This window comes from Culex pipiens, chromosome 1 (genome assembly GCF_016801865.2).
Source record: "Culex pipiens pallens isolate TS chromosome 1, TS_CPP_V2, whole genome shotgun sequence".
Taxonomy (NCBI): domain Eukaryota; kingdom Metazoa; phylum Arthropoda; class Insecta; order Diptera; family Culicidae; genus Culex; species Culex pipiens.
The window spans coordinates 3,507,221-3,575,581 of NC_068937.1; the positions used below are offsets into that span (position 1 = coordinate 3,507,221).

Consider the following 68,361-nt stretch of genomic DNA (forward strand, 5'->3'; position numbering starts at 1 on the left):
AACAACATAAATTCTGTTTATTGTCATGAATTTAAAATTTCCCCTTCTAATTTGCAGGTTTTTTTTTCTTGATTCTAAATTCATAGAATGTTAAACAATCAATCATATTTTCAAAACAATATTTGAATTAATTTGTTTTTTCCTCCAACAAACTGGCAGTTTCTCGGTTCACATGTTAAAATCGAATCATAATGATACTTCTGTGCTCTCTTGTACTAAGCTTGCTGGGATTCCAATCTAGTTAGCATAAGAGAGCACATCAGAGGCATCGATATTTCAAAGCAGTTATATTTAATGCTCAATTTTATAAAAAAAAAAAAAAAAAAAAAAAAACAAAAGACGTTTATTTTTCTTCCACAGGCAACCGAGCTATTATTGAATGTTAGTAAAAGCAAGTTTGTAGATAAAAATCGTTTAGAAACTTGAAATTTAAAAATTTTAAAAACTTGTTGAACAACAATTAAAGTTTAATATAAGACGCAATCTTCAATGAAAATGTTTTATTTTTATTTTATTTCAGGGACAATCATTTCTCAACCTTTCAAATGAAACACACTTTATCAGTACTATCTAAAGAAGATTTTAATTGAACTTACACTCAAAATTTGAACCTTCCATTACTTCTCGACGGACCCGTATTTACAAGATTTCTTAAAACACCTTTCTCTTTCCTCACAAACAGCTAAACAGTATATCATTTAAAAATCTAACAATCACAATCCGAACCTTCCTCCTCCTCCCTCACGGAACGATCTGACACTGCTCCCGCTGCTTAATTTCCTGCATGTACGCTTCCAGATCGTCGTCGTCGGCGGAGGACGCCACCAAATCCGGCGACCCAAAGTCGACCGCTATCGTTTGCACAGCTGACCCTGGACAGAGGGGCTGCCGTTGCAGGTCAACTTCCGGTTGTTGTTGCGGCGGCTGCTGCTGAAGAACGGGACTGTAAAAGTGGACCGCCGTTGGGGCGTGGCGTCGCTTGCTTTGATGCCGCCGTCGCCGCTCTCCAGATCTTGTTGAGGTTGTTGTTGTTGTTGTGGCGGGTGATTTGGGGCTGAAATAGCGCCAGAATTTCAGCCGGTTCCGGTTTCGGCACTTTTTATGCTTAATAAATATTTTTATCTCACTCTGCTGGCGGCAGGTAACGTCCACGTTCGTCACATCCCCAAACACCTTGGCCGTCGTCTTGGTGGCCGGTTGATTGAGATTCTCGTCCAGCACGGACTCGTCCACGGTCATCAGCTCGGGCCGGTTGTGGTGATGAAGGTGGTGGAGGTCCACCGGGGCAAAACTGTTCAGCTGGATGCTGATTTTGGACAGATTCTCCGACGAACTGCGACTTCGGCCGACGACGACGACGTCCTTGGGCGGAAAGATGTTCAACCGGAGTTGCTTCTGCTCGGTGTACACGTCGAACCGCGCCACCTGGGAACCGTTGCACGTGGTGGTTGTGGTGGTGGCACCACCGTTGGCGTTGGCCACTTCACACTCTCCGGTCGTCGCGACAAACCGGTCGTGGTTGGACCGCTGCTTCAACGAGTGCCCCCGGGACAGACCTACGGAGTCGAACGTTTGCTTCTGAGTGGTGGATGAGTACAGACTTTCGTCTTTAATGGAATTGCCTGGCGGAGACAGAAAAAAAACGAAAGAAAGCAAATAAAATCACATTAGTAAAAAAGGATGATTGGAGCTTTTCACACATTCTTTGAATATCAAAGCCCAAACACGAAATCCAACCAAACCTGCCGGTTCAATTACATTTGGTATCATATTGCCATCGGGTTACCGCTCATGAATTATTAAAATATTTGCGCTTAGATAACTCCCGACCAGAAGGAGGAGGCAACACTTTCTTTCCGCTCAATCTAAGAATATGCCTCAATCAACAGCACACAGGGAAAGCAAAAAGAGTTATCATGTAATATCTCGCATGTGGGAGATACACACCTTCAACGCATCTGGCGCAAGGATTTGCAATTGACTCACAGCTAGAAAAGACTGTTGCGTAAAAGGAGAAGGGTTTTTGTCCTTGAAGGTGTTTTCAAGGATGCTGCGTTAGAATATATAAGAATTACTTTTCACCCGTAGGGAATATTGAAAATTGAAATGGGATCAGCCCTTTCAGAACGCCTTTTTTTCAAAAACCGTATTAGGCTTCAACAAAAAGCAAGCGCAAAAAAGTATATGATTTGCTTACGGACAAAAATCTGATCTTATCCATTCTAGTAAAAAAAAACATAATTTATTGGTATTGGTGCCTAAATCCCAAATATTAGGTCGTAACTGGAGCTGACGCTCAACCTTTGAGTTTTTATTAGAACTCAACCCGTAAGCCCGTAGGCTCTGTACAGGCTTTCAAAGATCGGTAATATTTTTTTTTTGTCGAAATTCTAATATTTTTCTTAAAAGGCCATTGAAAATGTTTTTTGAAGATTATTTCCAGGGTTGCCAGAGAAATCTTGGGATCACAGAATTTTCAAGTGCCCAACAGAATAAGGATATTGAATGCTTGGCCCTTTTAAAATGTTAGTCTTGATTCAAAAATGTTTGAAAATATTATTTTCGAAAAGATAGGAAAATTTCACGAATATTTCATGTGTTAACATTGAAAATCGGGCCATTAGTGTTGAGATATCGAGAATCGACACTAGATTAAGGTGGGTTGTTTAGGTGAGACTTAGAAAACTTCAATTTTCCTGTTTCTTTCTCTTAGAGCCGCTGTATCTCACCAACCAGAGGTCCAATCTTCAATGTCTCTTAGACAATTTCATAGCAAATTTTCTGAACTATTCAAAAAAAATATTTTAAGAAATGGTCACCCATGATCTCTTTTTTTTTAAATCGAAAAACTGCAAATATTTCGCTAAAATCAAACTTTCGGTGGCTATATCTTGAAAACGGAGCCCTTTATCAAAAAATCTGTAAAGTGCTTTTCGATTGCAAATTCAGTTTTACACAAAAAGTTCAAGTAAGTTTTTTTTGGTATAAATTTTCATTTTTTTTTAAAAATCACTATTTTTCAAAAAATCATAACTCGGCGGCAGATTTTTCAACCATACTTCTCTATAGCTCAAAAGTTGCGGGTTTTTGTCCTCTAAATTATATCAAAAATCTCGAAAATTAAAAAAAAACGTATTTTGGGAAATTGAGTTTTTGTGAAAAAAATATTAATTCAAAAATCGGCAAATTTATTTTCCGTGTACCTATTTTTTTCTCAATGGTCCTCAACAATACCTACAACTTTGCCGGAGACACCAAATCGATCAGAAAATTCACTCAAAAGTTACAGCTGTTTATATATTAACGTACCATTTTTGTATGGACAGCTGCCAAAATTGTATGGAGACTTGTATGGGTGAACCAATGACGCAAAATAGCCTATTTGGTCATAGGGAAGGCCCCCACAAAGTTTGAGCCAAATCAAAAAATACTAAAAATAAAAATGGTCAAAATCAGCCGATTTCGTAGAGAATTGCTCTACTGCCCAATTTTTTCGTTTTTTTTATTTTTCCGGTGTTAATTCCGGTTGATCATTTCAAGCAACTTTTGTTCTACGAAAAACTTTGCTTCTCCTGTTTTATGTTTTTCTCATTTTTATTTTTTATATTAACATTTATCTCGTTTAGTTTTTGTTTGTTTCTGATAGTATTTGGCTAATATACCACCTCCTTTGATTTAATGTTGTATATTTAGTTTTTTTTTTTTTTTTTGCTTTCCAAAATATTGAATATTGAAAACAGGTAAGTCCTTTCAGACCGCCCTTTAAAAATAGTATTAGCCTACAACAATAAACAAAAGCACTTATTTCGAATCAAAAAATAAGCTAATTGTGGTATCAAAACAAATGAAGGTCATCGCTCAAATTTTAAATGAAATTGAAATTGGTTGATTTTTTCCAGTTTTAAACATATTCCCGTATAAGATTATATTTTCTAAAGATAACAAAAAAATAGATTTTTTAAACATTTAAGTTTAAAAAAAACCAATCAAATGGTTCTAATTTATTAAAGCCAACAAAATTTTATAAAAAAGTAGCAAACAAAAATTATCCACAAGCTTTTTGTTGAAGTTTTCATATCTAACAAACATTGAATTAGGGTATAAAAAAAAGGATTTTTCAACCATTCTTCCCCCGATTTCAATAAAATTTCAATATTGTTTTGTCTGTCTGGATCAGATGTTATGCACTAAGATTTGAAACCAATAGTCATTATTTCAAATCCCGAGGTGGTTGATAGATTCAAAATAAGTTTAAGGCCAAGCCCTTAACAAATGTGTGTTATGATTTTTTTCAATTTTTAGAAGAAAATATCAATTTCAACAAACAATTAGTTTTAACTCTGATTTTTAAAACAGATTTTGAAGACTAGATTAGATTAGAATAAATTAGATTGGATTCAAATGATAACATTAAATTAATTAAGTTTAGATAAGCTTAAACTGGATTAGATTTAATAGGATTACATAGAATAGCATGATTGTATTTTAAATTAAATAAGATAAGCTTGTAAGAAAAGATTAGATTTGATTAGATTTGATTAGATTTGATTAGATTTGATTAGATTTGATTAGATTTGATTAGATTTGATTAGATTTGATTAGATTTGATTAGATTTGATTAGATTTGATTAGATTTGATTAGATTTGATTAGATTTGATTAGATTTGATTAGATTTGATTAGATTTGATTAGATTTGATTAGATTTGATTAGATTTGATTAGATTTGATTAGATTTGATTAGATTTGATTAGATTTGATTAGATTTGATTAGATTTGATTAGATTTGTTTAGATTTGATTAGATTTGATTAGATTTGATTAGATTTGATTAGATTTGATTAGATTTGATTAGATTTGATTAGATTTGATTAGATTTGATTAGATTTGATTAGATTTGATTAGATTTGATTAGATTTGATTAGATTTGATTAGATTTGATTAGATTTGATTAGATTTGATTAGATTTGATTAGATTTAATTAGATTTTATTAGATTTTATTAGATTTGATTAGATTTGATAAGATTTGTTAATTTCGTTTATCATAAATTATGTCAACCTTCTTTTACAAAAATGTTAATTCAGGCTGAAAATCTCAATTATTTCAAAACAATAACAAGCATTAAAATCATGCATATTACAGAAAAAAATCAAAACGAAAAAGAAAAGTTTTTCTATTGGGCTCAAACTTTGTAGGCATGTTTGTTATGAACATTAAAAAAAATGTAATGGATATGTTTCAAATGACAAAAAATTGCATCTTCTGAGCTATTGAACAGAGAACAGAGATTTTTTTTTCCCTTGTAATTACCTAGTAATATTTTGAAAACAAAATGATTTTTCCAAAACCTCAAAATTAAGACCAAAAAAATCATTTTATTACAATCTAAAAGCACTTTACCGTTTTTGTTAGAATGAAAATGTGAAATTAATTGAATTTTCAAAAGGTCCTAATTTTCAAAAGGCCCTGATCTTTTGAAAAGATAAACTCGAATTTGAAATAATTTTATCTGATGGATCAGAAAATTTAACCAGAGATTAATTTCTTGATATTGAAAATCGAACCATAAGTTGCTGACCAAAATAGAAAAATTGAAAAGTAATAATTGTTTCTAAAAGAACTGAAAATTAATACTTTTCAGCACCTAAAAAGGATGTTGAAAAGTTTATGTTTTCAGAACTTGTATCGAAAAGCAATACATTTCAATATTGTTTTGAGTATATTAAACACACTTACATTTGACTTAAAATTTCATTCAAAAGGTGTTTTTTTCTGAATTGTTAAAAAATGTTCTATGCTTTGCAAATGTTTTTTTTTTTCTATATGCAACTTCCTGCATATCCTACTTTTTCATGAATTGTAAAAAATCGTAGCCATTAAAAAAAGCTAAAATATTTATTTTTTATTTTTTGTAAAAATTTACATGTAGATATCTAGAATTTGAAAATTTCTCATGAATCGAAAGCCTATTTTTTACCGTGATTTGGAGATTTTGGATAAAACACTATCTTCTAAAATTCATAATTGAGAAAATACAATTTTATCACTCTGAACCAAAGATTGCATCATTTGTCATTTAAAAATATCCAAAATAAAAAGCTTCAACAAGAGTATTTATGAGTTATTTAATTTTTCGTGTTGATAAGTGGACACAAAATGAGCTTAAATTATAAATGTTTCTATGATTTAAAAAAAAGATCGAAAAAAAAAAATGAAAATTTACTTCAAAAGATCGTTATGTACTGACAGCCATTCAAGTTTATAAAAATCAATTCTAGAATTGTCAAAAATTGTTCTTAAATAGTAACAAAATCAAACTCACCTGAAAACTCTGACGATTCCTTGTTTGAAGCGGGACGTAGCTCGCGTCGGGACAGTATTCGGTATGAGCGCTCCTTGCCACCACGGTTCCTTGCGCGCGTAACGTGACAGCAGTGGGCCAGCGTCTCCTAAACAAAACAGACTGTAAATGAATCTTAAATAATCTGGGGCACATGCAAAACGAACCAAAATATGGCTTATATATGTGGTATAGCAACAGAGTTGAGTGTATAGAAGAAGAAAGGAGGAACGATTTACGACACCCAGTCAGTTTGGAAAAGCAATGATTTAGCGTGTGGTTGCGTGATTTTGGGCAACACCCCACTCCAACCTTCTCACTTCTAGGTGATTTAATCTCAACCTTTCTTAATAAAATCGTAAAAACGTCCACCGCCTTCGAAGGCACAGCCCAGCCGTCCAAACGGTTTCGTGACTCAAGTTCTTAGCGTCCGTAAATTACTTCAAATGAACCGACCTTCCCTTCTGTTCTACGGTCGAGTTGGTACTTATCACGAGGTGCCTCTCAGAACAGTTTTCATCAAAATTTACCAGACCAAAACCAGGCGACCAAGGAGGGGCGGTCCCTGCCAGGAGCGACGCAGAAGGTGAGCCACGACAGATTCGGTTATCAAGAAGGGTCCCATTTTCCAGCGGGGTTTTGTGGTTCAACAGTGGCATTTTCAGTGGAAAAAGTTTATGTGTGGTGAAATTTCCCTTCGGCGAGCCGGCAACATGAAAGTGAAAGTGAAAAGCAACAGCCATTCGTTTTCACCGCAAGGCACACGGGGTGGCCAATTGGGAGGGCTAGATGGAGCACATGAAAGGGAAAGGTCCAGCGAGAGTTGCGAAAACATTCTGTGATTTTGATTTTGATTGGAAAAAAAATTATGTGAAATTTTGAAAAAAAAATAGCTTTCACCAATAAAGACCGATTAAATTAAATTAACAAAAATAGATGGGTATACTTTTGGGAGTCTTTATGTGAATTTGTGAGATTTTGTGTGTCTTTGTGTGCTTTTGTGTGCTTTTGTGTGCTTTTGTGTGCTTTTGTGTGCTTTTGTGTGGTTTTGTGTGGTTTTGTGTGCTTTTGTGTGCTTTTGTGTGCTTTTGTGTGGTTTTGTGTGCTTTTGTGTGCTTTTGTGTGGTTTTGTGTGGTTTTGTGTGCTTTTGTGTGCTTTTGTGTGACTTTGTGTGCTTTTGTGTGCTTTTGTGTGCTTTTGTGTGGTTTTGTGTGGTTTTGTGTGACTTTGTGTGCTTTTATGTGCTTTTGTGTGGTTTTGTGTGGTTTTGTGTGGTTTTGTGTGGTTTTGTGTGGTTTGGTGTGCTTTTGTGTGCCTTTCTGATATCAAGAGTTCAAAATCAGCCCTAAATTCGCAACTTGACCTGGAATATTCCCTTTCCATATCGATTTGCCATAGCAGAGCACCCCCAAACAGACGTTATCATTTGTCGTCTCTCGGCGGGAGCTATTTTTTCTTCCTTGAAAGCAGCCACAAACTTGACTTACCCCTCGGCACAAACCCGCTCCGCACGGTTCCATGCCATAAACCGATAAAATATGGCCACCATGTGCGGCGGGAGCAGTCCAGAGAAACGGAAAGTGGCCAACGTTTTTTTTTCGGCCAAATTTAAGGAGGGTTCTTCAATATACCAAGTCGTGCGTCCACTCCGGGGACCAATTTCGCCTCAACTCGCACACACACGGTTTCGGCACGCAATAATTTTTTATTATCACTTTTGTATCACTTGCTGGAGCAATAATCATAATATTTAACATTACTGCAGCAGCCAAATTCCGATCCGAAGAAACGTGAGGACCAACACTTAAGAAAATGGTGCGGACTTCCGGAATATAAACAATATTTAAATGAGAAACTTTTCAAATTAGGATTCTTGATGTTGCCTAATTTCAAACAAAAAATAAGTTTTCGAGAACAAAAACACTTTTATTCTCGCAGATTTATCAGCTCAAACTGCCACCAGGGACAGCAAAAGGTGAAAACATCATAAACTGGAATTAAGCTCACAGATTTCATCGTCGCAAAGTTTGACGAAAAAAAAACACACATGTGACACCGTTTTATTGTCACTCCAACGGAGTGTTTCAAATCCCTGCCCAAAGTTCGTAAAACCCAACCGTAATCCCACGTCAATCAAAAGTTTGCACAATTGAACTCGCAAGTGACTTTCACCCAAGATAATCGCGCGCAAAACCTTCATCTTCAAGCTTCATTAATTTTCCCGGGAAATAAAATGACTCATTTGCTTGGCTCTCTTTTGGCAATCACCACGACGTGGGGGTCGACCTTCTTCGGAGTGCCATCTGGCAGCAAACATGGTCCAACCGGTCCCACGCGGACCCGAGTGTTTATGGCCAATTATCGAAATGTCATATCCTTTCGGCTGTCCCGGGGAAAATCCATTGCCAAGTTGGGGAAATCTCTGTAAATTTGTGAATTATGGAATTTTCCAGTTGAAAATTTTCTTTAAACCATTTTTGTCTCTTTGTCTCTTTGTCCCTTTGTCTCTTTGTCTCTTTGTCTCTTTGTCTCTTTGTCTCTTTGTCTCTTTGTCTCTTTGTCTCTTTGTCTCTTTGTCTCTTTGTCTCTTTGTCTCTTTGTCTCTTTGTCTCTTTGTCTCTTTGTCTCTTTGTCTCTTTGTCTCTTTGTCTCTTTGTCTCTTTGTCTCTTTGTCTCTTTGTATCTTTGTCTCTTTGTCTCTTTGTCGCTTTGTCTCTTTGTCTCTTTGTCTCTTTGTCTCTTTGTCTCTTTGTCTCTTTGTCTCTTTTTCTCTTTGTCTCTTTGTCTCTTTGTCTCTTTGTCTCTTTGTCTCTTTGTCTCTTTGTCTCTTTGTCTCTTTGTCTCTTTGTCTCTTTGTCTCTTTGTCTCTGAGTTAATAAAAATTGATTTTTTTATGATTTTGCAAACCTTTATAAGAGCAAAATTTATTGAAAATTTGGCAACCCTATAGATATTAGGGCGCCAAAATTTCCCGGGTTTGAAATTTCCCGGGAAACGGGAAAAATATTTTTTGAATCCCGGGAAATCCCGGGATCCCGGGAATTTTTTAGAACAGTCATAAAATCTATGTTTTCATTATATTTGTTATGTTAATCAAGCTTAAAATCATAGAATTAGCTCAAAACTATTAATTGGTGATAATTTACACTTCAGTCTTAAGGACGGTAGATTTTAGATAGCTTAAAAGAATTTAATAATGGATTTTTTTTATCTTTGATGTGCTTTGAATTTAAAATGAAGCACAATGTTTAATCCAAGGTGATTCAAACTAAATAAATCTTATAAATATATTTCTTTTATTTGTTTTATTTTACATCACTAAAAAAGCTAAACAAAATCATTGAAAATGTCTAAAAAAAAACAAAAAACGATAACAACTACATTCAGTGTAAAATTTTAGATAAGTTGAGAATGTTCATATAAAACATATTTTACAAATTATCTTTAAGTCAGTCTTGCCAACTGGAGAAAATCGGGACTGCAGTCTGAATAGGTACAGGAGATTTTAAAGCAATAAATTTGGAAATCAGTTGTTCTGTTTACAAAATCAATGAAAAATAAATCATTATGCAAAAAAAAGGCTTGAACAGCTGTCTTAATTAGCTACATTTATCAGATGCTGGTGTTTTCTGAAAAATAATTAAAAATGATATTTTTTTTTATTTAAGAGCTAAGTATTATACCAGGACTATTAAATTAAATAAAATAGAAAATATTTAAAGTGCTAGGCATTTTGCAGATCTGTTAACTTAAATTTTGTAAAATAATTTTTCCCTGATAATCCAAATTAATACTTATATATGCCGAATACTAATTTAAATGCTTTAAAATTCTTATCGATTACTAAGTATTCACTTGTTCATCTATTTCCACAAACATTTCTGAATTTCCAGTCCGAAATCTGTTTTTTTTTCAATTTCGGGAATTCCCGGGACAAAATAAAAAAAATCCCGGGTTTCGGGAAATCCCGGTTTTGCCAAAATCCCGGGATTTTTGTCCCGGGAATTCCCGGGATGGACGCACTAATTAGATATTATAATCGATACTTACGTAAATTAGGCAACTTTTTAAAGCCGATTGATACTATTTTAGATGATAACTACATCTATTTTTTTCTTACTATTGCTGCCCTTGGATTTTTTATATAAAATATTTCCTTTCAGTTGGCAACCCTGTGGCTTTTGGTTTTTATGGCTCTAATAACTACTAACTTCTAAAGCTTGATTTTTGATTAAAATATTAAATAACTTATAGAACTTTTTTACTTTTGATTGATAGTTAACTAAGTATTTCAAAAAACGATTCAATAAATTATAAAAAATATTATCTGGCAACCCTGCCATTATATAAAGGTATTAAATCAAATTTTCATTTTTCTTGTAACGTATTTTTTCAATTTAATGAAAATTACCCTTTTGGGAACACTGCCAATAATATTGAAATATTTCCAAAAAAATCTTCCCAGAGAACTCCATCTGGGGGAGGCCAAAGGCCATCGGCACACAAACCCCCGTCCGTGACATAACCGAGCAGTTTCGGACTGTTGTTGTTGTGGGCAAGACACTTTGCGCCCCGCTTTTCCACCAAGAAAGTGACAATTTGAGCGTAATTTAAGCGGTCGCCCCCGTCCACTCCTTGTCATTATGGTGATTCTGGGCGAAAATTTACATTAACCCTTTTGCTCCGCAGGTCTCCCACAGTCTGGGGTTCGCTAGACGCTTCATGGGGATTTTAGAGTGAAACTTTGATCTTGTTTAGTTGTTCGAAGGAGAGAGAGAGAGAGAGAGAGAGAGAAAGGGGATGCCAAACGGGAGGGACGTGTTTCGATTTGCTGTTAATGGGGTAATTAAAGTGTTGAGAATGATATTGAATAAATAAGAGTGATGTTCTGGCCTGACAGAGTGAGCAGAGCGGGTCGGACGGAAGGCTCAAATAATCAAACTCTTAGGGCGATAAATTTGCTTTACGATGTTCCGCCCTTTTTAATAATTTAACGAGCCATTTGCTGTTGTTTTGCATCAGTAACCTAGATCTAGGAGGGACATTAACAGGAAAAACTAATTGCATTAGTAGGTTTTGTTGTTGAAACTTATTAAATATTCACAACGGAATAAACTACTATGTAGAACACTTGTTTCATAATTTATGTCAGCCATAGTTAAAAAAATCATCAAATTCATCTGTCTGAAAATGTGTTAAATGAAACAGCAAATGTTATAAAAATGCACCTGTTTGAGGAAGTTCCCTTATCGGATGCAAATTTAATTAAAGCGGCAATCAGGTCAATTCAGGAGCATCCGCATTTAGATGCAAACATAATGTCTTTTGTGGCCTGATTTTACTTCTTGCTAACGTAGTGCAACCTCCATGAAAACTGATACTGCAAAGCTTTAAATCCTCTTTTTTTTTCGAGATGCATGTTTGACACATTACTTGTGTAAAGTCATGATTTCTTAAAAAAAATTAGCTAATGGAAAAAAAAACTCAAACTTTTGAATTCATAGATTTTTGAAAAAAACATTCATATTTCAACAAATCCAACGTTAAATAATAAGAAACCTTACATAACAGGGGAAAACACATCGAAAATGCGCAGTAACGCTCTTAATGGACAGTAAAAAATTGTGTACCGTAAACCGGGGTGACTTTGATAGGATTTCAATTTATTTTTGGAATATTTTCCAACTGGTAAGGTTTTTCTTAAGACTATTATTTTTAAAACATGTACTGGGGTAGTCCACATGAGAGCCATACACCATTTTTGAAAAAAGAGTTATTTCAATAGTGTTTAAAATAATAGTTACGTTAAAAATTCTTAGTTTGAATTCCGGGGTGACTTTGATAGTCATAGTTTTTCTTGTTCAAGTCAGATTTTAGGTGTTCAAACTTTATTTTTACGTCAAATTTACCATTACTATATAGTTTTCAAGGAAAAATCAATGTTTATATTTAGTTAACTAAGTTTATAAGCTTTTTATTAAAATACATATAAATTTTAGGAAAAATGGTTCAAAAGTTAGAAATTTGCCTGAAATTCGTTGAAACTAGTTTTGGTTATGAAATTATCGATTAATATTGCATTTCAAACTGAATTAGAAGCAAACATCAAAAGTTTTCACTTGTTATATGAAATTTGTTCAACTGAAAATGCTTATAAAACAAGGGATTTTTTCGATTACTGTTTCAAAAACACATGGGTAATTCTCCGCCAACTCACACAGCAGTTGCCCCGACCCCTCTTCGATTTGCGTGAAACTTTGTCCTAAGGGGTAACTTTTGTCCCTGATCACGAATCCGAGGTCCGTTTTTTGATATCTCGTGACGGAGGGGCGGTACGACCCCTTCCATTTTTGAACATGCGAAAAAAGAGGTGTTTTTCAATAATTTGCAGCCTGAAACGGTGATGAGATAGAAATTTGGTGTCAAAGGGACTTTTATGTAAAATTAGACGCCCGATTTGATGGCGTACTCAGAATTCCGAAAAAACGTATTTTTCATCGAAAAAAACACTAAAAAAGTTTTAAAAATTCTCCCATTTTCCGTTACTCGACTGTAAAAAAATTTGGAACATGTCATTTTATGGGAAATTTAATGTACTTTTCGAATCTACATTGTCCCAGAAGGGTCATTTTTTCATTTAGAACAAAATTTTTCATTTTAAAATTTCGTGTTTTTTCTAACTTTGCAGGGTTATTTTTTAGAGTGTAACAATGTTCTACAAAGTTGTAGAACAAACAATTACAAAAATGTTGATATATAGACATAAGGGGTTTGCTTATAAACATCACGAGTTATCGCGATTTTATGAAAAAAAGTTTTGAAAAAGTTGGTCGTCGTCGATCATGGCCGTTCATGGTCACCCGCGACAGACACGGACGACGAAACAAAGAGAAACGCAAAAAGTAACTTTTTCAAAACTTTTTTTTGTAAAATCGCGATAACTTGTGATGTTTATAAGCAAACCCCTTATGTCTATATATCAACATTTTTGTAATTGTCTGCTCTACAACTTTGTAGAACATTGTTACACTCTAAAAAATAACCCTGCAAAGTTAGAAAAAACACGAAATTTTAAAATGAAAAATTTTGTTCTAAATTAAAAAATGACCCTTCTGGGACAATGTAGATTCGAAAAGTACATTAAATTTCCCATAAAATGACATGTTCCAAATTTTTTTACAGTCGAGTAACGGAAAATGGGAGAATTTTTAAAACTTTTTTAGTGTTTTTTTCGATGAAAAATACGTTTTTTCGGAATTCTGAGTACGCCATCAAATCGGGCGACTAATTTTACATAAAAGTCCCTTTGACACCAAATTTCTGTCTCATCACCGTTTCAGGCTGCAAATTATTGAAAAACACCTCTTTTTTCGCATGTTCAAAAATGGAAGGGGTCGTACCGCCCCTCCGTCACGAGATATCAAAAAACGGACCTCGGATTCGTGATCAGGGACAAAAGTTACCCCTTAGGACAAAGTTTCACGCAAATCGAAGAGGGGTCGGGGCAACTTTTCCCGATTTCGTGTGAGTTGGTAGAGAATTACCCACATACTATTTATTATTAACAAACTTATTTTACCTTATCCTAGCGGAAAATTGTCCAAAGAATCCAAAAATGCAATCCGTTTTCCGATTCATTGAGAAAAATATGACACTTTGAGAAGATTTAAATATTGCTATTCATCAACACTTTCTTAATTATAGTTAACTAACGTTTCAAACATTTCAAAATTTTATGAAATGTTCTTCTTGAGGTACTTTGAACACTTCTCTACCACTTTCAGTATGATTTATTACCATTCCGTACGTATTTAATTTGTACTCTTCATTTTGCGGAAAAATCTCAAACCTATCAAAGTCACCCCGTTTTACGGTACACAGAAAAAAATTGTTTAAATTTGGAAGGTGTAGTTTTGAAAGGTTGAATATTACCTCTTTTATGATGTAATTTTACCTCCATTTAGTGACAAGTGACATTTCACCAGAAAAGTGATCAAATAACACATTTCCAGAGGTAAAATTACACATTTTTTCTAACATAAAAAATGTAACCCTTCTCAGATGTAATATCACCATGATTTTTTTTACTGTGTGGTATCAATATAATAGTTTGGTATTCACCTCTTGAAAATAGTCTGGAGGATAATTGAAGAGAAAAAGTTGGTATCATACATTTGTTTTATTATTCTGATATTGAAAAATTTCAAAAATATTGAAATTAGATTACCAAATATTGGTATATTTTGTGGTTCAACAAATTTTTAGGTCCGTGAATTTTTTTTACAAATTTTGACAAAGCAATTAATTTTGCATCAACACTTATAAGCGATTTTTTTCATTGAAATTTAAAAAATTCAAAGATATTTTTTTAAACAATTTCTATACCCTTAGAAATACTTAAATTTGGTGTTTTTGTAATGTTTAATTTTTTCCTAATTCTTCAAACACTGTTTTTTTTTTATTTTTCTATTGACATAAGTCATAAGTCCGTTGCAAAAACAAAAATAAAAAAAATTGGGGACTTTTGCATCGAAATTTCACAAAAATTTAAAATATTTTATAACTGTTTCAATCAAGCTCACAGTGATTATCAACGCAGGGAAATTCATTTTAAATTGTTTTCAGGTGATTGCACGTCTAATTCATTGAAATTTGGAAGTTTCTTGATTTTTCAGATTTTTTGAGCCAATATTGAGAGGGGGCGACATAAACTTTGAATAATATTTGCAACGGCCTAATGACATCTCAAAATATGGGCTTTGATTAGCGAGTCGGAAAAAATCCAAATTATTTTTTTTAACTTTTTATCATAAATACTCTATTTTGATATATTTTACCCTTTAGAATTTTTTGTAAAGCTTCAAATAAACACTGATTTTTTATAAATCATTTTTGGATGTCAAACTAAATTTGCAATCGAAAAAAACTTTTGTAAATAAGCCAATTTTCAGCTGAAATTTTTCGTGAAATTGAAGACAAGTGAAGAGCAAGACAAGGTATACCATTTTTATTTGTATTATTCTGACAAAACTACTCAATTTTGTTATGTTGTTACTTTTAACAGTTTTTTTTTTCTTTCGAAGCTATGGGAAAGTTTTGTGCAACTTTGACAAGGTATTTAATTTTGAATCAAAATAACATTTTACAACAAATGCTTGGAAATGGATTGGAAATAAAAAATTACAAGGTTGATTTTTTTTTAAATAATTGTTATACCCGTAAAGACTAACAAATTTAATATTTTTTGTGGCATTTCATTTTTATCAAATTCTTTAAAAACATTCTTTTTTTACATTTTCTATTGCCCTTCTATCATTATGAAAACTAAAAATAAGTCGGGAAACCATTCATTATTATATTCAACTTCACAAAAACAAACTTTACGCCCTTCGTTTTATTCCTATATTTTTTCTTGTGTTTTAATGCACCAAAAGTGCCCACTTTTGAGCTATAGTGCATGACGGACGTTTTTACTTGCGCTAAGTTATGAAATTTGAAATTATAACTAATTTTAAAAAAGTTCGGAGCAAACACAAATTTTTGCCTAATTATGTTTGAATGTTAAATTAAACTTGCAACTTTTGTAATATTTTGATCAAATGATCGTTTTCAAGTTAGAACTAATTTAGGTAGAGGTCTTTTTTTCTAATTTTAATCGTCCATCCCTCAAGAACATATTTTAAAACATCTAATTCTCTATATTTTTTTTACATACTCGATTTGAGCATTAGTAACTGATGGAGGAAAAATTTAAACCAGCTCTCATAACTACATATAATTATTCCTACCGATTTTTAATGTCAAAAATCAAAACTCTGTGATATTTTCTCATCTCGTAGTAAAAAAATATTAGCAGGATTTCAAAATCACGCCTCAAATTTTTGAACTAATTACTTGAAAAATATAAAATAAACTCTTTTTTCAACAGTAAAAATTACATAGGATTTCCACTATTTTTTTCAATGTTCGTCGAGGGACTTCCAATAATATGATTGAATGAAATAGTATTGTGCATTTTTTTGTGATTTTTTTCTTGATGATAAACAACTAATTGCTGTTGTTTTTTTTACAAACCACATTATAAGCAATAATTTTTCTAGTGATGATGGCTAGAAAAATATTGAACCGATTTTCAGTGAAAAAAAAACATTTTGTTTTATTCACTGATCTAAAGTATTTTCAAAAAATTCGAATCTAAATCTAACTTGAATGATGAAATATGATGAATGATAAAATATGATGCAAATATGTTTTAAAAAAATATTGAAATTTTTTGAACTCATAAAATAAAGAAAATGTCAGAATGATGATCAGATACTGTTTGTTTTAGGAATATTTAAATTTAAAAATATACAAAGAGCATGAAAGAATGAGAGGAAAACCTTCGTTTAAAAACATGTTTTTTATCGAAGTATTTAGAAATTTGTCAAAAGTTATACAAGTATACCATACTCGAAAGGAATGGAAAAACTGTAAAAATTATCCAGTCAAATTTCTTGCCATCTCACAACTAATCATATTCACAATCCATTAAATTATATGGACCCATAATTGAGTAAAAAAAGGTGCAGGTGGTTATGTTCTACATGACCAATATGACAAAGAACTTTGTACAAAACTCCTAAAAAATATTCTATTTTATTTTATATTTTGAAAACATTGCCTATGTATTTAATCCTAAATAATTTATTCCTATAAAATGTTCTCAATCTTTGGCACCTCTGTGGAAATAAATTGCCAAAACAAGTATGGTTCGGAAAATGTCCAATCAAAATGGTAATTTTCATGTCCAGTATCAAAAACCATGAATTTTGGTACCCATATTGCCCCAAGTCGAATAGCTCGATTAATGTCCCCCCGGTAGAACCTTCCCGAGGGCACTGGCCACTCCGGGTGTGGCCAATCCAGTCAAAATGGCCATTTTCATTACCAGTTTCAAAAACCATGAATTTTGATACCCATATTGCCCCAAGTCGTATGGTACGATTAATGTCCCCCCGGTAGAACCTTCCCGAGGGCACTGGCCACTCCGGGTGTGGCCAATCCAGTCAAAATGCCCATTTCCATTACCAGTTTCAATAACCATGAATTTTGATACCCATATTGCCCCAAGTCGTATGGTTCGATTAATGTCCCCCCGGTAGAACCTTCCCGAGGGCACTGGCCACTCCGGGTGTGGCCAATCCAGTCAAAATGGCCATTTTCATTACCAGTTTAAAAAACCATGAATTTTGATACCCATATTGCCCCAAGTCGTATGGTACGATTAATGTCCCCCCGGTAGAACCTTCCCGAGGGCACTGGCCACTCCGGGTGTGGCCAATCCAGTCAAAATGCCCATTTCCATTACCAGTTTCAATAACCATGAATTTTGATACCCATATTGCCCCAAGTCGTATGGTTCGATTAATGTCCCCCCGGTAGAACCTTCCCGAGGGCACTGGCCACTCCGGGTGTGGCCAATCCAGTCAAAATGCCCATTTCCATTACCAGTTTAAAAAACCATGAATTTTGATACCCATATTGCCCCAAGTCGTATGGTACGATTAATGTCCCCCCGGTAGAACCTTCCCGAGGGCACTGGCCACTCCGGGTGTGGCCAATATCCTATAAATGTGGTCCCAAGCCCATTGCCCCAAATCATTCTGGTCCGGTGACCGTCCTTACAATCTTCATATGAACAGAATTCCTCCCAATTTAGTGCACAAACTGTGTCTTTCAATGTGTGCGTGTGTGTGTGTGAGCAATAAAATTACCACCGTGGATCCGCTTTTGTCGAAACCTCGTAAGGTACTGAATTTTTCTGAGGCTATCTGTTAGCTTAAATAGTTCGCATGAAATGTGGCAACAGTGGTGCAACATTCTCGCGTGACAGTTCCACGTAAACAGGAGAGGAGGCAAAATTTGCACCATGTTGCCACATTTCATGCGAACTATTTAAGCTAACAGATAGCCTCAGAAAAATTCAGTACCTTACGAGGTTTCGACAAAAGCGGATCCACGGTGGTAATTTTATTGCTCACACACACACACGCACACATTGAAAGACACAGTTTGTGCACTAAATTGGGAGGAATTCTGTTCATATGAAGATTGTAAGGACGGTCACCGGACCAGAATGATTTGGGGCAATGGGCTTGGGACCACATTTATAGGATATTGGCCACACCCGGAGTGGCCAGTGCCCTCGGGAAGGTTCTACCGGGGGGACATTAATCGAACTATTCGACTTGGGGCAATATGGGTATCAAAATTCATGGTTTTTTAAACTGGTAATGAAAATGGCCATTTTGACCGGATTGGCCACACCCGCAGTGGCCATTACCCTGAGGGAAGGTTCTACCGGGAGGACATTTACGGAACCATACAAATTTGGGCAATATGGGTATCAAAATTCATGGTTTTTGAAACTGGTAATGAAAATGGCCATTTTGACTGGATTGGCCACACCCGGAGTGGCCAGTGCCCTGGGGAAGGTTCTACCGGGGGGACATTATTCGAACCATACGACTTGGGCCAATATGGGTATCAAAATTCATGTTTTTTGAAACTGGTAATGAAAATGGCCATTTTGACTGGATTGGCCACACCCGGAGTGGCCAGTGCCCTCGGGAAGGTTCTACCGGGGGGACATTAATCGTACCATACGACTTGGGGCAATATGGGTATCAAAATTCATGGTTTTTTAAACTGGTAATGAAAATGGCCATTTTGACTGGATTGGCCACACCCGGAGTGGCCAGTGCCCTCGGGAAGGTTCTACCGGGGGGACATTAATCGAACCATACGACTTGGGGCAATATGGGTATCAAAATTCATGGTTTTTGAAACTAGTAATGAAAATGGCCATTTTGACTGGATTGGCCACACCCGGAGTGGCCAGTGCCCTCGGGAAGGTTCTACCGGGGGGACATTAATCGAACCATACGACTTGGGGCAATATGGGTATCAAAATTCATGGTTATTGAAACTGGTAATGGAAATGGGCATTTTGACTGGATTGGCCACACCCGGAGTGGCCAGTGCCCTCGGGAAGGTTCTACCGGGGGGACATTAATCGAACCATACGACTTGGGGCAATATGGGTATCAAAATTCATGGTTATTGAAACTGGTAATGGAAATGGGCATTTTGACTGGATTGGCCACACCCGGAGTGGCCAGTGCCCTCGAGAAGGTTCTACCGGGGGGACATTAATCGAACCATACGACATGGGGCAATATGGGTATCAAAATTCATGGTTTTTTAAACTGGTAATGAAAATGGCCATTTTGACCGGATTGGCCACACCCGCAGTGGCCATTACCCTGAGGGAAGGTTCTACCGGGAGGACATTTACGGAACCATACAAATTTGGGCAATATGGGTATCAAAATTCATGGTTTTTGAAACTGGTAATGAAAATGGCCATTTTGACTGGATTGGCCACACCCGGAGTGGCCAGTGCCCTCGGGAAGGTTCTACCGGGGGGACATTATTCGAACCATACGACTTGGGCCAATATGGGTATCAAAATTCATGGTTTTTGAAACTGGTAATGAAAATGGCCATTTTGACCGGATTGGCCACACCCGCAGTGGCCATTACCCTGAGGGAAGGTTCTACCGGGAGGACATTTACGGAACCATACAAATTTGGGCAATATGGGTATCAAAATTCATGGTTTTTGAAACTGGTAATGAAAATGGCCATTTTGACTGGATTGGCCACACCCGGAGTGGCCAGTGCCCTCGGGAAGGTTCTACCGGGGGGACATTATTCGAACCATACGACTTGGGCCAATATGGGTATCAAAATTCATGGTTTTTGAAACTGGTAATGAAAATGGCCATTTTGACTGGATTGGCCTCACCCGGAGTGGCCAGTGCCCTCGGGAAGGTTCTACCGGGGGGACATTAATCGTACCATACGACTTGGGGCAATATGGGTATCAAAATTCATGGTTTTTTAAACTGGTAATGAAAATGGCCATTTTGACTGGATTGGCCACACCCGGAGTGGCCAGTGCCCTCGGGAAGGTTCTACCGGGGGGACATTAATCGAACCATACGACTTGGGGCAATATAGGTATCAAAATTCATGGTTTTTGAAACTGGTAATGAAAATGGCCATTTTGACTGGATTGGCCACACCCGAAGTGGCCAGTGCCCTCGGGAAGGTTCTACCGGGGGGACATTTGAATGGCCACTCTTGGAATACTGTAGTATCGTCTGGAATCCATACTATGCCGTACACCAAGCACGTATTGAATCTGTCCAAAAACAATTCTTACTGTACGCACTACGTAAACTTAACTGGACTGCATTTCCTCTCCCATCGTATGAAGCACGCTGCATGCTCATAAACATACAATCATTACAAGAACGTCATAAATTTGCCATGCTCTCTTTCATCAACGACATTATTTCTCAACGCATACAGTCAGCAGCATTATTTTCAGTAATACGCAATAGTATTCATGAACCAAGCCGTACTCTTAGACATTCACCACTTTTTAGAATAACTGCATACACGACAAATTATTTAAAAAATTCGCCATTAAATCAAATGATGCGCTTTTATAATGAAAATTCACAGTACATACATTTCGACATGTCTAAACCGGAACTACGAAAAAATCTGTACAATAGAAATAATATCTAGTATGTAAGCAAATTGTAAGTAGTCTACATAAGCTTGACGAATAAACAATAAAAATCCTAATCGAACCATACGACTTGGGGCAATATGGGTATCAAAATTCATGGTTTTTGAAACTGGTAATGAAAATGACAATTTTGACCGGATTGGCCACACCCGGATTGGCCACACCCGTAGTGGCCAAACCATGAATTTTGATACCCATATTGCCCTAAGTCGTATGGTTCGATTAATGTCCCCCCGGTAGAACCTTCTCGAGGGCACTGGCCACTCCGGGTGTGGCCAATCCGGTCAAAATGGCCGTTTTCATTACCGGTTTCAAAAACCATGAATTTTGATACCCATATTGCCCCAAGTCGTATGGTTCGATTAATGTCCCCCGGTAGAACCTTCCCGAGGGCACTGGCCACTCCGGGTGTGGCCAATCCAGTCAAAATGGCCATTTTCATTACCAGTTTCAAAAACCATGAATTTTGATACCTATATTGCCCCAAGTCGTATGGTTCGATTAATGTCCCCCGGTAGAACCTTCCCGAGGGCACTGGCCACTCCGGGTGTGGCCAATTCTGCCAAAATGGCCATTTGCATCACCAGTATCAAAAACCATGAATTTTGATACGCATATTGCCCCAAGTCGTATGGTTCCGTAAATGTCCTCCCGGTAGAACCTTCCCTCAGGGCACTGGCCACTCCGGGTGTGGCCAATTCTGCCAAAATGGCCATTTTCATCACCAGTATCAAAAACCATGAATTTTGATACGCATATTGCCCCAAGACGTATGGTTCCGTAAATGTTCTCCCGGCAGAACCTTCCCTCAGGGCAATGGCCACTCCGGGTGTGGTCAATCCTGCCAAAATGGCCATTTTCATTACCAGTATCAAAAACCATGAATTTTGATACCCATATTGCCCCAAGTCGTATGGTTCGATTAATGTCCTCCCGGTAGAACCTTCCCTCAGGGCAATGGCCACTCCGGGTGTGGCCAATCCTGCCAAAATGGCCATTTTCATCACCAGTATCAAAAACCATGAATTTTGATACGCATATTGCCCCAAGTCGTATGGTTCCGTAAATGTCCTCCCGGTAGAACCTTCCCTCAGGGCACTGGCCGCTCCGGGTGTGGCCAATTCTGCCAAAATGGCCATTTTCATCACCAGTATCAAAAACCATGAATTTTGATACCCATATTGCCCAAATTTGTATGGTTCCGTAAATGTCCTCCCGGTAGAACCTTCCCTCAGGGCAATGGCCACTCCGGGTGTGACCAATCCTGCCAAAATGGTCATTTTCATTACCAGTATCAAAAACCATGAATTTTGATACGCATATTGCCCCAAGTCGTATGGTTCCGTAAATGTCCTCCCGGTAGAACCTTCCCTCAGGGCAATGGCCACTCCGGGTGTGGTCAATCCTGCCAAAATGGCCATTTTCATTACCAGTATCAAAAACCATGAATTTTGATACCCATATTGCCCCAAGTCGTATGGTTCCGTAAATGTCCTCCCGGTAGAACCTTCCCTCAGGGCAATGGCCACTCCGGGTGTGGTCAATCCTGCCAAAATGGCCATTTTCATTACCAGTATCAAAAACCATGAATTTTGATACGCATATTGCCCCAAGACGTATGGTTCTGTAAATGTTCTCCCGGTAGAACCTTCCCTCAGGGCAATGGCCACTCCGGGTGTGGTCAATCCTGCCAAAATGGCCATTTTCATTACCAGTATCAAAAACCATGAATTTTGATACGCATATTGCCCCAAGACGTATGGTTCCGTAAATGTTCTCCCGGTAGAACCTTCCCTCAGGGCACTGGCCGCTCCGGGTGTGGCCAATTCTGCCAAAATGGCCATTTTCATCACCAGTATCAAAAACCATGAATTTTGATACCCATATTGCCCAAATTTGTATGGTTCCGTAAATGTCCTCCCGGTAGAACCTTCCCTCAGGGCACTGGCCGCTCCGGGTGTGGCCAATTCTGCCAAAATGGCCATTTTCATCACCAGTATCAAAAACCATGAATTTTGATACCCATATTGCCCAAATTTGTATGGTTCCGTAAATGTCCTCCCGGTAGAACCTTCCCTCAGGGCAATGGCCACTCCGGGTGTGGTCAATCCTGCCAATATGGCCATTTTCATTACCAGTATCAAAAACCATGAATTTTGATACCCATATTGCCCCAAGTCGTATGGTTCGATTAATGTCCTCCCGGTAGAACCTTCCCTCAGGGCAATGGCCACTCCGGGTGTGGCCAATCCTGCCAAAATGGCCATTTTCATCACCAGTATCAAAAACCATGAATTTTGATACGCATATTGCCCCAAGTCGTATGGTTCCGTAAATGTCCTCCCGGTAGAACCTTCCCTCAGGGCACTGGCCGCTCCGGGTGTGGCCAATTCTGCCAAAATGGCCATTTTAATCACCAGTATCAAAAACCATGAATTTTGATACCCATATTGCCCAAATTTGTATGGTTCCGTAAATGTCCTCCCGGTAGAACCTTCCCTCAGGGCAATGGCCACTCCGGGTGTGGCCAATCCTGCCAAAATGGTCATTTTCATTACCAGTATCAAAAACCATGAATTTTGATACCCATATTGCCCCAAGTCGTATGGTTCGATTAATGTCCTCCCGGTAGAACCTTCCCTCAGGGCAATGGCCACTCCGGGTGTGGCCAATCCTGCCAAAATGGCCATTTTCATCACCAGTATCAAAAACCATGAATTTTGATACGCATATTGCCCCAAGTCGTATGGTTCCGTAAATGTCCTCCCGGTAGAACCTTCCCTCAGGGCACTGGCCTCTCCGGGTGTGGCCAATTCTGCCAAAATGGCCATTTTAATCACCAGTATCAAAAACCATGAATTTTGATACCCATATTGCCCAAATTTGTATGGTTCCGTAAATGTCCTCCCGGTAGAACCTTCCCTCAGGGCACTGGCCACACCGGGTGTGGCCGATATCCTACCAAATTGTTCCCAATAATTTCGGTATTCCGGTGACCGTTCTGGCTACCGTCAATAACTTCTTGGACCTCCTCTCAAGTTCGTGCACCACCTGCGTGTGTGTGTGTGAGCAATAAAATTCCCAACGTAAGGTCCGTCTTTGATGAAAGTCTGATGGACACTAAATCCTCCAGAGGCTAACTTTTAGCTTAAATAGTTTTCACGGCATCTACGCAACAGAAACAGAATGTCACGCCGAGGGCTTGCGACGGTAACGCTACATTTTCGAAAAATTTTGCATTGACACCGCAGATAGAGCTTTAAGACAAAGTCCTTTGTCAAAAAACGACAACACACTTAGCAGATTTGCCGAGCTGATTTACTTTATCACAAAAACAACAAGATTATCATATCAAAGTGATTACCTTGCGCGCCTGAAACACAACAAACAAATCCATCGAATGCCGTTCGAATGTTTATTCATGACAGCTCCCGGTCCCACGCCAATGTACTGAACTTCCCCGATGGAAGGAGAGATCAAATTTTCCGCCAAAAATAGATCGCCCCAAGGGTGATGATTCAGAAGTTCGGAAGGGTGAACACTTGGTACAGTGTCACTCAAGTGCCAGGCGTCTCCATTTGAAGAAAACAAATTATGGAAGTCAATTTTTGATGATGGATTTTAAAAATTTCAATTTGAACACAATTAATGTGTTATTTTTTGATTTTCCAAAAATAGAATAAAAAACGTTTTCAAAATCAACAGAGATAAGAATGTTTTTTTTTTTTGGAAAAACAATCCTAGTAGGAAAATTTTCCGTTACAGCACTAATGTCAGAGTGTCACTTTGAGCACATGTGCGCGAGCTCGCTCGCGCCAAAAACCTGGCCCAAAGTTTGGATTAGGAGAGATATGGATCGCGCGCGCAAATCGAGGAGGATTATTTCGCACTTTGAAGATGATTTATTAGTCTCGATGAGTGGTGGAGAAACGGTGGGAAGTGTGAGCTGGTTGAGAAGGACAAACATTGATTGATCTTCCCGTAATTTGGTCTCAATTAGAAAGCTGAGCGCCAAATGAACTCAATTACAGAAAGTGTCCGGGACGGAACTTTCCGCTGCACCTCTCGGAAAAAAGTAGCTAATCTTTCCGTGAAGAGGCAGCCCCAGCTGATTGACAAGTTTGGTGGAGGGATTTTCTGTGGTTGAAGGGAAAGTGTGAGCCTTGTGCGAGTGAGTGGGTGAGAGTGAGACCATTATTAGCTTGTTGTTGTTTGCCTTTGGCACCATATTCTTGCGCCAAACTTTTCCCCAGATTAATGGATCAGTGTGGTGCCAGATGAGCTGTAATGAGGGTGACAACGAGAAAGTGCGAGCAAGACACAGGTGTTCTTTGTGGAAAAGGGACGACTTGAAATGGATTTTGTGTTAGCACGGTGTGTTTACTTAAGAAATTTTAAAATTGCTGTTGTCAAATATTTTTTGAAAAAATGACAAAATTGACAAAATTGACAAAATTGACAAAATTGACAAAATTGACAAAATTGACAAAATTGACAAAATTGACAAAATTGACAAAATTGACAAAATTGACAAAATTGACAAAATTGACAAAATTGACAAAATTGACAAAATTGACAAAATTGACAAAATTGACAAAATTGGCAAAATTGGCAAAATTGGCAAAATTGACAAAATTGACAAAATTGACAAAATTGACAAAATTGACAAAATTGACAAAATTGACAAAATTGACAAAATTGACAAAATTGACAAAATTGACAAAATTGACAAAATTGACAAAATTGACAAAATTGACAAAATTGACAAAATTGACAAAATTGACAAAATTGACAAAATTGACAAAATTGACAAAATTGACAAAATTGACAAAATTGACAAAATTGACAAAATTGACAAAATTGACAAAATTGACAAAATTGACAAAATTGACAAAATTGACAAAATTGACAAAATTGACAAAATTGACAAAATTGACAAAATTGACAAAATTGACAAAATTGACAAAATTGACAAAATTGTCAAAATTGACAAAATTGACAAAATTGACAAAATTGACAAAATTGACAAAATTTACAAAATTTACAAAATTTACAAAATTGACAAAATTGACAAAATTGACAAAATTGACAAAATTGACAAAATTGACAAAATTGACAAAATTGACAAAATTGACAAAATTGACAAAATTGACAAAATTGACAAAATTGACAAAATTGACAAAATTGACAAAATTGACAAAATTGACAAAATTGACAAAATTGACAAAATTGACAAAATTGACAAAATTGACAAAATTGACAAAATTGACAAAATTGACAAAATTGACAAAATTGACAAAATTGACAAAATTGACAAAATTGCCAAATTGACAAAATTGACAAAATTGACAAAATTGACAAAATTGACAAAATTGACAAAATTGACAAAATTGACAAAATTGACAAAATTGACAAAATTGACAAAATTTACAAAATTTACAAAATTGACAAAATTGACAAAATTGACAAAATTGACAAAATTGACAAAATTGACAAAATTGACAAAATTGACAAAATTGACAAAATTGACAAAATTGACAAAATTGACAAAATTGACAAAATTGACAAAATTGACAAAATTGACAAAATTGACAAAATTGACAAAATTTACAAAATTTACAAAATTTACAAAATTTACAAAATTTACAAAATTTACAAAATTTACAAAATTTACAAAATTTACAAAATTTACAAAATTTACAAAATTTACAAAATTTACAAAATTTACAAAATTTACAAAATTGACAAAATTGACAAAATTTACAAAATTGACAAAATTGACAAAATTTACAAAATTGACAAAATTGACAAAATTGACAAAATTACCAAATTGACAAAATTGACAAAATTGACAAAATTGACAAAATTGACAAAATTGACAAAATTGACAAAATTGACAAAATTGACAAAATTGACAAAATTGACAAAATTGACAAAATTGACAAAATTTACAAAATTTACAAAATTTACAAAATTGACAAAATTGACAAAATTGACAAAATTGACAAAATTGACAAAATTGACAAAATTGACAAAATTGACAAAATTGACAAAATTGACAAAATTGACAAAATTGACAAAATTGACAAAATTGACAAAATTGACAAAATTGACAAAATTTACAAAATTTACAAAATTTACAAAATTTACAAAATTTACAAAATTTACAAAATTTACAAAATTTACAAAATTTACAAAATTTACAAAATTGACAAAATTGACAAAATTGACAAAATTGACAAAATTGACAAAATTTACAAAATTGACAAAATTGACAAAATTGACAAAATTGACAAAATTGACAAAATTGACAAAATTGACAAAATTTACAAAATTGACAAAATTGACAAAATTGACAAAATTGACAAAATTGACAAAATTGACAAAATTGACAAAATTGACAAAATTGACAAAATTGACAAAATTGCCAAATTGACAAAATTGACAAAATTGACAAAATTGACAAAATTGACAAAATTGACAAAATTGACAAAATTGACAAAATTGACAAAATTGACAAAATTGACAAAATTGACAAAATTGACAAAATTGACAAAATTGACAAAATTGACAAAATTGACAAAATTGACAAAATTGACAAAATTGACAAAATTGACAAAATTGACAAAATTGACAAAATTGACAAAATTGACAAAATTGACAAAATTGACAAAATTGACAAAATTGACAAAATTGACAAAATTGACAAAATTGACAAAATTGACAAAATTGACAAAATTGACAAAATTGACAAAATTGACAAAATTGACAAAATTGACAAAATTGACAAAATTGACAAAATTGACAAAATTGACAAAATTGACAAAATTGACAAAATTGACAAAATTGACAAAATTGACAAAATTGACAAAATTGACAAAATTGACAAAATTGACAAAATTGACAAAATTGACAAAATTGACAAAATTGACAAAATTGACAAAATTGACAAAATTGACAAAATTGACAAAATTGACAAAATTGACAAAATTTACAAAATTTACAAAATTGACAAAATTGACAAAATTGACAAAATTGACAAAATTGACAAAATTGACAAAATTGACAAAATTGACAAAATTTACAAAATTGACAAAATTGACAAAATTGACAAAATTGACAAAATTGACAATATTGACAAAATTGACAAAATTGACAAAATTGACAAAATTGACAAAATTGACAAAATTGACAAAATTGACAAAATTGACAAAATTGACAAAATTGACAAAATTGACAAAATTGACAAAATTGACAAAATTGACAAAATTGACAAAATTGACAAAATTTACAAAATTTACAAAATTTACAAAATTTACAAAATTTACAAAATTTACAAAATTTACAAAATTTACAAAATTTACAAAATTTACAAAATTTACAAAATTTACAAAATTTACAAAATTTACAAAATTTACAAAATTGACAAAATTGACAAAATTGACAAAATTGACAAAATTGACAAAATTGACAAAATTGACAAAATTGACAAAATTGACAAAATTGACAAAATTGACAAAATTGACAAAATTGACAAAATTGACAAAATTGACAAAATTGACAAAATTGACAAAATTGACAAAATTGACAAAATTGACAAAATTGACAAAATTGACAAAATTGACAAAATTGACAAAATTGACAAAATTGACAAAATTGACAAAATTGACAAAATTGACAAAATTGACAAAATTGACAAAATTGACAAAATTGACAAAATTGACAAAATTGACAAAATTGACAAAATTGACAAAATTGACAAAATTGACAAAATTGACAAAATTGACAAAATTGACAAAATTGACAAAATTGACAAAATTGACAAAATTGACAAAATTGACAAAATTGACAAAATTGACAAAATTGACAAAATTGACAAAATTGACAAAATTGACAAAATTGACAAAATTGACAAAATTGACAAAATTGACAAAATTGACAAAATTGACAAAATTGACAAAATTGACAAAATTGACAAAATTGACAAAATTGACAAAATTGACAAAATTGACAAAATTGACAAAATTGCCAAATTGACAAAATTGACAAAATTGACAAAATTGACAAAATTGACAAAATTGACAAAATTGACAAAATTGACAAAATTGACAAAATTTACAAAATTTACAAAATTTACAAAATTGACAAAATTGACAAAATTGACAAAATTGACAAAATTGACAAAATTGACAAAATTGACAAAATTGACAAAATTGACAAAATTGACAAAATTGACAAAATTGACAAAATTGACAAAATTGACAAAATTGACAAAATTGACAAAATTGACAAAATTGACAAAATTGACAAAATTGACAAAATTGACAAAATTGACAAAATTGACAAAATTGACAAAATTGACAAAATTGACAAAATTGACAAAATTGACAAAATTGACAAAATTGACAAAATTGACAAAATTGACAAAATTGACAAAATTGACAAAATTGACAAAATTGACAAAATTGACAAAATTGACAAAATTGACAAAATTGACAAAATTGACAAAATTGACAAAATTGACAAAATTGACAAAATTGACAAAATTGACAAAATTGACAAAATTGACAAAATTGACAAAATTGACAAAATTGACAAAATTGACAAAATTGACAAAATTGACAAAATTGACAAAATTGACAAAATTGACAATATTGACAAAATTGACAAAATTGACAAAATTGACAAAATTGACAAAATTTACAAAATTGACAAAATTGACAAAATTGACAAAATTGACAAAATTGACAATATTGACAAAATTGACAAAATTGACAAAATTGACAAAATTGACAAAATTGACAAAATTGACAAAATTGACAAAATTGACAAAATTGACAAAATTGACAAAATTGACAAAATTGACAAAATTGACAAAATTGACAAAATTGACAAAATTTACAAAATTTACAAAATTTACAAAATTTACAAAATTTACAAAATTTACAAAATTTACAAAATTTACAAAATTTACAAAATTTACAAAATTTACAAAATTTACAAAATTTACAAAATTGACAAAATTGACAAAATTGACAAAATTGACAAAATTTACAAAATTGACAAAATTGACAAAATTTACAAAATTTACAAAATTTACAAAATTTACAAAATTTACAAAATTTACAAAATTTACAAAATTTACAAAATTTACAAAATTTACAAAATTGACAAAATTGCCAAATTGACAAAATTGATTAGAAATTTCCACCAGAAAACACACCGTGCCCGAGATAAAGCTGTAATGTTGTTACACATGCAACCTCCTTCTTCTTCTTCTTCTTCTTCTGTCTCCCTCTTCTCACTCACCTTGAAAGCTTGCCGAAACTTGTTGCTCATAATGTTGTACAGCAGCGGGTTGATACAGGTGGACATGTAGTACAGGATGCCCGAGATGTAGGTGGTGACGACAAACAGCTTCAGGATCAGCGGATCCGTCGGCTGGTGGTCCTTGTCGACGCCGTAGATGTACACGAGCCGCTGGGCGTGGAACGGCGCCCAGCAGATGAAGAACGCCACCACAACGGCCACTGGAAGAAGACCAAGAACATGGCGATAAGAACAAGAGCAAGACTAGCGAGTAAACGGTAAAAGCTTTTTATGACGAGCAAATTTTAATATGGTCTTTTATGGAATGTTTTCCAAAGAAGGAATTTAACACCTCCGCACAATTTGCCGCAAAAGTAAGTGGAAGGGGGTCGTCCGTGAATGGCGCAAATTCTCCGCCACTGACGCGGGTCAGACAGTATTGATATTCACCCCCACGTGCGTTCTTACAGCAATCAAAATCAATTATGATTTTAAGGTCGACGACATTTTCGCAGAAATTTGCCAAAAACCGTCACGATGTGGGGGCTATCAAAACTTTATACCTAAAACATCCCCTCTCCACTGAAAATTCGATTCGAGGGAGGGAGAGTAACATTTGATGACGTGGGAAATATCCACGGATGGTCGCCGTCGCCGCGTCTTTCGTCCTACGCGCCAATGCTTTGGTTAAGTTTGATTAACGTGGAAAATATTTTCCACCGAGTTGAGATAACATCACGAATGTGCTGGGCTGCAGCAGAGTTGCGTCCGTCATTCGTGATTCCAGCCAAGACAAACAAGCTGAGGAAAAGTTTGTGATCAGAATGAATTATGCTGGGGAGATAAGCGAGCTTTTGGAAGGAACAACAACCGGGAAAAAAATCTGAAAAAGTCGGGTTGTACTGTTAATGGCTCAAATGCAAAATTTACTCAGATTTAGCGGAAATGACTTCAGTTTTGTTGTTTTTCTTTTGGCTGCCGCAATTTTAAGCTTATACCAAATTATGATGTTTGGTTTTACGCTTAACCCATTCAAGCCTAAAGGGCAAAATATAGAAAAGTCGAATTCCAAACTACGCCTGTAAATTTCACTTAGTTCTCACAACAATCTTTCAATCATTATCTATTTTTTTATCAAGGTATTCCATCAGACTTAAAAAAATAAATTATAAATGCCATTTTAACAAGGTTTTTTTATTCTTTCTGTGTTGAGGAGGCCGAATTGAGCAAGTTTTGCTCTTTGAACAACTTAACTTTCCTTGATTTGTGTCTTTGTTTTATGAATGTTAGCAATTCAAAGAAAAAAAAATAAGTTTTAGTCTCTAGGCTCTGGGCAAGGTCAAGGGGGGAACCAAAACAATAACATTTTTTTCCAAATTTCAAGTATTTTTAAGGCGAAAAGTATTACAAAATGCTGCTAACACCAATACATTTCTGCTACTGAGCAATTCTCTACGAAATCGGTCTTTTTTCTTCAATTTTAATTTTTGTATTTTTTAATCCGACTGAAACTTTTTTGGTGCCTTCGGTATGCCCAAAGAAGCCATTTTGCATCATTTGTTTGTCCATATAATTTTCCAATACAAATTTGGCAGCTGTCCATTAGCGTGGCTCACGGATATATGAAAAAGACAAAAGTGTTCAATTTCGAACGCCTCGCCCGGAATTTTGTAGCAATATGGCCCTAGAACATAGCCTGAAATTTTGAGCGCATTAGATTAAGGTTTAGTACTTCCACCATTGGCCTGAAGTTAGTATGGAACTTCTAAAAATTTACTATAGGAAATTTTCACTTTTAACCTCTTCTTAGAGAAAATTTCCCAAAACCCAATCAAATTTTCCTTTTCTAAAGTTTCTTATAGGTTTTGATCCGGGGAACAACTTTGTAGAACATCGCAAAGCGCTAGGGATTGATCCCGAAAAGATACAGGATATTTTTTGGAGTTTGGAAAACAAATTTAACGTGCTCTAAAAATTTGCCTGTATCTTTCCGGGATTAATTCCTAGCGCTTTATGATGTTCTACAAAGTTGTTCCCCGGATCAAAACCTATAAGAAACCTCTATTTTGAGAAAAAATCATAGGACATAGGAAAACTTTCTCGAAGAAGAGTTAAAAAGTTGAAAATAAATAAATTAAATTTAATGGAATTTCTTAATAACTTCAGGTCAAAAGTGGAACTACTTATCATTAACCAAATGCGCACAAAATTTCAGGCTAGCTTCTGGGGCTATAATGCTACACAATTCCGGGCGAGGCGTTTGAAATTGAACACTTTTGTCTTTTTCATATATCCGTGAGCCACGCTACTGTCCATACAAAAATGATGTATGAAAATTCAAAAATCTGTATCTATTGAAGGAATTTTTTGATCGATTTGGTGTCTTCGGCAAAGTTGTAGGTATGGATACGGACTACACTGGAAAAAATGATACACGGTAAAAAAAAATTGGTGATTTTTTTATTTATCTTTTTATCACTAAAACTTGATTTGCAAAAAAAAACACTATTTTTGATTTTTTTTATTTTTTGATATGTTTTTGAGGACATAAAATGCCAACTTTTCAGAAATTTCCAGGTTGTGCAAAAAATCTTTGAGCGAGTTATGAATTTTTTTTTTCAACTTCATTTTTCGATGTAAAATCAAATTTGCAATCAAAAAGAACTTTAGTGAAATTTTGATAAAGTGCACCGTTTTCAAGTTAAATCCATATTTAGGTGACTTTTTTGAAAATAGTCGCAGTTTTTCATTTTTTAAATATAATGCATATGTTTGTCCACTTTTGGAAAAAATATTTTTGAAAAGCTGAGAAAATTCTCTATTTTGTGCTTCTTCGGACTTTGTTGATACGACCTTTAGTTGCTGAGATATTGCCATGCAAAGGTTTAAAAACATGAAAATTGATGTTTTCTGAGTCTCACCCAAACAGCCCACCATTTTTCAATGTCGATATCTCAGCAACTTATGGTCCGATTTTCAATGTTAAAATATGAAACATTTGTGAAATTTTCCGATCTTTTCGAAAACAATAATTTCATAAGTTTCAAAACAAGTCTAGCATTTCAAAAAGGCCAAACATTCAATATTTCTCCCTTTTAAAATGTTAGTCTTGGTTTAAAAATTTTGAAATTATTGTTTTCGAAGAGATCGAAAAATTTCACAAATGTTTCATATTTTAACATTGAAAATCGGACCATTAGTTGCTGAGATATCGACATTAAAAAATGGTGGGCTGTTTTGTTGAGACTTAGAAAACATCAATTTTCCTGTTTTTAAACCTTTGCATTGCAATATCTCAGCAACTAAAGGTCGTAACAACAAAGTCCAAAGAAGCAAAATATAGAGAATTTTCTCAGCTTTTCAAAAATATTTTTTTCAAAAGTGGACAAACATGTGCACTATATTAAAAAAATGAAAAAACTGCGACTATTTTCAAAAAAGGCACCTAAATATGGATTTAACTTGAAAACGGTCACTTTATCAAAATTTCACTTAAGTACTTTTTGATTGCAAATTTGATTTTACCGACCAATATTTCGATTTTTAGAAAAAAAACAGTATTGATTAAAAAAATTCATAACTCGCTCAAAGATTTTTTGCCCATTCTGGAAATTTCTGAAAAGTTGGCATTTTATGTCCTCTAAAACATATCAAAAAATAAAAAAAAATAAAAATAGTTTTTTTTGCAAATCAAGTTTTAGTGATTAAAAGTTAAATAAACAAATCACCAATTTTTTTTCACCGTGTATCTTTTTTTCCAGTGTAGTCCGTATCCATACCTACAACTTTGCCGAAGACACCAAATCGATCAAAAAATTCCTTCAAAAGATACAGATTTTTGAATTTTCAAACATCATTTTTGTATGGACAGCTGCCAAATTTGTATGGAAAAATATATGGACAAACAAATGATGCAAAATGGCTTCTTTGGGCATACCAAAGGCACCAAAAAAGTTTCAGTCGGATAAAAAAATACAAAAAAAATCGAATGACCGAAATCCTAGAGAACTGCTCTACAATAAAAATTTCCAAATATCATTTAATTTATTAAAAAAAATTCTACATTTCTACTTGCATAGTCAATTTGCGGTTTCAAAATAAAAAAAAATGTAAAAAGATTAAAACGTCTTTATTTGTTTGTAAATACATGAATTTGTATAAAAAAATGTATTCTGAATAGTTTACAATCCATTTTAAATGTTTTTTCAATAAAAAAATCAATTTTGGTAGTTTTTATGGAGGAGGGGGACTTGAACAATAAATAAAATTTTCAAAAGTCTAAAAATATAGTAAAAAATACTTTTTTCCACAGATTTAACAAAAAATTGGCAACACTGTTGACCGAATTTTGTCTAACCTGTAACTTTTTGTCAGCTAAAACATATCCAAATAAGAGTATCTATTTTCAAAAATTGTTGTTTTGAGCATTTTTTTGTGTAAAAAGTCGGATTAAAACAAAAATACCTTTTTTTCTGAGAAGTCGTAAGCAATACCTGCAACTTACCCGAAGACACCAAATCAATCAGAAGCTGCCAAAATTGTATGGAGACTTGTAAAGATGAACTTTCTAATCACTTCCAAATTTTGTTGGGGATTTTAAAATCAAGACTAACTTTTTAAAAGGGCTGAACTTTCAATATTACGCCCTTTTTAAAAATCGGTCTTGATTTCAAAAATGTGAAAATATGTTATTCGAATAGATTTCATGAATGATTTATTTTTTGACATTGAAAATCGTAGCACTTGTTTCTAAGATATTGGCATTTTAAAATTTAGTGCTGCTGTGCTTAGAAAACTTCAATTTTATTGTTTCTCTATATTTTAGTGGCTGACAACAAGAAGATAATCTTCAATGTTTCTTAGACGTATGCATAACTTTAAAATCAAGCCTGATTTTTGAAAAGGTCTACTCCAAGATAACTTTGCTCATCTCATATTTTAGACCAAATATTCAAAATTTTGAAATTATTTCTAATTATTATTGAAACAGTCAGAAAGATTCACAAATGTTTCATTTATTTACATTGAAAATGGAACAAATATTTTCAGAGATATCGTCAGTTAAAATATTCCAGACAAATCAGATAATGCCTCGAAAAACTCATTTTTATTGAATAAAATTCTTTGTGAGGCTGTATCTCAGAAACTATTTGTCCAATTTCGAAGTCTCAGAGAAAAAAATTGAAAGAGAAATTTTCTCAGCTTTTCAAAAATATTTTTCAAAGGTGGCTTTCTTTCATAAAATATATTTAAATAGTCCTAATTATGAATTACACCTTTGCCCAACACACCAAATCGATCAGAATATCCGATCTCTAGATATATTTAAGTACAAGCCCGCAAAATTGTATAGAGACTTGTGGAAAACTAATGATGCAAAATTGCTTCTTTTGCCATAGTGAACGGATGGACAAAGTCATCCGAATAAAATATACAAATTTTAAAATTTAAATTTAAATTTAAATAATTTGCGAAAATCTAGACTCGCTTTTTATTTTTCGTAGCATTTTGAAAGTAGGGTGGGAATGACGGGTAACTCTGATAAATTATTAACTTTTATAACAGAAAAAAATATCTTAAATAAAATGTCACCTTTCCACACTAAAAAAAAATCATGGCAATTTATTCATATTTTTGTTTGTATTTTTATATTTAGTCGGCATTTAAAACATAAATTAAAATCAAAAAGCATTTAAAAAGAAGCACACTTTGTTACTGTGTACAGTAACACCATAAACATGACTGAAGTTGTTGTTTCCTCTTGCCCCAGTTAAATATTTTTACTTCTAGGTATCATGAGATCAACCTGTCAAAAGCTATAAGCATTATCGTAAATTTGACCCTCTTTCTAGTTGCCACCTGTGCGTTACAACCTAAAAACAAATCTTAAAAAAAACGCCAACAAAATAAAAAAAAACCCTCTAAAAATAACTCACCCAACATCTTCAGCACCCGCCTCGTACCCTGGCTCGTGCCCTGCTGCCTCGCGTGCGGACAATTGTTGTTCCTCTTCTGGAGCGTCCCGTCGCGCTGCATCAGGGCCGACGAGCGCAACTTCAGCCCAATCAACGCGTACAGCACCGTAATCAGCGTCATCGGCGCGAAAAAGAACACAAACGTCGACAGCTCGAACGAGTGCTGGATGATGATCCGCTTCACGACGCACTGATCCACCCCACCCTGGTTGGTCACGCCAAACTGGAGCGCCTGTGGGATGGCGGACATGATGGCGATGATCCAGATCGCGAAGATGTACCGGATGGCGCGGGACAGCTTCGACATGGTGTGCGAGAGGAAGGGGTGGCAGATGGCCACGTACCGCTCCACGGTGAAGGCCGTGATCGTGAGGACCGTTGCGTTGGCCGAGGTCTCCGCGGCGATTCCACGGATCACGCAGAACAACTCGCCGAAGATGTACGGGTACTTGCTCCAGATGAAGTAGATCTCCTGCGGGACGCCCGATATCAGCAGCAGAAAGTCCGAAATGGCCAAGCTGAACAGGTAGTAATTTGTGGCCGTGTGCATTGACTTGTTTTTGGAGATCACAATGCAGGTGCTGATGTTCCCGACGATACCCGTTATGAAGATCAACAGGTACACGATCGTCACCGGAATGACCACGTACAGCGGATCTCGCTTCGGGCCGAAAAAGGCCGTCATGTTGTCCACCCCACCGATGTCCTCTAGATCGGCCAGATCGTGGACCGACGACCCGTTGGCGGTCGGTGCGAAATCCAGCATCGTGGTGCCGTTAATTATCACAGATTCTAGCGTGTGCGAGAGGTTTGTACTGATCATGGTTTATTTTGGGGGGATGGTTGAGTTATTCCTCGCAACCATTAACATCCACGTGGTATTGCTTCATGTTGTCGCGTCGCGAATGGTTCAAATGGTTGATTTGATTGGCACCTTTCGATTCGTTGGTATGGTTGGTGTTTATTTTAGGAGGTTTTTTGCTGCCTGGATCAGATCTGGTCAGATGATTCCATTTTAATTAGTTACGTTGGACACAAACTCTGTGAAATAAAGACGGGGGAAAACACCATTAGGCTTTAGGGGGTTTGAATTTGCAATTTTAATTCAATTTAATTGGGCTTGATAAGAGATCTTCAGCATTTAAGATGTTCGGTTATTTAGACTTCTGCATTAACGTATGGTAATTTGCTTGAAGGACATAATTTTGTTGGGTCAGCCACTTTATAAAAAAAATCGGAAAAAATCGGGAGTTCAAATTTCAGTTCATTTTAATAACACTGACCTACAAAAACTGACAGAAAACACTGCGCAGGCTCAACTCGAGGGGAAACATGAAGTTTGGGGTCCCCAGAAACAAGCTTTCTCCAAAGTTTGTATGGAGAATTAGGGCGGTTCGTCGCCGTTTGCTTACAAGCAAAAATTGCATGCAATATGTGGGAGACCTCCACTGTTCGATGAATATGCGATGGTCATTTGCCAAATGACGGGATGAACTTTTTCAATGAACGAATGAACACAATTTTGTGTTAGTGTGCGAGCGTGAGGTTTTTACTCTCGCGAACAGCATTATGGACTCAGATGAATCCGAAAGGAATTTTCTTATTGATTTGGTGTCTTTTGTCAAATTTTAGGTAAAAATGCGGAAATAAATAAGGTGACAATCTGAGAAAAATATTAATTAAACATTGTTTAACTAAAAATACGTTAACAAAATATTTTTAAATTTCAAAAGGCTAGAATTGAATGATCGGAAAGATTTGTGCCAGAAATGTGCCGAGAATGCCTAGAAAACTCATTGGTCGGAATTTAAATTCAGCATGTTGCAAGAGCATTACATTTTTTTTAATTCACTGAAATCCTCACAAGCTCTCAAAATACAAAAAAAAAGTAAAATTTCAAGCAAACGGATGATGTTAATTTCTTAGTTGAACGGTAAAATATAAAATGTAAAAATTTCCAAATTTTCAAGATGACATATTCCTATAAAACAATTGTGGTCTCCTTAGAACCAGCTGTAATATTAAAAACTAACTTAATCCACAAGTGTGGTTGATGCCTTTCTCACTCCTACACAAAAATGGATAACACAAAATATTTTAAAATTGAAATCAATGGTTAGTGGGTCTCGTGGCGCAGGGGTAGCGGCTTCGGCTGCCGATCCCGATGATGCTATGAGACGCGGGTTCGATTCCCGCCTTATCCACTGAGCTTCTATCGGATGGTGAAGTAAAACGTCGGTCCCGGTTTCTCCTGTCTCGTCAGAGGCGCTGGAGCAGAAATCCCACGTTAGAGGAAGGCCATGCCCCGGGGGGCGTAGTGCCAATAGTTTCGTTTTTTTTCGGTTACCAAGTGCGCAGCAAACATGATTTTCGGTATGGTGCCAAATAAATCTTAGTATGATCCGGCATCAAACAATAAATTAATAACATTTGAGTGATCTTTACTTGATTTACCAAATCTTCAAACTCATATGGATCTTAAACTAGATGGGAAGTTCAGAGGATTAATCCGGATATAGTTTTCGAGCAAATAAGTTAAATCTGGCTTAAAAAAAATATCACTTCAGTGATCATAACTCGAGACAGGGTTGCCAGATATTTAAATAGAAAGGAATTGTGATACACTAACCCAAGAAAAATCAAAAAGACCTTATTTTCATTGCAATATCTGAGATCCGGCATCTAAATCCCAGCAGGTATACATGAAGGTGGGTCTTCGAGCTTTCTGAGAAAAGTTCATTTTTAGAGCAGGATTATAGAATTACCTCAGTGAATAGAATGTGTCAAAAAAGGCCGCGAAGCCAATTATTCCATTTTCAATTAAAAATTCATTGAAATCTCTTTTTTTGCTTATAAAAATAAATTTTATAGCAGAAACAATATTGTAATAAACTGCTTATACACACGGTTTAAATTGGTGGGTCAAAATTAGTACCCTAGATATTCACAAATTATTTCGCGATTTTTAAATTTGTATTTTTTGTTTTATATGAAACGAAGCAATTTTGCATCATTATATTTTCCAGACAAATTTAAATATCATCAGGTCATCAGGGGTGACATTGGGTCTGGGGGGTGAGATTGGGTCATACAAAAATGCTGAAATTTGTCACCCCTGATGACTGTACGTAAACTTTACAAATTGTTAATGTATGAAATTCTGTATCATAAGAAGGGATTTTATGATCGATTTGGTGTCTTCGGAAAAGTTGTTGGTTATGATTAGAACTCAGTAAAAAAATGAGTAGACCGAAAAAATCAATTTTTTTATTCAACTTGTAATCACTGAAAGTTAAATTCAATTTTTTTACGATTGTCAATTTTTTTAAATTGTTTTTTAGGAAATTTTGACATTTTTTTAAATACTTTTTAAAGTAAAGCCACCCCTGAAAAATATATTTTTGGAATGCTGCTTCTAAAATTAGTTTCTGAGATACAGCCCTACAAATAATTTGTATCGATGAAAACGAGCTGTTCGAAGTGTTACCAAATATGCCTGTTATATTCAACTGAAAATATATCGGAAACTATTGGTTCGATTTTCAATGTTAAAAAATGAAAATTTGTGAGATTTTCTGATTTTTTCAATGAAAATAATTATTAAATTAAAAAAAGTGGTCTAAAATATTAAATGTTCACAATAGGGACATCTACCCTATAAAGCGATTTATTTATAAAAAAAATCTCCCTAATCCTTCTGTAGCTTGGGATACTCTAATCATGAAAATCAAAATTATTCGTGTGTCAATTTGAGGATGATGATTTTGCTAAATTATTTAAAATCACGCCAAATGATACCTCTTGAAATTGTTTGGTTTTTCTTAAATCTTTTCATTCAAAATAAGATTCGCCTTTTTACACCTACAAATCCTCCTCATTTTAATCCCTATTCAAACGGTTCCCACGTGTGTGTGGATGCCACATTATCATGAAGCCGCGGTAGGACAAGTGGTAGAAAATTATCAAACCTGTCTGTCGAAAGTGAGTAAGCAAATTCACCGCTCAAGAACAAGCGAGCGCAGGTATTTCGGCAGCACTCATCCTCATTGCTGTGAGTACAGTTGGATGGTTGTTTTTTTAATGATCTTCAGTGACTTTGTTGATTTTTATTCTTTTTTTGTTGTGGTTGCTACTTCTACAGAGTGTGTGTTTCACCCCAACATCCGCCTGGGCCGTGTCAAGTGGCGAAGGTGCTTAATTCATTGTTCTAAATGATTGCTATTCTTCAATTATTCCTAATAGATGAGGATGATTTGAAAGAGAACCCCGGTTTGTGATATGATAGATGACTCACCAGGACTGGGAGTAATAAAACTAGTCAAGTACCTATCTGTCCATCGTCTAAATTAGTTTATCTGCCGGACAAGAACACACCTCCCGACGTGGTCGAGGCAAAAAGTAATCTTCCAAAACATGACCGGTAAAAACACGTTACACACATGGAGGAAGCAAAAAGAAGACGAAGCAGAAGGGGCACCTCTTTCAAGCTGTCTTGTTTGAGGAAATCCCCAGTTTGGCCACTCAGCAGACTCATTGAGTGCGGTTGAATATACCCATTTGTATGTTTTTCTTTGGGCAATTCAAGTGGAACCATTCGTGAAGTATTTTTAGCCGTGTAAAAAACACTGAAACGCAAAAAACAACTTGCTAGAATTGTTTCCCCCTCGGAAGCAAATGTTAACGATCGGTCTACGATCGCAGAGATATTATTTACACCTTAAAGGTTAAAATATTTACAATTGTTTAAAAATAATAGCTAAACAGCGGAGGGAGGGTGGTGTGAACAAGCCTATCAATTACCAAACAACGGCTGGGTTAAATATTAAAATTAGACCCACTTAAAACCCCAGTCCAAATTACCAATTCCCCCAAAGAGCATAACTTCAGGCGATTGCCCCAGTCAAAAATCGAACGCGTGTACCGCGCGGGGAGCCTAACCCTAGGGGCGTGTCGCCTGTCACGGTTGGCGGCGCTTTCTAATGAGATCATAATTTTTCCTCTTTCGCAATCTCAAGTGCGGGATGAGAAAGTGGCTCAATTTGAGGAGCTGCGATCTCAACCGGAGGATTGCAGTTTTTTTTACGTTTCTTTACGATTAATAATAAAATTAAGAAGGAGGCAATTTAAGCGGGTGAGTTGTTTTTGGGATAAAATTTTACGGCCTCAGATATCGATGGGGGGGGGTTCGATAAGTTGTGAGTGGGCTGATGGCAAATCAAATCTCTTCTGTGAGAAACGGTAAGCTTAGCCGGGATTAGATTGCCATGGCAGGGCAAGGTCGAGGCTGATGGCATGAAATAAAACGGTGTACTTTATTTTGAACATTTACTTTACGATTTGAAGTGAGATTCTCATTCCTAATTCCCAGGGCTGTGGAGTCGGAGTCGGAGTCGGAGCTGGAGTCGGTGGAGTCGGGTCTTTTTGGGGACCTGGAGTCGGAGTCGGAGTCGGAGTCGTCAAAACTCGTCAAAGCTGGAGTCGGAGTCGGAGCCGGAGTCGGCTAAATTTTAAGAGCTGGAGTCGGAGTCGGAGTCGGAGCCGAACATTTCTGATAACCTGGAGTCGGAGTTGGAGTCGGAGTCAGAGTTATTTTAAATTCAGCAAAAAAATTTTTTTTTTTCAGTGCTTATATAAAACAGTTTAATTTACAAAATTTCTTATATTTTTGATTGTTTCTTAAGTCGCATGCACTGCGTTGCTATTTTCTCATTTTTTTATCAGATGCCATTATAATTTTGAAGCTATTTATTGTGATTGGAAAGCTCTTATTGTGTAATTTCACTAAATGATAACCTGTTAATCCCCTCTTACCCAAGTATGTTGTATCATAACTCAAAAAATAATAAACAATATTGGTCTTGTACACGGAGAAAAAAGAGTACCAAAAGTCATGGTACGTTTTTCAAAATCGTACCATGGGATTTGAACTCTTTGTTCGTGGTTCACATTTTCATGAACACTTGTTCACGATTTTGGTAACTCTTTTTTCTCAGTGTAGTCAGAAATATTTAATTGATTCTTGACTGCTTCGTTTTGCCTATATTTATGTACACTTTCAATTCAAGTTTGACCAAATTGAAAGTTCTTTCTGAAAAAAGTACACACTCACATCATCTTTTACCACAAAACCGAATGTCTTGGAGTTTTTTAGTAAATGTTTTTTTATGGAAAAAAGTTACGAGGCACATAAAAAGATTTAAAAAAATAATCACTGTTTTTGGAAATCGCAAAAAGTCACTGAAAGTATAACTCTTCCAACAAATAATCAACGATTTATAACAATCTATTACTTGGAACTCAACATGCATATTTTGTTTATAACTAAGTACAAAAAAAAATCAAAGTGTTGCATTTAAAATAATTGACACCGGCAAAAAAATTCCAAAAAAGTTGCAACTAATTTTGAAATAATCATTAAATATATCTTAATGTTTACTGTTTCTCTACTAAAATTTGCGAATGGTGATCCTCAGGCAATCTATTTTGATATCGTTGCAAATTATCGTTGAACAAATCTCAAGATTTCAGTACCAAAAAGGAACTTATAATAAAAAGTATAGAAAAAATAATAGGATTTTTATTTATTTTTCAAATACCATTTAAAAAAATCAAAATCAGCATATCCAGAGTATTTTTTTTTTTTTTTTGAATAGGTTGTATAAACATATGAAACTCATTTGTTTTTTGGACCTTTTAAAAAAACTGTAGATATTATTCACCGGTAAGAATTTTCTCATGCTGTATATCCAACGCCAATATGACGGAACGATCATTCATAAAGCTTCGTTTGAGGAGAAGATTAAAGAAGTATCACTCGCCTCCTTTGATATATATAGAAAATTTTAAAGTTCAAACAAATAAAAAAAATCCTAGGTAAAATATTTTCTAGGTTCCGAATATTTGAAAAAGACCCCGTAAGCGTCTTTTCCACGAAGAAATTTTTTACATACATTGATTTGTGGTAATAATGTCTGGCATTTACGTCTTAAAAAAAATCAATGGAGCTTTAAAAAATAGTTTCTTTAAAATTGTTATTTAAAAACACGGTGACTTTGATAGTCACTGTGCTTCTTATAAATGTCAGCCTAAAAGTGAGCAAGTGAATTTATATGTTAAATCGATCATTTAGGCTAGGTGTCTTTTAATGATTCATTCAAAAAATAACAATTTTATATTTAAATTTATTAGCTTTGATTAAATTAAATGTAAATTTACTTACAAAACTGTTCTTCTTGAAATGCCTTCAAAACTGAAAATATTTTTTGATTTCTGTTTCAATAACGTATAAAACTTGTAACCTAGAAACTTTTTTTCCGTTTTGTGATTCGAACAAATTTTCCTTCAGAAAAATATGACACTTAGAGAGAATTTAAATAATCCTATTTATCAATGTTCTAAAAATAATAGTCAACTAACTTTTGAAATATTTAAAAATATGTGGAGTTGGAGTCGGAGTCGGAGCCAATTATTTGTTGTAAGCTGGAGTCGGAGTCGGAGTCGGAGCCGGCTAGAGTTGGTAGGCCGGAGTTGGAGTCGGAGTCGGAGTCGGTTGGAGCTGAAAGCCGGAGCCGGAGTCGGAGTCGGAGTCAGCGAATCTCAGAAAGCCGGAGTCGGAGTTGGAGTCGGAGTCGTTTGAAATATGACCCGACTCCGCAGCCCTGCTAATTCCTAAGATGATTTATTTCTTTAAAGTTTTTTTTTCACATTAAAATTAATAATAATTACATATCAAATGATGTAAAATCAGTTGAACATGAAGTTGTCATCAATATTTTGTAAAATTTTCGAATAAAAGGAATCATGAGATTTTTTTTAACTTCCCGAAAACACATTTACACACATTTTTTATAAACATGAACACAAATTTGTTAAATGATTAATAAATCTTTTTAACTTAAGACTAAGTTAGAAATCACCAACTTGAGAATGGAACCTTTGAAAATCAATAATAAAGTACTTTTTGATTGTAAATTTGATTTTACACTACTAATAGAGCAAATAATATTTCACGTCAAAAATAGAATCTTCGTGAAGTATTCTCAAAATATGTCCAAACTTGCATTGCTTTTGGAAAAGCTCAAAACACTCAAAGCTAAAAGTTGCATTTTTGTCATCTTGAACATATCCAAAAATGAGTAACCAAACCAAAAAAAATCATCTGGAAAATGCAGATATTCATCATTTTTAATAAATTATTTTGTTGGTGAAAAACAAAGTAGGCCGTTTCGTCATCCGTGAATGACAGGAAAAGTTAGCAGTTTCACAAAGAAGTTGCAAAAAAAATAAGTTTCAATTATTTTCAGTTTATTAATGGCACTACTTATTTAATTGAAATTTGTTGCATATATCTTCCTCACATATTTTGGTTTTCTATGTAAAATTATCATAAAACCCAAAATATGACCAAAACTCGATTTTTTGACACTTTGGTTCAATTCTGAGGGCAGATTCAGATTCAGCGGGCAAAATTACATGGAAAAACATATATTTGGACACATTTCGAATTTCGTTAGGGTGGTCCCTCCTTTTTCCTTGAAAATGATACATTTTCAAATAAAGATATCTCGAATTTAAAGAAAAATACCCCTACGATATTTTCTGCGTTTGTAGTGCTAGATCTCCCCTTTTAGAGATAATTGAGTTTTAAATTTGCATCTTTTTTACCTTAAAATGGCTGTAACTTTTGACCCTTAAGTCCAAATTGACATGTCAGAAAATAAAAATGTTCGTTTTTTAGCTCTAAAAGTGCTCGGAATAACACTTTTCTCTAAAACTTAACTCTGAATTTCTTCGTTCAAAAACTGATTTTTGAAGGTTTGCTCAGATGCTTTCTATAAATTTGGTCGTAGAAGGCGTAGATTGCGAGATAAAATTTTGGTTTCTTTGAAAAAGCTACTTAGATTGGCGAGCCCAACAACTTTTACAAGACAAAAAATCCCAAAAATGTTCCTGAAAAGTTAGATTTTCAAAATTATCCTAATCCTGAACTACCCTAGTTTTGTACCAAAACAAAAGTTGCCCTTTTTCATTTGCAATAACTCTCCTGAAGACACCAAAGCTTCAAAACTTCACATTTTTTTTTTTTTTTGAAAATCAATTTTTCACTTAATTTTGCGTTCTGGACCATTGCGCAACTGTGCAATGGGTTAATCTCAACTAATTTCGCTAAAAATTTGCACAGATGCTTTAAATAATCCAAAAAACCGTTTTCCCTTGTGGAGCAGGAGATCATTTTTTTCTGGGCACCCTAGGGGACATTAACATTGAAAAATATTTTCAACAATCTACATTTTAACTTTTTAACAGTTGATATCTATAATAATAACATTGGCATTTTGTAACATCTTTATGCTTCGCGATTTTTTAAATTAAGTTGATAATTTTATAATTTATCTTCGCTACATTAAGTCAAGGTTGATTTTTATGTTTGTACCAAAACTACTTTCATTTTCTAAATTTGGTCCTAATGAAAAACACTTCCACAATCTTAATTAACACTAACGGTCAGATGCATCTAAATCTAAAGGTAAATCAAACCAAAACTATGAGCAAACCAACACTTGAGCGTAGAGGTGCTAATTGGACAAGTGATAGTCGATAGTTGAAATTTTCTATTTCCGGATAATTAATTGAATAATATTTCCAAATTAGAGTCAAAAAGTATCATTATAATATTTAAAATAAAATTAAGCGCAAAAAACATCAGAGCATGATCTCACTAAACGTCCTACATTCATCAGAAACCTTCCAACCGGAATTCCCTTTTCATTCCCAAGTCCATCTTCGTTTCAGTGTTTAATTTCGTTCCACATGAAATCCAACCGAATCGAACAAGCAGCAAACAAAAAACCCTCAAAATAATTGTCAATCAATGACCACCCAATTTTTCAAGCAAACCGCACTTAGAAACAACAAATCCACACACGCTTGCACACGTGCCACCAAAGCAGGCCAAGAGAGCGCAAAAAACTAAGGTAAACAAAGCACCTGCGCCGAAGTCACCCCGATTAATGAGAGTCGAGAATCGAGTGGCATGGGGTGGAATAGTAGGCTGGCAAAAAAGCCTCGTAAGTGACCGCCACATTCATTCGCTGTCATCGTGCGATCAATTTGCACAGGAATCACCAAGGGTAGGTGGCCTACTGTTGACCTTAAAATGTAACTAAATGGACTGCGCTTAGACTGACTTTCTCAAATTAGTGAGTCACTTTCATTTTCTTTTGTTTGCAATTGTTAACAAAAAACAAAAGTGGCTCAATTTTAAATTGTGCCTCATTTTCCGCAGTTGAAATTTGGCAAGTGCCACTCTTTCCGCTCAAGTTGCTTTTGGAATTTCCTGCCCGATCGAGACACAGAGAGATAGACACTTGTGTAACTCTTGCTCATTAAGGTGCTGTTGATCCACCGATTTGGAACCACGCGCCATCATGTTCAACCACCATGAACTTCTTTACGACCATCATCGAGGCACCACCACCGCCGCCGCCAATGTGACGTTTGACCCCTTCGTGTTTTAATCAGGTAGCTAAAATCAACAACAACTTTGAAAAAAAAAGCGAACGGAAAAATACGAGCCATAAGTTTGTCACAAGCCGCAGCACGTTGACCCAAAATCTTACCCAACCGATTGGATCGGTTGGCGCCCTAGTAACATTTTAGGTTTTAAGTAGGCCATAAAAGCCTATTTAGGCCGTATGAGGGTTTCCAGAACCATGATAAAACCTGTAAGTTTAAAAATGTTACTAGGGCGAACTTCTTGCGAAATCTTTCATTTTGACGTAACCGCCCGGCGCGGTTAAGAGCCACGTTTTTGCCAAATTTCGAATTTCTCTGATTTTTTTATTTCATACTATGTCTTCAAAGTCGCGACGATCACCTGCTTTTATAACTACGGTAGCATCCCGATAGTTTGAACGAAATATTTCAATTGAAATGATCAGTGTACTCTTGGTAACCATAGAACTTCTCTTAGAACAAAAGCAAAACATTTCATTTTCTTGCTTTGAATTTAAAAACGTCAAACTAACAAACTGCTACTGTACCACTATGTGTCACTTTTGATTTGGCCACGATCGCTAACTATGCTGCGGCGTTCACACTTCTTCGGCATTCTCATCTGTAAACATTAATCAATTCAGGGGACATCCACTAATTAAGCAACACTTGTTTTATTATTAATACAATTTAAACAAACTTTCTCCGCACAAATTTTCTCACCGAATTTGCAAATTCAGCATTTTATGAATGACCCCCAGCAGTGCGAAAAAAAAACATCACGTCACAGACTTAGTGACTGAAGGCTTATGTTTCACGGTGTACGATCTAACTTTCGATTTCATGTGGTGCGTCGCTCTTAGCGTTGTCTTCCTAGCCGGCACCCACCCCGGCCTACTCCCACCAAACCAAAAATGCTGAAATCTAAAGCATGGGAAAACCGGTTCAACACTTTTTGGCATTTTAAGTTATTACGAGATGGAACGTCAACAATGCACCAGATAACTTAAGTTCGAGCTTAAGTTGCTCGGACTAGTTTTTTTTTTTTTTTGTTGGTTTTGTTGGGAATCAAAAATAGCCTAATTGAGTTTTTTTGCGAGCGATTGTTTCAAGATGAAAACCAATACCAATAATTACAAATAATTACCGAAAAAAAAATATTTTTCACTGTGTTACACATTTAGCTCAGTTTAAGCAAAAAACAAGGTTTGATAAGAAAAGAAAAACAGACCAGCATAAAAATTCAAATATTTGCCAATCTGATGAACTTGGCCTAACCGGTGTGCGTCTGCTCTCAAGTGTTGTTGAAATTGTATGACATTTTTAAGCGTGCTTATTTCGGAAATTTGACTTGCAAAGTAACATTTAGTTTGCGGCCAACAAAAAAATACGCCCTCCTCAACCTTGATCTGATTCCGGGGTTCAAAACTGTGCAAATGTGCTTAATAGGATTTTAAGTTTCTAAAGGCTGTTCAAATGCAGTTGATAAAATTCGGTTTGAACAATTTTTAAGGATTTCAATAATGGTCATGGCCCGTGATCTCATATCTCACTTTTTAAAAATTTCAGGAATTTAAACCTTAAATAACAGCTAATTTAATAACTATGAATTTTTCTTTTAATAACAGGCTCGGATGAAAATAAAATAAGTCAAAAGTATTGCGCAATTCTCACTAACTTGGACTTTGCACTAAATTATTGCTATTGATCGCACTACTGCGACTTGTCAAACTGGCTTGAGAAATTTTAATTTTCTCAAAAATGATCAAAGCGAGCCGATGTTGCTCACCTGTCAATCGTAATTTTAAAGTGCGAATGTCCAGTTTGGTGGAAATTGCGACTGGAAATGTAAATAAACAACTGCTGGTTGCCTAGTTTTTGGAAATTTTGTTGTCAAAAGTGCGAGAGAAAAGTGCGGGCCAAATCCTTGGTACAGTGCAAGGATCAATATTTTACATAGTTTTTTCCTTCAAACAAGTCTCCATACAAAATTAAGGAGCTCTTATTTTTCAAAAAAGGCCTATCAGCATAGAAAACATATAGCGCATAAGACCTTCTGAAAAAGTACTCTAGAATTGTAAGTCGCGATAACACCAACTTAAAAAATGCAGCATTCAAAAATGTAAAAAATCCCAATTTCAACGTCACGTAATAAAAGAACGCTTATTACGTGACGCTGAAATTTGGATTTTTTACATTTTTTTTATTTAGAAAAAACGTGGTTTATGGATGGTCCCTAAAAAGAACACTTATTTTTTAAGGAAACAAATAAGATAAAGATAAACTTTGGTCGTATTTTTCAATAATAATCCCTACTTTTTTTCTCAAAATATGTTTAATATTCAGTAATAAAGAGTGACAAAAATGACTTTATTGCGTGTATTCAGGAGCTTGTTTTGGTGGGCTAATTGAGCCTAAATCCCAAAAAAATAAATAAATAAAAAAGCATAAAAAATTAAATAACGAGCCATGGTTTCAACATTTGAAAGTAAAAAGTGTTTTAAAATGCGTTGTACACCTGTCCAGTTATTTTGCAATCATTAGTTTCCAAAATAACTGAATATTGGCGAAACAATTTTTTTGCGAAAAAAAAAGTTTTAATGGTGCTGTACATCGGAATATCATAAAAAATCTAAATATTTTTAAACCACCCCAAACATGCTAAATATGGTTATCAATGCAGAAAAAATGCATTTTACATATTTTCATTAAAATTTTGTTTTTTTTTTTTGAAAAAAAATTGTTTTGTCTTAAAACAATATACAAAAATTTGCGTAAAGACCTCGTGTGGTTTCTGATGTTAAAAATATTCGTATTAGTGACCAACTTTGCTCATAAACGTCATTTTTGTAAAAAATATATTTTTAAGTGAATTCCAGGTAGCTTATGTAACGTCCAATTAAGCTCAGATTTGGGACTTGGGCTTACCAAAACAAGCCCTTGAATGGCCGCAAAAATTTCATTTTTGTTACACCCTAACTCAGTAATTGTTGTGCCTCAGTGAGAAATTTCTGGTCAGTTTTGCTCGAATTCTAATTTTCGAATTCGACCAAAACTCAAGCGAAAGGAGAAACTGTAAATAGACTACAGATAATGATGGGAGTTTTTAAAATGTTATCTAATCTAATCTTATATAATCTAATCTAACACAAGAGCAGGCAAACCGAAGAAAACATCCTGAAAGAACTTGTGGTTAAATTACGCCCCAATTGCAGTACATCCGAGTAACCTCGAAAATGTAAAAGCAAAAACCAAAGCGGCCAGTCCTACTGCGTTGTGTTTACCGCAGAGAGGATTCTGAGAACGGATCAGATTTCACAGAATCTTCAGAGGAGGAAGGATCCGAGTTATTTAGGCGTGGTGTGTATGTTTAAATTTGAAAATATTTTTATTTTTAGGAGGGAAAAAAAATGTCGTAAAAAAATAGATTTTTTGAAAATATTGTTTGCAAGACAACCGATGAACACGATTTTTAAAACACTTTTTGACTGAAATATATAAACTAAGGCAAAAATGGTTTCAATCTTGATTTTTGTTTGGCGTCAATTTAATTTTGACCAAAAGCAAGGGACATAAACTTTAAAACTTAAAAACAAATATTTTCGTCAGCCAAAATGCATATTAAATTCTAAAAAAACATAAGAAAAACATGAGATAAGAGAAGTAAAGTTTATCGTATCATAAGAGTGCTCAAATAATCTCAAGGAAACGTGCAAAAATTTGACAAGTTTAGAGTTGATCGTTTCTCCCTTTCAGTCACGATATTTGCATTGAAAAATAGACTTTTTTGTGTAAAAAAAAACAGTTTTAAGGGTGCACAGCAACGAAGGAGTTGTTGTCTTCTTATTCCTAAATTGTCAATCTTGCGGACCCAACCCTGCAATAACGGGATTGTAAAATTATCAAACTTTGTTGTAAATTATTTTGTGGACAGTACTTTAGGGGATGAATAAAAAAATATTTCGATAGTACCCGTAGTTTTAAGATACTAAAATGTCTGTAACAAAAATCTGGCTTAGGTTGATGTGCACCGTTAAAGAAAAAAACATCGATTAAATTTAAAAAAAAAACACTTTATTTCATTTATAATTAAGCCTCAAACAATTCATCAGTCAGGCACTATAGCTTGGCATTTTTGTCCACTACTAGCATTAAAAAAGGTAAAGATTGTCAAATCCCGATTTTTATACATTGCGAAGTCATCAAATCGATCAAGCAACAGATTATCGAATATAACAAAAAAAGACATTCTTTGTGCTAAATTGTAATGAAAATAGTTTTAAATAGTTTACGACCTAATTTGTCATGTCCTTGTCTCTCAATTAAATTCACATATTTATTTAGAAGTTCTGTTGATCGCTCAACAATACGAATTTACACAGCTTAGAATATAGGTGAAATTAATATAGTACTCTTTTGATTTTTTTTTAAGTTGAACTTTTATACACTTATTAAACAATCTGTGGGCCAAAAATTCAAAATTTGCTGAGAGTCTATAAGTGCCCAATTTGATTAAAAATACAAAAATAAACAAAAAATAATTCAAATTAAATTTTAAAAAAAAGTTCACTCTAAATTGTACGCATTGTTTTCTATGAAAATTTTAGTTTTAGCAATAATTATTTTTTGCACCTTGATTTTTGGGATTTTTTGAAGGAGGTGGTCGGGCAAAAACTTGAAATGAAATCTTCATTGGCCTTATTTCATTTTGATTTAAACGCGCTTTCAGGGAATCGCCAAATTAAAAATAAAATCAATGTAATTTTTTGCTCCCTGTGTTTAATTTAAACGCTCATCTCATTAAATGAGAACCCTAAATGAAGCAATAAAATTCCAAACACAGTAAATTCGCCACATCTGATAACTCCAAACACCGAAACCAATGTTTCCAGTTTCCTAGTTCTCAAAAAAACCCTCGTTTCCTCCCTCACCTCCATGTTTAGTCTTCTTCTTCTTTTTGTACAGATTTCACAGTTGTTTTGCCGAGGCTCATGTTTCGGCTTCGGCTGTTATTGTTTATTTACGAGCATCATCCCCACAATTTGGTGTACCCTTCTCTCTGAATCTGCAACTATTTTCCGGAAAAACAAGTTGACTGGTGGCTGGCGGCGTACAACGGAAATAAGTCGCACCACCAGCACCGAAAACAGGAAATTGAATCATCGAGGGATGTTGTTTCATCGTTTTTTTTTTTTTTTTTTTTTTTTTGGAGGAAAGAATATTTACAATGAAAATAGAGTAGGATAGGAAAATTAATATCAAAGACCAGATTTCCCAAACCCAAACTCGATTGGCATGCAAGAAGTCCAGCTTGCCATAAAGTCAACGTTCCACGAAGAACTTCTCCCCGTAATCCAAAGTCAAAATTAAATAAATCCCACCTTCCTGCACGACGCCACGCCAATTCTCACGTTCTGACGATTCCTGCCCAGCTGTTCTGATGAGATTCGTTTTACCGTGTCGTCGGCCACGTGCCTCGATTATTATCCACTAATCCACTAAGCTAGGGAGGGAACGAGGGAGTAGATTGCAACTCCGAAAAACTTTGCCACGATTAAATCTTCTCCATCGTCAATCCAATCTTCACCATCATTTAGCTACCAACTTCCGACGTTATTCAACGACTTTTAATTTAACGACATTCACTAAGTTTTGCTTTTCCAGGTACTCAGGGATTCCCCCATATCGTTAGGAAATGTGTCGGCTTTTTATCTCCACTCTGTTGTAGCAATAGAAACTGAGATTCACTGTGCGCTTCGCGCTATTTAATGGGTTTCTTCCAATTGAATTAGCTTCAATAAACGACTTTGCGCGACACACAACGATCACAACGGTCTGGCATCACTGGTTCTGAATCTTTAAAAAAAGAAGACACCACACTTTGCTTCCTCCAATCAAGTGTAATTGATCGGCTCTCAGTCGCTGGTGTAACAAACCAATAAAAACTCGGAATTTCCAGTCTCCAAAGCCATCGCGCGACCCACCGTACTTGGCCAACAGTCCGTCCGAAGGTCAATTTCCCAACTCTTCAATCTCGGCAGAGACCGATCAATTCTTGAGCGCGCAAAAAAAAACGTTCCGAAACTCGATGGTCACCACGCTACTTCAACGGCCGTTGAGCAGTTTTGCCCCCCTCGCGGTAGAGATGCCCTAAAGAGTAAGCCAACGCCGACTTGGATCCACGCGCGCGCTACTCCAAAACACACCTGTGAGATGGTTGAAAGTCCGCGCTGTACTGAATGTTGATGTCGGAGCGCGTGGCGGCGGCGGCGACTGCTTGGATGGTTGACTGTGAATGGAGTTGCGTTCATTCATGGGAAGTTCATCTTCGATGAACCTCCCTCAAAGCAGACCAACTTTTTGCGAGGAAGCGCAATCGTGTGGAATGATGAACAGGAACTGTTGCTGCTGATGCGATTCTGGGTGGTAATTTAGCGAGAATTAAACTTTGATCCTTCCAGGTACACCACCCCAGTCATCAATCAACCACTGGGACGTGAATGAATTTCCGAACCGTTGAAAAGTTATTCGCGCTCAAAGTGATCAACAAATTCAAACAGGTTTTCCCGAAGGTGCACCTTTCGGAATGATTCGATTCGATGAAATTACCCCTAAAAGTTGGCTCCAACTTCAAAACAGTCTACCTTCGGGGGATTTCTCGGAACAAATCTACCGAAACCGAAAGCAATTCTCGAAATGCCATTTGAAACAGCAAAAAAAACATCAAAACCGCCAACTGACGCGGGGTGAATTTTCTGGATGAAATGAAGATATTAGATGCTTATCGCGGGGAATAGAATCTATTTTTGCATCAAGCGCCGACAGGCGATTTCGGAGCTTGCATTTCACTTTGCGCCACTGGAATAGTGGCTGGGAGCGAAAAGTGTAACTTTAGAAACGGTTGACGATTCGATGGTTTCGGGGTTTTTTTTTCGATTACAGGGATTTAGTTATGGAAAAATATGCCTGTTTGAATCGAAAAAAATAATAATAAAAAGATCAGAGGGCAAAAAAACTTTTTTTTATTCGAAATTTTAATGGAGATAAAAGTCTAATCAACTGAAAATGATTTGAAATGCATTTTGCAGCGTTGAAAATTATATTTAGCAGGTTTGGGCTGGATTAGAAATATTTTTTTTTTTGCAAAATACTAATTTACAGTACCACGAAAAGTTTTTTTTTACAAAAAAAAACCTCTTTACACAGATATTTTCAAATCTAATAAAATGCGTTTTAATACATTCAAATGTTAATAACATGACCTGATTTATTCTGCTGTTTTTTATGCAATGCGAAGAAAAATAATATTTAAACAAGCTCTGAAATAAGAGTTAAGTGATTCAACTAAAATTTAAAACAAACAAATAAATCTAAAATATGTTTGCTATTCTCTAGTCTATTCCACACTATTTTGCAATAAATTTATAAAAAAAAATGTAGTTTTTCTTTTTTTTTTTCTTCTTTTTTCTTTTTTTATAAATTTGTCAAAAGATATATCCTCTTAAATTTTAATTAACTGAAGATATCTCTGAAACTATTGGTTTGATTCCAATAATGAAAATGTTTTTTAATTCAAGCCTATCAATTTAAAAAAGCAATAAAACTTATTTAAGATATTTAGAAATTAATTTCATTTAAAATATCAGGAAATTTCACAAAAGTTGGAAATTGAACCAGTAGTTTCCGTGATATCTTCATTTAGAGAATTAGGGTCCAATTAGGTAACACTTCGAGAACCAAATTTTTGCAGGTTTCAAATTTGAGGTGCTTTTTTTCAACAACCGGCAGTCCAATCAACAAAGTGTGAAAAAGAAAATTGTTGGAAATTTCATTTGCAAATTTGATTTTTTATCTGAAATGGGTTATTAAATTTGGTATGATCATTTTTTCAATATTTTCCAAAAATCATATTAAAAAAAATAACTTTGATAACAAATTTTGCACAATCCATCAATCATCAAATATGACTTTTTTGTTCTTCTTAAAAATATACCACAGTTTCAAAAATTCAAAATACTTATTATGAAATTTAACTTTTAGTGATAAATATAAAATGGAAAAAAAATCTTGTCCATCTATTTATTTCTGAAAAGTTCAAACCTTTAACTACAACTTTGCCGAAGACACCAAATCGAACAGAAAATCCCATCTCAACATTTTCGTTTCGTTTTTCAAATGCCCATTTTGTATGACCAGCCCAAAAAGTTGTACGGAGACTTGTTTAAAAGATACTAATCATGCAAAAAGACTTCTTTTAACATAATAGGAATTCATTCATTCTAAAAAAAAATCCAAATTAAAAATCAAGAAATCAAATTTGTGACATTCTAGAGGTTTTTTTTTTAAATTAATTATACTTTATTTTAAATATCTTTCTTATAATAATTACATTTGATTTACATACTAAGTGGTCAGCTGTTGCTCTTCAGCTTTAGTTTGCTTTTCGTGATTTCAACACTGTTCATTTTCATAACCATAAAAGTATGTGATTTATCATTTTTGTTACACTAGGTACAATAAGGAAAACAATTCTAGAGGATTACTCATCTTGCTTAAACAGTTCAGGCTGAATTAAAATTCACTTCGGATAACTTCCCAAAAAAAAAGATAATGGTTTTTTTTGTTTGTAATTAGATAACTAAAAACAAATAATCTAATAACAAAAAAAAACATTATCTTTTTGGGAAGTTATTTTTTAATAATTTTGAAAAACAACCTACTCTTGATTATTGTAATGTTTTTGTTAGTTTTCGCATGCATTTAAATGTAAGCAGCTACTTTTAAAATAAAGTCTGAACGAATTAAAAAAAATGTTTAAAATATTTCAATAATAAAATAATTTTTGATTAATAATTATAATAATTATAAAAAATATATATATTTAAATAATTTTTCGACTTTTCGACGTTTTGTCCATTCGATCATTTGTACAATTTCAACCATTTGTCCATTTGACCTTTTGGCATTCAACCTTTTGTCCATTCGGTCTTATGTCTTCCGATATATTACCATACATTCGATGCCATTAGAATTTTTAATTTATCTTTTTTTTATTTCATTTAACGGTGCAAATCAACCAGAGCTGTAGCACCCAGATTATAGTTACAGAAATTTTAGTATCTTCAAAACTACGGAAACTGTCGATTTGATTTTTTATTCATCCTCTAACCTACTAAATCCAAAATGATTTACAACAAAATTGGTCAAATTTTATAATCAAATTATTTCAGGATTGGGTCCGTAAGTTCAACAATATTGGAATAAGAATACAACAACTTCCTTGGTTGCTGTGCACCCTTAAGGCAAAATTGATTTCTTGTCAAAACAAACTTTATAATTTCTGAAAATACAATTTTGATGAATTAAAGAACATTTACCACCGTTTTTTTTTTTTTTGGTTATGTTATGTTAAAATATCAAATTAAGGGTACACAGCAACCAAGGAAGTTGTTGTCTTCTTATTCCAAAATTGTTGAACTTACGGACCCAATCCTGAAATAATTTGATTATAAAATTTGACCAATTTTATTTAAAATCTATTTGGAAATAGCAGCTTATGGGATGAATAAATAATTAAATCCATAGTTCCCGTAGTTTTGACGATACTAAAATGTCTGTAACAAAAATCTGGGTACAAAAGCTCTGATTGATTTGCACCGTTAAACAAGAAAACTTTCGTGAAAATTGAAAAAAAATCATCAATTTTGATCACATTCTTCAAAAGTCATTTTGAATACAAAAATATATCAATTTCAATTTTCAACTCGAGTCAGAAGATTTCGATTTTTTAACAAAATAGATATAAATTCACTAAATTAGGTAAGGTACAAAAATCTTACAAAGTTTTTGTCTCCCTACACCACATAAAAATTTCAAAAAAAAAGGTGGCGCTCATTTTTATCCAAAATTTCGTTTTTTCATTGGAAAAAAAATAAACAAGTTATTCTTTGAAAACGTTTTTTCATGTACTGTTCAACGCTTACCTTCTCAGTCCCGTTTTTTTTACCTATATCTTGGAAAAAGAAAGGATTTTCATGTGTTTTTAGATATTGAAAAAATGGCAGTGTCACAATTCTAATGATGTAACGGTGCACATCAACCAGAGCTTTTGCACCAAGATTTTTGTTACAGATATTTTAGTATTTTCAAAACTACGAGAACTATCGAAATATTTTTTTATTCTTCCCCTAAAGTAGTGTCCATAAAGTAATTTACATCAAAGTTTGATTAGTTTTACAATTCCGTTATTGCAGGATTCGGTCCATAAGTTTGACAATTTTGGAATAAGAAGACAACAACTTTCTTCGTTACTGTGCACCCTTAAATTGTTTTAAACTTTTTGTCTGCTTTATTTTTAAGATAAGGTTTAAAAATGTCAAATTATGTTTCTTTTCCTGCTTCCATACCAAAAAAGTATATATAATAATTAAATTGATTACAGCTCCATGCAAATTACATTTGACAAAAATTATGAATTTGTACGATTTAACAAAAAATAATTTAAAAAATACTATAGAACTCTAGTCGGTACTAACCATAGCTGATAGTAAAATAACAAATGCTATGAAATCATTCTAAGAATCCCTAATTATCCCTTTCCTAGAAAGAATCGCCTGGCTACTTAGAATAGAACTAAGGCCTATAGCATTTATACCCGAAATCTGTTATGTTCAATTCCGGCCGGAAATTAACTAAAATGATATTCCGACGATTCGATCGTGTTTTGGAAGCCTAACTCTTACAGAACGTGACTTGGAATCAACAGTAAAAAAAAATAGACTTTCAATTTTAAGATATGTGTGTTGAATTTAGAACGATATGTTCCTATTATGCTTTCAATATTTTGAGCCAAACATTATTTTCCTTTAAGATAACTTGTATTTTTAACGCACTTCCTTTCACTAAATGACATTACCACCACCCATTTCCCAAGCAGACCCCATCCGTCCAGATATCCTCAAACTTTCCCTTGATTAGGCACGCAACAAGCTCGACCAGAAAAGTGTGTTCACCGCCACCCACCAGAAAAAAGGGCGCCCAAATAGCCGATAACTCTGTTTCTGACGATCTTATCCGAGATAGAGAGGAAAAGAACTTTTTCCCCCCAAAATTCACCCAACCATAAATTAAAGAGTCGTAATTACTTTTCTCCGAACTATATCAGATCAGCGCCAAAGTTTAACCGGCCCCAGCTGGGCTGCGCTGGACAGTAAATTGATTTTATCCGTCTCATTTTCGGTTTGGGTTTCTATTGGCGTGGGAAATTTTTGAAATGAGCTATTGAGTGGTAAACAAATTGCCAAAGTTTTTCAATAGGCATTAAGGTAGATTTTTTGGTTTGGTTGAAAATTTTCCACGAAAATAGATTATGTAGCCATTTTCACCCGATTAATGCCGCCACATGGTCAATTTAGCAGATTGAATCCTTTCAAGAGCTCGGCTTAATTTTGCTTCCAAACAAAACTTGTAGAGCTTCAAAATGCTTCTAAATTCCCTAATTCAACACGTCAACACAATCTAGCAGGGATTTGATAACAAACCCATTTAATAGAAAGGTTTCCTTTCACCACTTCAGCCAAACTGTAAAAAAAAATATTACATTAAACACATGTAAATTTACATCTTTTTATGGGTAATTGAAAATTAGATAATAATCAACCAACCAAAAACTCAAAAATCCTAAACTATTATTTTTTTACAGTGCAAATGTGAGTCGTGACGATTACTTTCCACTACTTTAAATATATTTAAATGTGTGTGTGATATTGAGGAAAAACCGTGCGCCAAAAACTCAGTTGGAGTCGTCTTTTCCCTCCATTAGCGGTGGGGTTTGTTTATTTTTCCACACTAGACGGAATTAAAAAAAACCAAATGTCTTGCTGTGAGACAAACCACCAACCGGGACCGGGCAAAATAAATTCTAGACCATGTGGTCAGTGAGAAAAAAAAATCTTTGTGGGAAAGGTCACGAACGGGGAAGTTGAATGAATGAAGTTTTTTTTGTTTATTTGTGTGCGGTTTTCTCGGGAAAATAATACAATATGAGTCAGTTTTGAACCACCTACAAATCGTCAAACTTTGACAGATGACAGCAGAAAAGCGACACCGGCTTGTCTGCGAAACGTTAAAGTGACATTTCAATTAATCGTACACGGATATCCAAAAATAGGAAAATTTCAGTTTGAAAATAAACCTTTTCTACAAGTTGAACAAGCTTTAAAAAAGGTTAATAGATGTTTCCCCCGGACAGTGGATACCATCCCGCGTAACAAGATGCAAATTTCGGTAAACTGATTAGGACACCCTTTTTTCTACCCTAACCGAACCCTTTGCCCTCTTATCAGTAAACCATCGAACGCGGGATACTTTTCGACCACACAAATTTGCTAATTAGGCAGGTACACGGCGACGTCGGTGGGTAATTTAAGCCCTTTTCGATCAGTGTTTTCTTTTTTTGTCTGGCATTTTTGTTTTGACAGGAAAGTAATTTATCTTTTTTTAATTTGATTATGAGGGGTATCTCAAACTAGATTGACTGCCTAATTTGTGGAAAAAAAACATTTTTTACAAATGCTTCAACCTTAAACGAGGTATTAGACTACACAGAAAAAAAAATGATGGTAATATTCATCAGGAAATGGTGACAGATTTTGTGGCTAAAAAAATGATGAATTTTACCCCAGAAAATGATGAATTTTCATCAGTTTTTGATGAATATTCTTCAGGTTCACATTTTTACACATTTTTTATGTAATATTACTCAAAAAAAGAGGTAAAATTCAACCTACCAAATTTTCAACATTCCAAAATTCAACTTTTTTTTTTCTGTGTATGACAAACTAACAAACAAACTCTCACTCACAACAAAGCAAGATGTATGCAGGCTGACGTTTCTGAAAACAAATGCATGCAAACTGTCAAAAAGCAAGAGTTTGTTTATTTGTTTGTTTGTTTATCATAGTTTAATACACCATATTCTTTTTTTAAGTCACCTTTTTTTAAACGATTCTCGATTTACACAACTTTTTTTAAGTCATGACTTAAAATGAGAATGAACATGACTTAAATTGAGAATCTGACTTAAATCAAGAAACTTTGGGATTTCGTAATTTGTCGGAGTATTTTCAAAATGTATCAATTGAATATTGCTTAGTTATGTTATTAAAACATTTTAGCATGGTTTTGGAACACCTGGGATGTTCTAGTCCATCCGAAACTTCCGGGAATTTTGTGCAACTGGCTTACCAAAGAAACTTCAAAACTTTGACAACGGATCCTACCCAAACTGCTTCAGTGAGTGCGGTAGGCTACAGTACATTGTTGTAACAACTTATTGGGATGATCTGAGTCATCCAAGAGCTCCCTGGAGTTAAGATCTGGCGGTCTACCGCCGTAACAAGCCAGAGGTCGACGGTTTTTGACCCCGGAACATACCCGCATAGCTTCAGTGAGTATGGTAGACTACTTTCCAGATGTGTTGAGATGTCCTGGGCCATCCAAGGACTCCCTGGAGTTATGATCTGCCGGTCTACCGCCGTAACAAGCCAGAGGTCGACGGTTTTTGACCTCGGAACATATCCGCATAGCTTCAGTGAGTATGGTAGACTACTTTCCAGAAGTATTTGGATGTCCTAGGTCATCCAAGAACTCCCTGGAGTTAAGATCTGAGGGTCTACCGCCGTAACAAGCCAGAGGTAGACGGTTTTTGACCCCGGAACATACCCGCATAGCTTCAGTGAGTATGGTAGACTACTTTCCAGAAGTATTTGGATGTCCTAGGTCATCCAAGAACTCCCTGGAGTTAAGATCTGAGGGTCTACCGCCGTAACAAGCCAGAGGTAGACGGTTTTTGACCCCGGAACATACCCGCATAGCTTCAGTGAGTATGGTAGACTACTTTCCAGATGTGTTGAGATGTCCTGGGTCATCCAAGGACTCCCTGGAGTTATGATCTGCCGGTCTACCGCCGTAACAAGCCAGAAGTCGACGGTTTTTGACCTCGGAACATATCCGCATAGCTTCAGTGAGTATGGTAGACTACTTTCCAGAAGTATTTGGATGTCCTAGGTCATCCAAGAACTCCCTGGAGTTAAGATCTGAGGGTCTACCGCCGTAACAAGCCAGAGGTCGACGGTTTTTGACCCCGGAACATACCCGCATAGCTTCAGTGAGTATGGTAGACTACTTTCCAGAAGTATTTGGATGTCCTAGGTCATCCAAGAACTCCCTGGAGTTAAGATCTGAGGGTCTACCGCCGTAACAAGCCAGAGGTCGACGGTTTTTGACCTCGGAACATATCCGCATAGCTTCAGTGAGTATGGTAGACTACTTTCCAGAAGTATTTGGATGTCCTAGGTCATCCAAGAACTCCCTGGAGTTAAGATCTGAGGGTCTACCGCCGTAACAAGCCAGAGGTCGACGGTTTTTGACCTCGGAACATATCCGCATAGCTTCAGTGAGTATGGTAGACTACTTTCCAGAAGTATTTGGATGTCCTAGGTCATCCAAGAACTCCCTGGAGTTAAGATCTGAGGGTCTACCGCCGTAACAAGCCAGAGGTCGACGGTTTTTGACCTCGGAACATATCCGCATAGCTTCAGTGAGTATGGTAGACTACTTTCCAGAAGTATTTGGATGTCCTAGGTCATCCAAGAACTCCCTGGAGTTAAGATCTGAGGGTCTACCGCCGTAACAAGCCAGAGGTCGACGGTTTTTGACCTCGGAACATATCCGCATAGCTTCAGTGAGTATGGTAGACTACTTTCCAGAAGTATTTGGATGTCCTAGGTCATCCAAGAACTCCCTGGAGTTAAGATCTGAGGGTCTACCGCCGTAACAAGCCAGAGGTCGACGGTTTTTGACCTCGGAACATATCCGCATAGCTTCAGTGAGTATGGTAGACTACTTTCCAGAAGTATTTGGATGTCCTAGGTCATCCAAGAACTCCCTGGAGTTAAGATCTGAGGGTCTACCGCCGTAACAAGCCAGAGGTAGACGGTTTTTGACCCCGGAACATACCCGCATAGCTTCAGTGAGTATGGTAGACTACTTTCCAGATGTGTTGAGATGTCCTGGGTCATCCAAGGACTCCCTGGAGTTATGATCTGCCGGTCTACCGCCGTAACAAGCCAGAGGTCGACGGTTTTTGACCTCGGAACATATCCGCATAGCTTCAGTGAGTATGGTAGACTACTTTCCAGAAGTATTTGGATGTCCTAGGTCATCCAAGAACTCCCTGGAGTTAAGATCTGAGGGTCTACCGCCGTAACAAGCCAGAGGTCGACGGTTTTTGACCCCGGAACATACCCGCATAGCTTCAGTGAGTATGGTAGACTACTTTCCAGAAGTATTTGGATGTCCTAGGTCATCCAAGAACTCCCTGGAGTTAAGATCTGAGGGTCTACCGCCGTAACAAGCCAGAGGTCGACGGTTTTTGACCCCGGAACATACCCGCATAGCTTCAGTGAGTATGGTAGACTACTTTCCAGATGTGTTGAGATGTCCTGGGCCATCCAAGGACTCCCTGGAGTTATGATCTGCCGGTCTACCGCCGTAACAAGCCAGAGGTCGACGGTTTTTGACCTCGGAACATATCCGCATAGCTTCAGTGAGTATGGTAGACTACTTTCCAGAAGTATTTGGATGTCCTAGGTCATCCAAGAACTCCCTGGAGTTAAGATCTGAGGGTCTACCGCCGTAACAAGCCAGAGGTCGACGGTTTTTGACCTCGGAACATATCCGCATAGCTTCAGTGAGTATGGTAGACTACTTTCCAGAAGTATTTGGATGTCCTAGGTCATCCAAGAACTCCCTGGAGTTAAGATCTGAGGGTCTACCGCCGTAACAAGCCAGAGGTCGACGGTTTTTGACCTCGGAACATATCCGCATAGCTTCAGTGAGTATGGTAGACTACTTTCCAGAAGTATTTGGATGTCCTAGGTCATCCAAGAACTCCCTGGAGTTAAGATCTGAGGGTCTACCGCCGTAACAAGCCAGAGGTAGACGGTTTTTGACCCCGGAACATACCCGCATAGCTTCAGTGAGTATGGTAGACTACTTTCCAGATGTGTTGAGATGTCCTGGGTCATCCAAGGACTCCCTGGAGTTATGATCTGCCGGTCTACCGCCGTAACAAGCCAGAAGTCGACGGTTTTTGACCTCGGAACATATCCGCATAGCTTCAGTGAGTATGGTAGACTACTTTCCAGAAGTATTTGGATGTCCTAGGTCATCCAAGAACTCCCTGGAGTTAAGATCTGAGGGTCTACCGCCGTAACAAGCCAGAGGTCGACGGTTTTTGACCCCGGAACATACCCGCATAGCTTCAGTGAGTATGGTAGACTACTTTCCAGATGTGTTGAGATGTCCTGGGTCATCCAAGGACTCCCTGGAGTTATGATCTGCCGGTCTACCGCCGTAACAAGCCAGAAGTCGACGGTTTTTGACCTCGGAACATATCCGCATAGCTTCAGTGAGTATGGTAGACTACTTTCCAGAAGTATTTGGATGTCCTAGGTCATCCAAGAACTCCCTGGAGTTAAGATCTGAGGGTCTACCGCCGTAACAAGCCAGAGGTAGACGGTTTTTGACCCCGGAACATACTCATTGAAGCTATGCGGATATGTTCCGGGATCAAAAACCGTCGACCTCTGGCTTGTTACGGCGGTAGACCCTCAGATCTTAACTCCAGGGAGTTCTTGGATGACCTAGGACATCCAAATACTTCTGGAAAGTACTCTATCATACTCACTGAAGCTATGCAGATATGTTCCGGGGTCAAAAACCGTCGACCTCTGGCTTGTTACGGTGGTAGACCCTCAGATCTCAACTCCAGGGAGTCCTGGATGACCCGGGACATCTCAACACATCTGGAAAGTAGTCTACCATACTCACTGAAGCTATGCGGATATGTTTCGGGGTCAAAAACCGTCTACCTCTGGCTTGTTACGGTGGTAGACCTGCAGATCTTAACTCCAGGGAGTTCTTGGATGACCCAGGACATCTTAACACATCTGGAAAGTAGTCTACCATACTCACTGAAGCTATGCGGATATGTTCCGGGGTCAAAAACCGTCGACCTATGGCTTGTTACGGTGGAAGACCTGCAGATTTTAACTCCAGGAAGTTCTTGGATGACCCAGGACATCTCAACACATCTGGAAAGTAGTCTACCATACTCACTGAAGCTATGCGGGTATGTTCTGGGGTCAAAAACCGTCGACCTCTGGCTTGTTACGGCGGTAGATCGCCAGATCTTAACTCCAAGGAGCTCTTGGATGACCCAGGACATCCCAATAAGTTGTTACAACCATGTACTGTAGCCTACCGCACTCACAGGAGTAGTCTGGGTAGGATCCGTTGTTAAAATTTTGATGTTTCGACTTGTTTCTTTGGTAAGCCAGTTGCACAAAATTCCCGGGAGTTTCGGATGGACTAGAACATCCCAGGTGTTCCAAAACCATGCTAAAATGTTTTAATAACATAACTAAGCAATATTCAATTGATACATTTTGAAAATTCTCCGACAAATTACGAAATCCCAAAGATTCTTGATTTAAGTCAGATTCTCAATTTAAGTCATGGACATTCTTTTTTTAAACGATTCTCGATTTAAACACCCCCATTTCGTTGTGTAAATCAAGAATATGGTGTAGTAGAAATTACAAGTAACGTTCAGAAATACACAGAAAAAAAATGATGGTAATATTTCATCAGGAAATGGTGACAGATTTTGAGACGAAAAAATGTGTGATATTACATCAGAAATTGATGAATACTCATCAGTTTTTGATGAATATTCATCAGTTTTTATGAATATTCGTCAGGTTCACATTTTTACACATTTTTTATGTAATATTACTTGAATATTACCTCTTTTTTTAGTAGTATTACCTAAAAAATGTGTAAAAATGTAAACTTGATGAATATTCACCAGAAACTAATGAAAGTTCATCTTTTTCTGATGTAATATTAAACTTTTTTTTTGACACAAAATCTGTCACCATTTCCTGATGAATATTATCATCATTTTTTCTATGTGTAGAAAATCCTGCTTTGAAATTTAAAAAAATGCAATAACAATTTCTCTCACATTTGGAATAATAATGGCAATAAAATATGACGTCGGCCGCCATCTTGAATTACACATTGCCAGATTACTTTGGAGCAACTAAAGGTCATATTCTAGTTCAGTGACTTCAAAAATGTCTATTTCGAGTGGTATACTGCACAGCAAATCATTGTGTAAATTTGGAAGGTGTAATTTTAAAAGGTTGAATATTACCTCTTTTATGATGTAATTTTACCTCAATTTAGACTGAAAATGCAACATTACACCAGAATAGTGTCAAAATTACACATTTTCAGAGGTAAAATTACACATTTTTTCTGACATTAAAGATGTACCCCTTTCCAGATGTAATATTACCATGATTTTTTTTCTGTGCCTTTCATATCGCCAACTTATTTCTATGATATACACAGAAAAAAAAATATGGTTATATTCATCAGGGAATGGTGACAGATTTTGTGTCAGTAAAAAATGTGTAATATTACATCAGAAACTGGTGAATTTTCATAATTTTCTGGTGAATTTTCATCAGGTTCACATTTTCACACATTTTTTAGGTAAAATTACTGAACAAAGAGGAAATGTTCAACCAACCAAATTTTCAACCTTCCAAAATTCACCTTTTTTTTGCGTAATTTTACCTCAAAAAGGAGTAATATTACCTGTTTTGATGTATTATAATTCAACTTTTTTCCCCTAATTTAGAATATAGACCATTCAAATTTGACTGAACTGAGTCAACGCAGTCGCAGAACTAAATCATGACGTTAAAAGCAAGAAAATTAAAAATATACGAAAAAATAAATCTTCGTAAAATCGAACTTCGGATAATCGAGTCTGAACTGTTTATTGTTTAATTCAATTCAATTCAATTGGTGTTTATTAGAATTTAACAGTTCTGCGTTTCTAAGTTTAGATTTTGCTAGCTGCGTGCTCTATATTGTTTAAAATAAATCCTAAATCTTCAAAACATTACCCGGTACCGTAAACCGGGGTGACTTTGATAGGATTTCAATTTGTTTTTGTAATATTTTCCAACAGGTAAGGTTTTTCTCAAGATTATTACATTTAAAAAATGTACTGGGGTAGGCCACACAAAGTCCATGCACTATTTTGGAAAAAAAAGTTTTTTAAATAGTGTTTAGAAAAATAGTTACGTTAAAAATTCTTAGTTTAAATTCCGGGGTGACTTTGATGGTCATAGTTTTTCTTGTTAAAATCATATCTAAGATGTTCAAACTTTATTTGTACCGTCATCAGGGGTGACATTGGGTCTGGGGGGTGAGATTGGGTCATACAAAAATGCTGAAATTTGTATGACCCAATCTCACCCCCCAGACCCAATGTCACCCCTGATGACGGTACGTTAAATGTACCATCACTAAAGAAGTTGATATAGTTTTTAAGAAAAAAAAAATCAATGCTTATATTTAGTTAACTAAGTTTATAAATTTTAGGTAAAATTGTTAAAAAGTCGAAATTTTGGCTGAAATTTGTTAAAACTAGTTTTGTTTATAAAATTATCGCATTTTGTACTGAATTTGAAGCACGAATCACAAGTTTTTACATTTTACATGAAATTTGTTCAACTGAAATTGCTTATGAATTTGGAAATTTTATTTAAATTGTGTTTCAAAAACACATATTATTTATTATTTACAAACTTATTTAACCTTCTCCTAGTGGAAAATTGTCCAAGGAATCCGAAAATTCATTTCGTTTTCCGATTCAAAATCGTGTTCTTTGAGAAAATCATGACACTTTGAGAAGTTTAAAATGAAAACTTTCATCAACATTTTCTTAGCTATAGTTAACTAACTTTATAAACTTTTCAAAATTTTATGAAAAGTTCTTCTTGAGGTTCTTTGAACACTTCTCTACCACAGTCAGTATGATTCTAAACCATTCCGTAAGTATTTTAATTGTACTCTCCATTTTGCGGAAAAATCGCGAACCTATCAAAGTCACCCCGGCTATCAAAATCACCCCGTTTTACGGTACTTGTCTCTGCAAAAAAAAACTAATATTCGCTAAATTTTCCTCTGTAACTTTTCGCGAACAGAAAGAAACCATGCATTCCTGCACGTGGAAAGTCATAAAATCTTTCTCAACCCGCCTACTTGTCCTGGGTAGGCTGTTCCCTCCCCCACCCAGCAAGAAACAAAACCAAAAAAACGGCCCGTCTCCTTTGATGAAAAGTTGGACATTCATTCACGTTGGGTTCAACCAAACTTTCCTCCCCCTCCCTCGCCGGCGTCGCCGCCTACTTTGCTCCGAGGCCAAAAGTTGTGGCTTCTTCTGTCTTGAAAGTTCATACAAAAAGTATTTTTGTTTTCGTGGAAATTTGACCGAGTGCGCGTGTGTTTCTTCTCAAATTAAAAGCTTAGAAAATTAGGAAAACTTTCCTCCCCAAGGGGAAAAGGATTTCACGGGAAGGAACAGAAAAGTGCTCAATCCATGGGCATTCTTTGCGCGTTTTTTTTGTTGTCATTTCTTTGAAGTAGATTTTTTTAGTAACTTGGGGACGTTCTTCCACGTTCGATAAAGGAATTAAAGGTTTGTGATGCGTAAGGAAAGTAAAGGATCCCGCGGGCTCGGTTAAAATGCTAATTTAATTCTCCAGAACACCACGCTCCCATGACGGAGAAAACAATCAGCCTCCCAACCACCCACGAAACAAGGGTTTTGCGCGCCAAAGTGAAAAAGAACAAAAGTTTGTTCGTTTCGCGAAACAAAAGTGCGGACGGGGTTTTGTACCGGCATTACCCCTGAATGTAGTCCATTGTCAAAGCGCTCCGCTCTCTTGCGCTGAAGTTGGGAAGGTCGTCTGTTTGTTCAGGGCTGATGTTGCTGCTGATGGCAGCTGTTCTTGTTGGACACCTTTCTAAACATCCGATTAAAAATCAATGAGATCCACTGTGCTTAATCTACACCAAGATCTACTATGGCGTTGTTTTCGATCGACACTTGCTCAAAATAATGATTTCTTTTCTTTCCCTCAAAAAATTGGACCGAAACAACAACGGCTCGAAACACGTGTGTCAAAACGGCATTCTCGTCTGTTTTGTCATTAGCGAATGTCAGTCACATTTCCAATAAGTGTTCGCTCACTGTTATACACACCAAGAGAGGGTCCGAGAGCTGTAAAGACAACTAATTAAAATCATTAATTATTAAACGAGTAATTTTGTCTCATCTATCTAATTGCAGCTGCATCGGGACGGGATGACTGGAAGCCAGTTTTTCCTGTTTTTTTTATGAGCGTCCCTCTCTAGCTCATTCTCGCCGGACAATTACACCTCAACATACTTAGCGAAGCGCCGAGCGCGCTAGTAAGTTGTACTAAAGTCGACTAACGCTTAGCTAGATTGTGTGTTTGTGCGTTCAAACTGGAAATCACCGGCCACAAACTACCGGGTCTGTGAGAGAATTATCACCGCGCTTGACAACAATGGCACAGACAAACGGACTACACATTTGAACTTCTTGGTGAGAAAAGTTGCCAAAAACGACCACCAGATTGCGC

The 68,361-nt window shown here is 35.4% G+C and overlaps 1 protein-coding gene across 2 annotated transcripts; it reads right to left on the minus strand.

Moving 5' to 3' along the window:
* Nucleotides 1-564: 564 nt before the first annotated feature.
* LOC120432295 (pyrokinin-1 receptor) lies at nucleotides 565-52,988 on the minus strand. Of its 2 annotated transcripts, XM_039597482.2 has the most exons (6): nucleotides 52,147-52,988; nucleotides 36,233-37,312; nucleotides 30,297-30,517; nucleotides 6,322-6,448; nucleotides 1,128-1,622; nucleotides 565-1,054 (listed from the first exon to the last, which is right to left on the minus strand). In XM_039597482.2, the coding sequence occupies exons 2-6, from the start codon at nucleotides 37,092-37,094 to the stop codon at nucleotides 852-854; spliced, it is 1,908 nt and encodes a 635-aa protein (XP_039453416.1). In that variant the 5' UTR covers nucleotides 37,095-37,312; nucleotides 52,147-52,988; the 3' UTR covers nucleotides 565-851. The 2 variants fall into 2 exon arrangements, with proteins under 2 accessions (XP_039453416.1, XP_039453415.1); XM_039597481.2 differs by having other exon boundaries at nucleotides 565-1,622.
* Between the last annotated feature and the right edge of the window lie 15,373 nt (nucleotides 52,989-68,361).

Excerpts from the sequence above, each read along its gene's own strand:
- LOC120432295 (XM_039597481.2), bottom strand. The coding sequence starts at position 37,094 with ATGATCAGTACAAACCTCTCGCACACGCTAGAATCTGTGATAATTAAC. Across the intron at positions 6,449-30,296 it reads AGTTTCGGCAAGCTTTCAAG|GAGACGCTGGCCCACTGCTG; the intron begins GTGAGTGAGAAG and ends TGTTTTGTTTAG. Across the intron at positions 1,623-6,321 it reads GGAATCGTCAGAGTTTTCAG|GCAATTCCATTAAAGACGAA; the intron begins GTGAGTTTGATT and ends TGTCTCCGCCAG.